The sequence below is a fragment of the Leopardus geoffroyi genome, chromosome D2, assembly GCF_018350155.1.
Source record: "Leopardus geoffroyi isolate Oge1 chromosome D2, O.geoffroyi_Oge1_pat1.0, whole genome shotgun sequence".
NCBI classification, from domain to species: Eukaryota; Metazoa; Chordata; class Mammalia; order Carnivora; family Felidae; genus Leopardus; species Leopardus geoffroyi.
In genome coordinates, this window is record NC_059334.1 from 87,822,827 (window position 1) to 87,892,497 (window position 69,671).

Genomic DNA, 69,671 nt, shown 5'->3' on the forward strand with positions numbered 1-69,671 from the left:
TCTTAAAATTAGTAAATAAAATAAAACAACACCAAACTCCCCGGAGTCACCGTTCACCGTGGGGCATCTTACTTTACTTCAGTTGTACCTCAAGGACGAACCAAGCCAAAGGAATGCCAAGCCCCGGGCTCCAGGAAGGCTGGCCTGAGAGGGAGCGGGGCCCCCGGCCAGGCGGGCGGGACTGGGGCGGGGGGGGGCAGCAGCGGGTGCTTGGCCCGCGAGGCTGCAGGAGCTTCTGCCAGCCTCTGGCGCCTGAGAACATGTGGCGGGGCTGCTGGTCCGCTGCGGTGGGAGCACTGCCAGTCGGGGCTGGGCACGGAGGAGGGCGGACCAGAAGCCCTAGGATGTTAGGCCCCCTCGAGGTTAGGGCCCCTGCCCCATGAGCTCCACCCACCTGCTCTCCCCCAGGATGAGAGATCCCGATGGGGTCCTTCTGGGAGGGGAGGTCGGTGCAGCCCTGCAGGTTCCCGCGGGCAGTCGTGGGGGCACCTGGGACCCGGGGCCAGTGGGGGGGGTGGGGAGCGGAGCTTCCGTGTGCGGCCACGGCCTGTGCAACAGGACCAGGCTGTGACCCGGCCATGTTGGGGGGGGGGGGGTGGGCACCGGCCTGAGGGTGTGGGGCTGCCACTGGGTGAGCCCAGGAGGACAGACAGAAGAGGAAAACGTCCAGCAATGTTAAAGCGTTAGCTGAGCAGCGCGAACAGCCCGCCTCCCAGACTGTGGGACGTCCATGCTGCTCCGAGTACTGTTCATCTTTCTTTACGCTCTCTCCTCTCATTCTTCTGCCTCAGGAACAGACTCTGATGGCAGGCACAAGCCTACCTCACTTCCCCCCTCCCTTGTTGCCAGTGTGGCCAAGTGACCAGGTTCTGGTCACTTTAAAGCAGTTTTAGGGGAGTATTCTCAAGGGGAGAGCAACCCTTCATGGGTCCTTCCTTTTGCCTGCTGGTGGAAATGTGGCTGTGAGGACTGGAGCTTGAGCAGCCATTTTGTGTCATGAGGAAATAACCGCCATGCTGTGGATGGAGAAGCCCAGCTCTCCCGTCTGTGGGGAAGCTACTCAGTCCTGCGAGGCCTTATGGGAAAAAGAAATAGACATTTCTCTTGTTAAATCTGCTGCTGCTTCCTTTTTCCTGGGACACTCCCAAGCGATGTCCTCAGCAGGGCTTCAACCTGGCCTTTTGGAGATTAGGAGGCAGTGCAGACCGCAGGGCAGATTTCTGGCAAGTATCGTGCCTGTGTTCTTAGATGAAGTTTGGAATTCAAAGCCTGATGAAGCATCTGTACTTGCGTGTATACGTACGTACACGGGGTAACATGAGGTCCGCGGGGGGCGGGGGGGATGTGTGATAATTCTGCCTGGGTGTGATTCTGAAACCCAAGCGCCCTATTTTCGCCAGGGTCTACAATCACGCACCGTCTCGGAGGTGGAAGGCTCAAGTCCCCGTTAGTCGGCTACGAGCTCCCACAGGGACTTCTCCGACGTGTCGTTGTTTATTCCGAGAGACACTTGGCACTGTGTGCACAGCGAGTATGAACTATTCATCCCCCAAGGAAGCATCTCCCAACATCATATAGTAAGAGGTTGTGCAAGTCCTGGAGCATTAAACATTAAAACTCACCTTCCTAGTCGTCCAGGGGCCTTAAGCATGAGGCGGGGACACAAGGTTTTGTTTTGCTGGCTGGTGTTCCGTTTAGTAAAGACAATTCGGGTCAGGCCCCACCTGCTCGTTCCCCTGTTTGGCGTGAGAACACGTGTGTTTCCTTCTGAAAGTCCACTCCTGCCGGGCCGGTGCTCCTCCCTGTCCGTGCTCTGACCCCAGACGCCTCGAGGGAAGGCCGCTCGACGCCACCAAGCCGTCCGGCCTCGCCCACGTAGGGACACGCTGCGCTCCGGGCGCTCTTGCCCTCGCTGTTCCTCGCGCCTCCCTGGCCGGTCTCCGGGCGGCACCCGAGCCCCCCTGCAGCAGGAGGTCCCTAACGTGCGCCCTGCGTGTCCCTCACAGCAGCGTTTCGGCCACTGGGCCCCAGGCCCGCGGTCTCCGTCCGCACAGGCTGCACCAGTATCTCCACCGCGGGCGCCTGGGACAATAGGACCGTCTGTCTCCGCGCAGCCCGGGGCAGACGTCCGAGATGGCGGCCAGGCCGGGCTGGCTCCTCCTGGGGCCGCGGGAGGGGTCCGGTCCTGCTGACAAGTTGCTGAGAATCTGTGCCTCCAAACTGGTAGGGAAAGGGGCCGTGCCATCTTTTCAAACAGTTCAGAAGCTCGTCCTTGAGTCCTCTACCGCTTGGACTGCTTTCGTAACATTGTACTCATTTGTTCCCTAAAGTCCTGGCACTGGTGATGCTGGACGTGTTCTTTCGTGTGTTTTGAGCAGGTGAGTTTGTGGGTGTGTGCACGCAGGTGTGTACGTGTGGTGGGTGCACATGCGTGTGAGTGTAGATGTGCGTGGCTGTGTGTGGGTGTGTGCGCATGCATGTGGCTTTCATGGATGTGTGTACATGTGGTTATGTGCGCGTGCATGGGTGTGCATGTGTGTGGGGTGTGTATATGTGTGTGCGTGGGTGTGTATGTGTGGGGGAGGTGTATATGTGTGTGCATGTGGGGGTGTGTATGTGGGCGCATGGTTGTGTATGTGGGGGGGTGTATATGTGTTGCACATGGGAGTGTATGTGTGTGCATGGGTGTGTGTGTGCGGGGGGGTGTATATGTGGGTGTGTATATTTGTGTGCACGTGGGTGTGTATATGTGTGTGCGCATGGGTATGTATATGTTGTGCATGGGTGTGTATGTGTGTGCGTGTGTGGGGGGGGTGTACACGTGGGTGTGTATGTGGGGGGGTGTATATGTGTATGCGTATGGCTGTGTATATGTGCGCGTGTAGGTGTGAGTGCTCTTGCCCAAGTGTGAGTGAGGGAGAGTCACAAACTTGACGACTGTTTCCCTGTGATAGTTGGCTTCTCCCGAGTCCACCTGTATTTTTCTGGAAAAGCATCTATGTCACCCAAACTTTAGAACGCACAGACCTGAACAAAATAGTCTTTATGGTTGTTTTTCGTTTCCTTGTGTCTAGGGTTATCTCCTTATTATCATTTCTTTATTTTGTGTCTCTCTTTCCTTCTTGGTTAGGTTAGCTAAGCTAACAGGTTTTTTTTATTATCTTCCTCTTTTTAAAGAATGAGCTTTCGGGTGTATTTACTGATCCTACAATTTGTTGTTGATCAATTTCTTCTTTAATTCTTACCCCACCCTTTTGTCACTTAACTTAGTGGTACATTTTGGTTCTTCTTGAGTCAGATGCCTCATTAAATTATTTTCACCTTTTCTTGTTAATATAAGCAAGGGTATGAATTTGCATCGGAGCACTACAGAATCCATAATTTCTGATATGTAGTCTAAAAGCTTAATTCTCAGGCCGGCTCGGCCCGGGCAGCGTGTGACTCTTGACCTCGGGGTTGTGAGTTCAAGCCTCACCTTTCGTGTAGAGGCTACTTAAAAATAAAGTGTTAAGGGCGCCTGGGTGGCTCAGTCGGTGAAGCGTCCGACTTCAGCTCAGGTCACGATCTCGCGATCTGTGAGTTCGAGCCCCACGTCGGGCTCTGGGCTGACGGCTCGGAGCCCGGAGCCTGCTTCCGATTCTGTGTCTCCCTCTCTCTCTGCCCCTCCCCTGTTCATGCTGTCTCTCTCTGTCTCAAAAATAAATAAACGTTAAAAAAAATTAAAAAAATAATAAGGTGTTAAAAAAACCCTTGATTTTCAAATTGTGAAACATGCTCTGCTACTCAAGTATCGAGTGGGTCTGTGACACTGATTCCTTCACTTCTTTGGCAAAGAAACAGGGACAATGAGAGTCAGCGCAGAGATCTGCGGAGCATTTTTCTGGCAGTCACAGTCAAGGTCACCCGAGCTGTGCAATGTGGCAGATGCGTGGCTGGAGGAATGCGAGCCGCTGGCGTGGCCCCCTGGCTGCAGCGGAGAAGCCTCGGGCCTTGTTTCCCTGGTACCGTTCTGTGGCTGATCTTGAAGTTTCTCTGCGGTTTCTCCGCACGGCTGTTCCAGGGAATCTGCAGTTTTTTCAAGTGTTTCAAGCACGCGGGTCCATCTGCCTGTGGGCCCAGAGCCACAGAGCTGGGGTGAAGCAGGCTCGAGCGGACGCAGCCAGAGGGAACCCCTAGTCCCAGCCCCCCACACCCTCCTGTACCCGAAACGGGGACGCGCCCTCTCTTTCCGGTGGGAGGTCCAAGGCAGACACGGCTTCTCCACCTGTTTAATGCAGGCCGCCCCGCACACCCCGCTCGGGCCCCACAGCCTCACGGGCATGGAGACCAGGCGCCCACGTAGCCACCGACCCTGGACCCAAAATGGCAGCTTTTTTGGAACTGCTCAAAAACAAACGTCAAGTGAGTGCATTTAAGGATTTTATCGGGTTTCTTCAATGACTCCTGAGTTGGGCGGCGTCCCACCCAGCAGACAGGAAGGCGCTCGACGGGCCGGACGCGATGGAAAACTTAGAGGCGGAAGGAGCGGACGAGCAGGTTACGGGAGCCAAAGGCAGGTTGGTGGGTGGCTCTTCTTCAGGGGACGGTGGGGGCCGATCAGATGACCTACCCCGCGTGGGCCGGGCGGTTCCCGCTTCACTGCTGTCAGGATCCATTTCTGGGGGAGCCTAACCTGTCGTTAGGCCTCGGGTTGGTGACGCAGGGCTTAGCGTGAGTGACTCCAGTCTGGGCCTGTTGTCTTGTTTTCACAGAACCTTGCAGGAAGGTGACTTGGGGGCCCTCTCTCCTGATGGGTCTCCAGTGTGGGAGGGGCTCACTGCCTCCCCCACCCACTGGGACCTGAGGACGTTGCCTGCTGTAGTTGGTGTAGCTGGTGAGCTGATGGCTTTCCCCTTCAGGCCCTGGTCTGAGGATGAGAACAAGCAGGAGAAGGATTCCCAGAGGGGTTTTCATTGTGCGCAAAGCACAAGGCAAGGAGAACCTTCCAGAACTGCAGCTTTCCCCTCACTGTCCCCACGGCAGGATTTGGTGGAAGAAGCAGCCAAACTCAAACATCATCCGTGGAAAATGTCCTGCAAACAGGAGAGAGCTGCTGGCACACTTCCGGCCGGGGGCCGGGGGGGGGGGGGGTGCTCCGCATGGCCCCAGCCCCACCCTGGGGAGAGAGGTCTTTGGGTCACGGCCCAGTTCTTTCGGCAGAAACATCTGGGAAGAAGAGAGATGCTTCCAGGAGGCCCTGGCAGGATGGGACCCCCGGGAGGGTGTCAGGGCCACGGACACCTGCACAGTCTGGAGCCAGCACTCGGTCACCTGTGCCAGGCATCGTGCCTAACGCACAGCTCCAGGCCTGCTGCGGGCATTAGGTTGGAGAGCAGACCCCGGTGGGCAGGGCGGACGCACGGGTGGGCGATGGGGTACGGTTTCCGAGGGCCCAAGCCTGAGCAAGGCCCTGCTGTCACCTCTCCCCACTGACGGGGCCAGATGCCCCCGGGACCGCCCCCGCCCCCAGCTCAGGAGGCCCCAGGCCTGGCCTAGAGCACCACACTTGGTGTCCTGCACCCACCACCTGTTTGAGGAGGCCCCAAATAGTTCCCTGTGTGTTCAAGTCTCCTAACCCCCGCCCCCTGCTTGGGGACCCCTGCTCTGACCTGGGCAGCTGCCCTGGACCCGTCGGGGCAGGCAGGCAGCCTGGCACTCTCAGGGAAGGGGGACCATCCATCCGGGACAAGCCCGCCTGGGAGGGCGGACCCGTGGGGCTGTCGTCCAGGGGGTCTGGAGGTGGGGGAGGGGCAGACGGGGCCCTTCTGTCCCAGGCAGCTCCCGAGCAGAGGGCCTGGTGGTGGCGAAGCGGGGAGAAGCGGCCCGAAGGAAGCCTGTTCAGTGGAGGACAGGGTTGACCTTGCAGGGAGAGTGGGAGTGCGGTGTGGTTCTAACCAACTGGTTGCACAGGAGAGCCTCACAGGGCGACGGCCCCGGGACACAGTGCCCCTGTGGTCCCAGAGCTCTGGCACCTTGTCCTCTCCCAGTGACGTTGGGGGGGGGGGGTTCCCTCCATTGTCGGCCGCTCCGAGGGTGTGGGACATGCGCACCAGCCGCGCCCCGGCTCCTGTCTGCAGAACCTCAGAGATCCCTTCTAGTGGTTCACTGCCCCTCCCCCAGAGAGTTCAAGTTTACTATCGAAAACGTATTTGGAGGGGCTCCTGGGTGGCGCAGTCGGTTAAGCGTCTGACTTCAGCCAGGTCACGATCTCGCGGTCCGTGAGTTCGAGCCCCGCGTCGGGCTCTGGGCTGACGGCTCAGAGCCTGGAGCTTGCTTCCGATTCTGTGTCTCCCTCTCTCTCTGCCCCTCCCCCGTTCATGCTCTGTCTCTCTCTGTCCCAAAAATAAATAAACGTTGAAAAAAAAAAATTAAAAAAAAAAAAAAAACGTATTTGGAGGGAAAGTCAGGAAAAAGTCAGTGTTCCTTAGACAATTCCAATTCTCACTCAAGAAGCCTTTGATCTGAAGAGGGAAGAGAAAGAGGCATGTCAATTCCAGCAAGTTCTCTGCCTCAGAGTGGATGGTCACCCTGCCCTGCCCTTCCCCCGCCCCCCCACCCAGGGCCCTGGGTCTCTGTGCTGCCGGGGGTGGATGGCACGCTCTCCCTCTGGGTGCACCTGACAGGCGGGGGCAGGTGGGGACACCTGTCTCTCTGTTGCTTTGTCCACTGTCACCTGCGGCTGAAAGACTGGAGGGAAAGGCGTTCTGTGTTCCAGAACAACAGAGATGAGACTCAGCCACAATGACCCCGGACAGAGGCTCCCCCACGGCGGCAGAGGTGACTGGCCAGCACTGCCTCCCACACCTCGGGGTACCTGCCCTCTTACAAGCACGGTGGCCTTCTCCGGCCGGGATCTGGACTTCCCATGGGTCCAGCCACCTGTGGGAGCCTCAGGTGTCGCGGGAACCTTGCACCCACGCGGGGCAGACACCTGCCTGGACACGGCTTCAAGCCTGACCGTGTTTAGAACCACAGCACTTCCAAAAGAAACAGAAATGTGCGCCCCGCCCCCCCCCGCCTGAAGAGACCACGTGTCCTACACATAAGGTGCCGTCCACCCAGGACGATGCCCAACAGAGAAGTCCGTGTGGGAGCCACCAGATGCTGGGGATGGGGAGGAGTCCCCTGAGGACCCAGGCACCCTCTTTGGGATGCATGCAAAGTCCGTGGTCCCACTTGCAGGAGCTGCTGAGACGCCGTCACTTGTCTTTTTTGTGCAAGGTCGGCCAGCCCCAGCTCTGGGTGAAGGTGGACGACTGGAGACCTGAGCTTCCTCTCTCGCTCCTTCCTTGACGCTGCTCAGGGGACCGGACAGGTGGCAAAAGCCTGAGTCCACGGCCACGGCGGCCTCAGTGACCTCCCTTCATTCCCAATTTACGTGGTGTCTCTGGGATTGTGCCTCCGGTGTGAATAGTGGCCAACCCCAATCCTGCCCAGGTCTGGGCCTGGGGCAGGCGGGGAGGGAGACGCTGGGTCCTCCTCTGGACCCGGCCCCTGTCTGTCTCCCGTCCAGTGGGCGCGGCCCCTGGGAGCAGCCTCACACCTGCTGACCCAGACTCACTCACCCCTGTCCTGGGCCCACCTTGGAGGACAAAGTGCTGTGTGGCAGAGGGGGCTGGCATGTCCGTGGGAGGGGGGCAGACGGGCCAGGCTCAGGGGGCCTGCCGGGCGGGGCACGCGGGCTCTCCCGGAGCTCAGCCTTGTCCCAGAGACTTCGGTCTCAGCGCTCTCTGGGCCGAGCAGGCAATGTCCCAGCAGAACGGGGCCGGTGCCGTGACTTCCGTGGGGCTGTCAGACGGCTCCTGAAGCCAGACGCCCAGGCCGCGGCCTCAAGGCCGCCTCTCAGCTCCTGGTCGGCACCATGCTGTGCCCTCTGTATACAGTTTGGCAAACCAGTCACAGGCAGGTCACAGATGGCCCCGACTCCCAGGCGAGGGGCGCCCAGGCGGGGCTCTAGGACATCAGCCTTGAGGAAGAGCAGGCTGGAGCGTGTGCCGTGGGGATCTGGTGGGGCCGGGGAGACCCCGCAGTGGCCACTGCAGACCTCAACGAGGCAGGGGGGTCCCCAGCCTCCCAACGTTTGGACCAGGGGCCTCTGGCTTCACCCTCTCCCAAGAATGAACGGTTCTGTGGGGGGGGGGGGCGGTGCAGAGCCCCGAGTGCCCCCGGGGGACTTCCGTCAGCGTCTCCATCTGGCCTTCAGTCCGCTGTCACGTTCCCGCCTTGCGTTACCACCTGTCACGGTCGCCTAAGAGGGGAGGGGACGCCGGCTTCCAGCCGCCCGCGACACTCAGATTGAGAGTTGGCAGATTTGACAAATCACACACATGTACAGAGAGGACACCCAGTCAAATTCGAATTTCAGATAAAACATTACTTTTCAGTATAAATATGTCCCATAAAACACGGTCCTGACTCAAATGTTCGCACAGCTCATACTCATGCTAAAAACATTATTTGATGTTCACCCGAAATCCTAATTTAACGAGGTATCTTCTACTTTACCCAGAAGCACCGCTCGGAACCCAGCACCTTGCAAGGACTGGAGGGTGGGTTCCCGAAGACATCGGAAGGGCGGCCTTGTCCACAGAGAGACACGGCAGTCAGCGCGGAGGAGGCAGCGTAGGAGATGTGGACAGGGGAGGCGGGGGGCGGAAAACAGTTTTTGAGAAGACATTTGGAACTCGTGTATCCGTCAATAAAAGTGTGAGGAGACTCAAATGGCATACGCGCACCCTAGACAAACTGAGGAAGTGTCAGCATCCGTTGAACTTGGCAGGAGCACAGGAGCGTGGGCGCCCTGAGTCACCGTGGCCATGCCCCGGCCCCCGGGAGAAGCTTCCCCACGAGGCGCGTCCTCACAGGGGGAGGACCAGCCGCACAGACCGAGGCACAGAATCCACAGATCATTTGGGGGGAAGAAAAAAAAAATAAAAACAACACAAAACAGAAAGCGTTGCATAAAAATTCAAAAATATGAATAAATGCAAAATATAAATAAACCACAAATAGATATAAATACATAAAATATAATAAGACCAGAGTCGTATCAGTAAATGTTATGGGCCTGACACACAGCTGCTGAATGCAAAAGACAGACACGGGACCACAAAGCAAAGTAGTTACCTGCTGTTAAAGCAGGACCCGTGACCACTTGAGTGACCCAGAGAGATGGGACAGAAGAGAACAGGCCGGAGATAGAGTGCATCCTGCCATCAGACAAGGTTAAGGTCGAATTAAGAAAGCGTCAGTAAAACCAGCAGAAAGTATTCATAACAAGAAACTTTAATTCTGTCTCAGCTAATGATGGGCCAAGAAGGCAAACGTAAAATGTTATGTATCAGCTAGAGACTCCAATGGGGACCTATATCATATGCTGAGGATAGAGGAAAAAACTTTTGTCTCAAGTGCCTGTGGACATTCAAATACTGATCCCAAATGAGGTTCCCCAAAACCCCTCGAACAGTCCCCAAAGTAGAAAGAGTGCAGAGAACGTTGTCTGATCATAACAGCAAAATCAGACATCAAAACACAGCTACAAGGGTCAGTCGGTTAAGCGTCCTACTTCGGCTCAGGTCATGATCTCGTGGTCCGTGGGTTCGAGCCCCGCATTGGGCTCTGTGCTGACAGCTCAGCCTGCTTCAGATTCTGTGTCTCCCTCTCTCTCTCTCTGTCCCTCCCCTGCTCACACTCTGTCCACCTCTCTCTCAAAAATAAATAAACCTTAAAAAAAATTAAAAAAAACCCCACAACTACAAACAGCCTTACTAACCGAATAAAAACACCTGTGTCTCAAACAACTCTGAGATTCAAGAAGAAATCAAAACAAATTTATTAAATAGAGCATCTCAGAAATAACCAGAGGAAAAGTCATACACATTACAGCCAAAGACAGTCCTCTGAGGAAAAATATATTTAAGATTGTGAACCGAACAGAATATCAACCATCCAACTGGAGTTTTACAAAGAATAACGTTAACATAAGAGCACAAGAAAGGAACTTAAAAGGTAATAATAAAAATGATTGGAAAACAGAAGGACCAAAGAAATCCAATACCAAGTTATCCTGTTGCCGATTAAGAAATGTCGAAAAAGCACAAATGTGCAAACTAATAAAGGAGACAGGAGGAATCACTTACAGCACCTCGTTTGTGTGGATGCTTTTCTAGGAAAACGTGAAGCAGGAGGGCACCCGGGAGGAAAAAGCCCTGTCAGTGGATCCGTTCCCGTGGAAGGCGCAGTGACCGTGACAGAAGGCTGTGCACCCCGAACCCTGACCCGACGGCACCAAGGGCAGGGCGCAGAATCTCCACGGAAAAGCTAACTCCGTTGCTGTTTCCAGGGGATTGGAGAAAAGGGAAGGATCCGCCACATTCTTGGATACAGAGACTCAATCTTACAAAGATATTAATTCTTTTAAACAGAATTAATAATTAATGCTATTTAAACAGTCTCAGGGCGTAGAAGAAGAAGGAAATCTTCCAAATTATGCCCATTAAAGCAGAACAACATCGATATTTAATTTTGACAAAGGTAGCACAGAAATGAAAGCTCCAAACCAATCTTGGATGTGAATATCAATGTAAAAATCTAAAATAAATAAAATATTAGCCAGTAGAATCTAACAGAAAAGGAAAAGAAAAGAAAAGAAAAGAAAAGAAAAGAAAAGAAAAGAAAAGAAAGAAAAGAAAAGAAAAGGAAAGACCGTCCAGGTGGGCTCATCCTGGGAATTCAAAGGTAGCTTAACACTCAGACATTTTTTTCTTCTAAATCAACATGTAACGAGCATCGATTAAAAAAAAGCATGATTATTTCCAAAGTGCCTAAAAGGCATTTGATAAAGTCCAGCGTCCATTCTTGATTGAAAGCTCTAAGTTAATTAGGTCCACATTTGCCAGGACCCTAAGGAGAGACTATCGTTATTCTCATTAAGTCAGAAGCAAGACAGAGATGTTCAATATTACTTTGATACAATTTGATAAAGTAAAGGAATCAGAGGCATAAAGAGGGGGAAAAAAAGGAAGTAAATTGGCTTTTGTTTCAGGAAGGCTGGGCCGTGTGCCTGGCCACTCCAGGGGCATGTTACACACAGGAGGATTAAAAGGCCGGCTGGGGCGCCTGGGTGGTGCAGTCGGTTAAGCGTCCGACTTCAGCCAGGTCACGATCTCGCGGTCTGTGAGTTCAAGCCCCGCGTCGGGCTGTGGGCTGACGGCTCAGAGCCTGGAGCCTGTTTCCGATTCTGTGTCTCCCTCTCTCTCTGCCCCTCCCCCGTTCATGCTCTGTCTCTCTCTGTCCCCCAAAAAAATAAATAAACGTTGAAAAAAAAAAATTTAAAAGGCCGGCTGCGAAATTACTCGTAGCAATCCTCAGATGTCCTATGAAAACAGTGACCAGTGAAAAGCAAAATGGGAAAACGGCCCTGTTTGCCATAACCATGACAACACTGGCACTCGAGTCCCGGGAAGAAATCTGACAAGAAATAGGTTCGATATTCACAAAGAAACCTTTAAATGCTATTGACGTTCAGAAATGAAAGAAACTGCCATGTTCATAGAAGAGGCCAGTATTACAAAGATAGTGACTCTCCCTAAATTAACCTGTAAAGTTGATGCAATCCTAATAATAGTCCGTAAAAGGGTGTGTGTGTGTAAGAACTGATCCAGTTCGTTCTCTACTTTATCTTGACAAATACATATGCCTTCAAAACGTTCTGTAGCAAAGTCGAGGTTAGACCAGTCTTCCTGGGTAACAGACATTTTGTGAGGTCAGGACGTTAGACTGTGTCCTGGGGCACGCACACAGCAGCAGGGCGACCGGCACATCCAGGGTCAGGCTGGAGGGGGCCCTGCCACCAGAGCTTGAGGGCCAGGCGGCCAGACCTCACTCCTACAGCAAATGGTCCTAGGGGAATCCACAAACGAAATAGAAAAGCTGAATGGGATGGGAAATTCCAGAAGAAAGCAGGAGAAGGACAGACGCTTAGTCCGGTCGAAGTATGACACAAACTCAGACGATAGATGACCACAAAAAGACAGCCCGGAAACTTCAAAATGAGAGAAATCCCACTGTGAGGGGGTGAACGGACAAAGGAACCCCTGAGGACACTTCGCAAAAGGCAGTGAGGGGAAGGCTGGTTTCCTGGTTAATGTCTACGAACCGGTCGGAAAGTGACCCTGCGCTGGCAGGAGCGTAGGCACGGGGGTCGGACCGGTGGTGCAGAAGGAGGAAGACGGAGCTGGGCCTGAGCCGGACTGTCCACTAAGAAGGGAGAGGAAAACCCCGAGGTCAGGACCGCACTGGTCATGTGTCTGCGTGAGAAGGACGGTGGTTTGGGGAGAAGGCGGACGGACCGAGGACACACTCACGGCACCCCGGTGAGCAGGGCCGGCCGCACCCCCTCTGCCCAGAGCTTCCACACGCGGCCTGTGGCACTGGGTCCCCACCCCGCACCGCCCCCCGCCCCCGCCGGCGTCCCCACCCTGCCGTGCGTGCAGGGAAGAGGTGTCCGCACCACCAGCGTGGCCGTTACCAACACGACTGGTTACACGGGACCCAACGTCGGTGCCTGCGTGGGCTCTGCCTCCCAAACCGGGCTGAGCCTGTCCCTTCTCATGCCCCCAGTTCCGCCACCGCGCCCCAGATTACCGCCTCGCCCCTCCCCGGCCCCTCCTTCTGCTCCCGCCCCAGCCCCCGTGTCCCACCACACGGGGCGGCCTCCATCCGGGGTTCAGAGAGCTCCCGCTTCCAGAAGGGACGGGGTCTGTAACACCTCTTGGTGTCCTCGGAGCGGCCGCCGGGACAGGTGGGGGCGGGAGGTGCCTCCTTCCGCAGCCCCAGCTCCTCTAGGCCCGAGGCAGGACCCGGAGGGCACGCCACGCGGGGCAGGTGCTGGGGCCGCGGCCGGGGCGCTGAGGGGACGAGGCAGCAGGCGCCCCGTGGGGCTCGGGCTCTGACACCGGACCCGCGGGCCGCTAACGCCTCGTGGGGCGGCTGCCAGCCACTCGCTCAGCCGCCACGCCCGAGTTTCTCCGTCTGTAGACTGGGGACGCTGGCCCTGCCCGGGGGGGCCCTCTGAGGCCGGGGAGCGAGTCTGGGCTGGGTGGGGAGCACGCAGGTGGCGTTGGGACGCGCCGGTGCCCGGACCTCTGAACGGGGCTCCTGGGCTCAGTTGGCGAAGGTCCAGCTGCAAGGGCGCCTGCTCGGCTCCAGTGGCCCTGAGCATCTGCGTCCCCGGAGACCACCCCTTCCTGGGTCCGGGGAAGAAAGAGCCTCCGCGGAGGCACCGGCTGTGTGTCTGCAGCTGTCCCCTCTCCTCCGGCTCGCTGCCACCATTCACGGGCATTCGCCGTCCTCCCTCCCGGAGCCCCGACGCCGCAGGCAGCTGTTTGAATGCAGGCTCAGTCGGCTGTGACCGCGCTCGGCGATTTGATAGAAAGAGAAATTTCACGGTTGTGCTCACCGAAGCTGGGAACCCCTGGGAATGTCCCCCATGAGCCTGCCGTCCTCACGCACAGACCACGGCCGCCTGCCCTCCAGGAGCCCCAGAGGCACCACACACGCTCCCGGGGACGGGCTGCCCCGTGGCCCCCCGATGTCCTGGCACCGCCCCCTCCAGACACCTGCCAGCCACGGAGCCCCTCGGGCCTGGGTCCCGCAGGCCAGCCCAGTGTGAGCACTGCCCCCTCCAGGGGGTGCCCAGCAGTCCTGTCCTTTCTTGGGGCAACGCTGTGACTGCTGGGCTGGGCTGCCACCCCGGCTGGTGGACAGGCCAGGGGCGCCCCAGGTGGTGGCCACGCCAGGGTGGGCATTGCTGGGGGGCTGGGAGCCGCGGGCAGACCCACACAAGGAGGCGGGTGTCAAACAGGGAGCAGGGCACGTGCTGGCTAACGCCGCGGCCCCCCCGACCCCACACTTGGAGGGCAGGACACGGGCAGGACACCCCGCATGCTGGTGACGTCTACGTGGCCCTGAGTGTCCCGAGTACAGGCACCAGGTAAGTCTCCCGACAGTCACAAGCAGGTAGCCACTTGTGTGCAGATCGGTGACGTTTCACGAGGGTCCTAGTCGGGAAAGCCAGCTGACAGGGTCCCCTGTGGTGGAGGTGTCACTGGCCAACCACGGCAGATGCCCGTGGACCGGTGACCCTCGCCCTCTCCGGGTGGCCCACGTTGGGCTTCACTCACAGCAAGGACCCCGGGGGTCCTGAAGGGGCTTCCCCAGACGAAGACCCTGCTGGGGAGGGCACGGCCCCTCCCCAGGCCTGACACCCCGGCCTCTGGGTGGCAGGTCACTGGCCCCTTGGCCGAGGGGCACTGTGGATTCCTGTGTCTGCTCTCCACATCTGGGCAGTAAAATGAGGAAGTGCTCACCGGGTTCCAGAATCCTGGGGCCGCCTCCCTGCATTCAGGACCACTCGGGGCTCGCGGCCACGTGGGCTCCCCCACAACCTCGTGGGGCTGCCGGTGGCTCCTCTCTGCCGCCTGGACATGGGGTGTCCCTGCCTGGGGCTTGTGTCCACAGCCTGTCCCTGGGCTCCGCTGCGGCCTGGCCACTGTGACCTTCTGAAAACAGCTCCTCACTGGACCCTGATGTGCGTGCCCAGCCCAGGCGACGGCTCCCCCCCGCACTCCCTCTGTCCAGTCCCCTCAGGGGTCCGGCTGCCCTGCTCAGGCCCAGGTCACGGGGGGTCGTGGAGTGATGGGTCTGGGCCCATCCCCATCCTCTTCGGGGATCCCCAAGCACCCGCCCCCCCGCCTCCAGGCCACAGTCCCCACAGGGGTCTGCGCTTGAAAGCTGCTTGTCGCCGTGTGGGGAGAGCCATGCCAACAGGGGGTTCTGAGGGTGGTGGCCCCAGTGCTGCTGTCCCCGGCAGGACTTAGGTCGGTCAAACTCAGGGTGGGGGTCCCTTATCGGGGCCCCGGAGTCCCCGGCTAAAGGGGCAGACACAGACTAACGTAGACTGTCACCTTAGAGTTTTCCCTAGAAACATCCCCCAGGTTCCAGGTCGGAGGACACCCTGTATTTCTCATTTGGCGCTGGAAGAAACCTCCTCGCGGGCCTGTCTTGTTTCTCTAGAAGCAGGGGCCACAAACTCCGTCATCAAGACCAGGCCCTGTTCTCACCGTGCTGACCTCAAGACAAGAGGGACCAGGCACAGGGGCGACGTGGCCAAGGCCCCTGGGCGGAGAGGACCCACCCTCCCCTGGCCATTCGTCCCCCGCCCACTGGGGGTCACGGTGGACTGTCTCCCAGGCACCTTCTGGGGCCCATCAGCCCTGGGGGTGATTTTTGCACTTATCCTGGGAGAGGAGCTTTCTGCAGTCCATGCAAAGGTGCAGTTGGCCCGCCTGTGTGGACCTGCCCACAGCACAGTGGGCTGCCGTGTCCCCCGGGGCCGGGCCCCCCCTGAGAGACTCAGCCGTGGGAGTCACTTGCCCGGGCTGCTCCACGTCTCCTGGGTCCCAGCAGGACTGAGCCCCGGGCCCAGAGCAGGAGTCTACGCTGTGTGCCCAGCCCTCTACCTCCGTCTACACGGTGTGCCTGGCCCTCCACCTCCCTCCTCCGTCTACACTGTGTGCCCAGCCCTCTACCTCCGTCTACACGGTGTGCCTGGCCCTCCACCTCCCTCCTCCGTCTACACTGTGTGCCCAGCCCTCTACCTCCGTCTACACGGTGTGCCTGGCCCTCCACCTCCCTCCTCTGTCTACACTGTGTGCCCATCCTTCTACCTCCGTCTACACTGTGTGCCTGGCCCTCCACCTCTCTCCTCCATGCCCCACCCGTGCTCCTGAGACCCCACCCCAGCAACTCGCACGGGACCCTTACAGCAAGCCCGAGGCCGGGCCAGCCCACGACACAGCCGAGCAGCCTCCTAGGGATGGACTCTGGCCTCGGGGCTGACCCAGCTCAGTGACTTCAGCCACAAGGCCACGTCTGACCCACCAGGGTGATCCCGTATCCCACCCCTCTGGCCAGGCCGCCGAGCAGGTGGGCGAACGAGGGTGTGGACAGAACATGAAGGGGTGAGGAACTCAGCCGCCCACACCCGCAGCCGGGATGGGCCACCACCCGACTGCCTGGCTCGTGTCGCCCCCCTCGTCCTGACTTGGCTCCCTCCCCTCACTGCTAGGACAGAGGCCCCCCTGCAAGCGTGAAACAACAGCTGCGAGTCAGTGCAGAGGTCCCCGTGCCTGGCCACACCTCACCGGGATGCCACACACTGTCCCCTGAGGGGAAAGAACACGTGTGAGTCCCGACTGTCCTGATCGGGCCTCAGGTGCCTGGAAGGATGGTGGGGCCTGGGAGCCGTTTCTGTGTCCCCAGTGGGCACCAGGCTCGGCACCCGCCCTGGGGACGAGGGAGGGCTCTTACCGTGAGGCTGCGAGAGGTGGGAAGGGGAGGGTCACTAGGTCACGGGGTCGGCCGATGTCCCGGGAATTTTGGAAATGGTTTGACCGAGGGTGGCTTTCATCATGTTCGTAAAGGCGGAAGAATGAGGGGCTCGGTGGCATGAAGGCAAGCCGGAAACGTCGGAATTTCTGGGGAGTGGAAACCTCTGGCCGCCAGCCCGTGCCCTGGGAGCCCCTGGGCGCAGGCCCGCCGGTTCTGACGGTGGGGGTATGTGAGCGTGAGCGTGAGCATGCACGTGTGTGAGCGTGTGCGCACACGTGTGTATCTGTGACAGATTTCCCCACGTGTGTGCCCCCAGCAGGCGAGCCCTGTGCCTGCCGGTCTCCCTCACCGGGCAAGACAGCTGGCCGTCCCACGTGGGACACTGGCGTCGCCGAGCCGTCGGCGCACACAGGTGGACCGCGATGAGGCAGGTGCTCAGCGCGTCGCCAACGTGCACGGCCGGCAGAGCGGGGTCCAGCCTCACTGACAAACACCTTCTGGGAGAGGAAGCCGACCGCTGCCTTCGGGAAGGTGCGTGCTCGCAGATGCCATCAGGTGTCGTCCTGGATATAAATGTCTTTATTCGGTGAATCGGAAAATGATACTAACTCCTGCCTTAATTTTAAACAAATGACATCGGGAGAGTCAAGGGAAGAAAGAGCCCGCCCCCACCCCCGTCCCCTGGCCCCCTGGAGCCCTTGTTATTGCGATATAAAGAGCCTCCATTGTTTGCTGAAATATTCATGGAGGTAGGAAAAATTAAGCATTAGTAGTTTGCTTTGTGTTTCATTATTTATTAAGCTAGTGACTTATTTTCCTTTTGGCAAGGAGCTTCTGATCTTTTCCAAGAAAAGAACGTAGGCAAGAGTAACAGCCCTCATATTTTGGAGCTATTAAAATTAAAATTTAAATGGCCTCCCTGCCCAGAGTGAAAACCAAATAAAGATGTTTATAGTGCAGACTGATTGAAAATGAAAAATGTAGGAGCTTTTTGTTACTCGCTTTGTGAAAGTCAGTTTTGTTGAGTAACTCTCCCAAGCAGGCTCTGAACCCCATTCCCTTCTCCCCGTCTCGGCCGATGCCCGGCTGGGTGTTTGGGGGTCCCGCCTTCTTCCTCCCGTCCGTCCACCCTCCTGGTACCTGCCCTGGAGGTGCGGGTCCAGAGTCTGCGGGCGGGAGCAGCTTCGTGCTGGCCCCCCCCTCACGAGGCCCAGGGAGAGGCTGTCGGCCCCTCCCCGGGAGCGCAACACCCCTGGATGGACGTGGCACCAGGCTCCGGCCCCCTGCGCGCATCCCCGATGCCACGGACACTCCAGGAGAAGGCCGAGGTCAGGGGGCCTGACGGCCGCGACAAACCCACACGCGCGGAGAGACTTCAACAGGAGAAAGGTCTCTGGAGTTCCGGAGGCAGAAGCCCAAAGCCAGGTTCAGACTCGCTGTGGAGGCTCCGGGGGAGGGCCCTTCCTGCCCCTTCTGGCTCCTGTGTCCCCAGCTGTTCCTGGGATCAGAGCCTCGGCCCATTCTCTGCCCCGTCTTCCCGTGGCTCCTCCCCTGCCCTGGCCCCTGTGTCTGGTGCAAATCCCTCTCTCCTCTCTCGTGAAGACACCAGTCGTTGCATTTAGGGTCCGTGCTCTGGCAGAATGATCTCAGCTTAAGACCCTTAATCACATCTGCAGAGACCCTGTTTGCAGGTAAGGCCACGGCCTCAACCACCGGACTAGAACACGGACATCTTTTTGAAGAGTGGCATCCGGCCGACTTCACGGATGACGGCACGAGTGCGCGTGCATGTGCGAGAGGGTGCACGTGTGGGTGTGTGGGTGTGTGTAAGAGTGGGTGGGTGTGAGAGTGTGTGCACTTGCGCGTGCGATTGTGTGTGAATATGTGTGTGAGTGTTGCGTGGGGGTGAGGGTGTATGAGTGTGCGTGTGCGTGTGCGTGTGTGTGTGTGTGTTTGAGAGAGGGAGAGAGAGAAAGAATGTGTTTGCATGGGTGTGGGACCTGAGCGTGTGGGGTTGAGTGTGGGTGGGTGTGCAAATGTGTGTGTGAGAACGTGTGCGAGTGTGCGTGTGTGTGACTGTGTGTAAGTGTGTGCATGTGGGTGCATACAAGAGTGTGGTTGTGAGGTGTGTGGATGAGTGTGTGTGTGTGAGAATGTGCATGCGTGGGGGGGGTGTGAGAGTGTGTGGGTGTGGGGTGTGTGGGCGTGAGTGTGCGGGGGGGGTGGTGGGTGTGGGGGGGTGTGAGTGTGGGCGTGTGGGTGTGGGGTGTGTGCGCGTTAATGCACCCGGCAACCCTCCGACCCAACTGGGTGTCCTACCATCCGGACCCGCCTGACACTGTCCCCCTGGAGACGCTGAGGGCTCGGTCCCGTGAGTCCCTGGTCCCCAGTCCGGGCCGTCGCCTGGGCTTCTGGGTGCCTGGCTACGGGTGGCAGCTTCCCACAATCCCCTCCTGGGGTTCGATCAAGCTGCTAGAGCGGCTCTCGGAACTCGGGAGCCGGTTCAGTCACCGGATCGCTGGTTTTTTAGGGAAGGACACAGCTCCGGAAAGGAAGACCGAAGACTTGCAGGGGGAGGGGTGGAGAAGGGGCGCAGAGGTTCCCCCGGCACCCCGGAAGCTCTCCGGACACCCCCTCCTGGGTTTCCAGCCCGAGGCCGGGGCGGGATGAGCGCTCCAAGCCCCCATCTCTGAGCTGGTTCCTGGACACCAGCCCCCACCCTGCAGCGGCCGAGGGGCGGCCCAGGGTCACCTCGTTCACAGAACAGAAGACACCTTTAGGCGCATCGCTTAGGAAATTCCAAGAGTTTTAGGAGCTCTGTGCCAGGAGCCGGCAGAGACCACACACTCATTTCTATGATAAATCACAGTGATCACTCAAAAGACGCTGGTGTGGGAGAAGGCTCCCAGCGAGCCCCACGCCAGGCTTTCAGCTGCCGTGGGAGCGCGAGGTGAGGGCGGCTTCTGCCCCCGGGGCCGCCGGCGCACCCTCCTGGCCCGCAGAGGGCCCACCTCACGCTTGGGCGAGAGGAGCCCCACGATCAGTAATGACCTCCCCTCTCTCCTCTAAGCCCCCTCCCGCCTCCTCCGGGGATCAAGTGTTTGCAGCTGGCGGCTGGGGAAGTGATGGTGAGGGACGGTGAAGCAACCTGGCGGATGCCCGTTAATTGTTGGGAGGGGTGCGAGCCAGCCGGCCTGTGGGAGCCCAGAGTCCGGCCAGGCTCATTCTGCCCCGTGCTCGCCAGGCAGTGGGCTTAAACCCCGGCCGGACCCAGCGACTGCCACAGGAAAGTCATGAACTCATGGGCACCCGTAATTCTGAGTTTTTGGAGACTCTGATTCAGCGGGTCTGAGGTAGGGCCGCAGAGACGGCGTTTGTGACTTAACTTCTTTAGGTTTTATTTGTTTGGGTGCGTGTCGATGAATGTTTTCAGAATTACATAAAATGCCTAGAAATTTGTCAATGTCCTGCCATCCGTATAGTCTCTCTCTAATTACTAGCTCAAAATGCTATATGTCACCGAAATAACCAAATGTCCTCACCAATGCATCCTTGTTTAATAGCGAGCTCTCACCAGATCTTTTCACTGTGGCCATTTTTGCAACTTTTGTATTTCACAGTTAGTTACTATTGGCTCTTGATTCTTCCCTGAGAGTGTTTGCAATCAAGCACAGGTAGAAAGGCTTCGTCTCCACGGAGAGTCCTGGAAAGGACCAGAACACAGGTGAGAACTTTAGGATCCAGCCGTTGAACTCGGTGAGAATTTCTACAACTCTAATGAAGAAACCGATTCATACATCGGCCCGCCCGCTCCAACCCAAGTGAACCGAGAATTGATTACTTGGGATCGAATGAACGAATGGGGTGGTTATAAGTTTTGTAACTTTTTCTTCAAAGCATTGTTAGTTCTTTAGTGTTTTGTTTTCCAGATTTAAAGAACCCCCTCTCTCCTTTCTTTTAAGCTATCCGTAAATCACAGCAGTTTGGGGAAATATACTTTTGCATAAACAGAAATGAAGCATTTATTTTTTTCTGATCCCTCCGGAATTCAGAAAGTCCTATCGAAATATCTTATATTCACGACGATATAGGTTTTGACCTAAGTTCAAAAGGGATCTGTTCTCCTTGGAACAGGAAACAATTGGATGAGTCTCTGACTTGGTTTCTTAGCCTGGGGATGCTTTAAAAAAATCTCTGAGATTCCTTATTCCTGGACAGTTTTAAGGAACCAAGATTGACTGTGGGAGCCCATAAAGCCCCCTGGATCTTACCAAAGCTTTGACCGGAATGTTGTATTTGAGAATACGCATAAAATCATCGTTCCCACTGCACTTACGTAAATAATCAGGCCGTGGTCGGTGAGACTAGATTTACTTTGTCTGGCCGCGATTATCGTTGGTAAAAACAGGCTGGGAGTAGAAAGAGTAACCGTTCGGTAGAAAGCCGCAGCCCCTCGCCAGATTCCGCTCCTGGGTCCCGAATTCTTCTGGTTTCCTCAGCTACCTGGCTACAACTCTCCAAACTGATGTTTCCGATTTCCCTCCCACCTTTCTGACTTGGGATCACTGGCACTGAAACTTTTCCCAAAGGCCCAACAGCTTGGTGACGGCAGACCGCTTGCCGTAAACTTCAGAGGCGTGACCACCACGGGTCCTGTCGGCATAACGCTCTGCCTGCCTCTGCCTGGACCTCGCAGAGACTTCCCTGGGACACCTGCCGACACCAGCAGGGACCTCGAGCTGCAAACCAGGAGCGCCCAGCATGATGGAACGGCCACCCTTAGTCCACCATCTAAAGATGCTGGAAGCCCAAACCCAGAAATGCTCTCAACCGGCTGCTCTCCAAACTGAGAACCTGAGTTTATAATAGTAACTATTAGCCCTTGTTTTCCTTTTGTTTCCATAGAAATGCCTCTCCTTAAAGTTCTGGTTGCCGACACCACACGGAGGCCTGAGTTGGACGAAGGCTCGCCTGCCACACGGCCTCCTCACGCCGGACCTGCCCTGCGTCGCCCTGAGGGGTTCAGCGCAGCAAGGCGCCCATGCGACGCTCGGAGGCGTGTCGGCACCTGGCCCAAAAGCTCTCCGGGCATTCACCCTCAACGGAGGGCCATGTTTGCCACACATCGGAGCCTGGGGACTGTTTCTTGGAAAAGCATCAACAAAAAAAAAACGCACCTCAGCCTCCTTGGAAAGGAACTACCCAGTGCAAAATCTATAATTACAGCACAGATCTAGGACCCTTTAGCCAGAGTCGACTGGACAATCACGTCACCGTAGACTAGTTACCGGCTGAACAAGGGAGAGTGGGTGTGATCACATCATGCCGTGCACATGTAAATAACTCAGGAGAACGTGAAAATCCAGATCGGCTTGGAAAAGTCAATCCTGAATCTGATGATAATTTAGCCACTTAGTTGAATTCATTAACCAATCTATTGATTACATCGGTCATTCTATTTTGACAAACAGCTTTTACCCTCCTGACAGCAATGTTCATAATCTCTCTTATGAGCCGTGTCCCCTCCAAGGTCCTAAGTGCTTTTCACTGGCCACTGACTGGGCCGATGAGAATCGACCTTCAGGTGCCCTTGGAGGAAGGCACAGTGTTAAGCAGCGGGCCCCTCTCTCGGCTCAAGCGAGAGAATGAGCAAAAGGAGGTAATTGTCAAAGAAAACCCCAAACGAGGCCACTTTCAGTCTGCTCGGTTTGCTCTCCATCGATAAAATATTCACGAAGTCTGAATTTTCTTTCCCCTTTAATCTTGAACAGGTTTTTTTTAGCCCGTCTCTATATTTCTTACCCTTGAGATTCTCGTACAGCACAAGTCAGTCTGCAGAATGACCCTTAACGTGGGTTGGCATGCAGACTTCTGTTCTGTTCCATGACGGTTTGGGTAAGTTGTGTCTTTCAAGGAGTTTTTGCATTTCATCTCAGCGATCAGCTTTCCCAACCTAAACGTTCTTCTCATATCCCTCGATCTGCCTTTTAATGACCGGGGCTCTGTGGTTGGCTCTCCTCCCCACCTCCTGGCGTTGGCAACCTGTGCTTTGTTCTCCGATGCATCTCCTAGGGACACGTCGAAATTGTATTAATCTTTCTAAAGAACCAAGTTTTTCCTCCAGCTACTTAAAACAACTTCTCTTTCTTTGTAGTTTCCAGCCCCACAAGGTGTGGTTCCTTTGTATTTATTTCCCTTTGGATTTGTCTCATGCATCCGTACGATTGTTCTTCATCAAATCTGGGAAAATTTGGGCCATTATTTCTTCAGGTTTTTTCCTGCCCCCTTGTCTTTTTCCTCGACCCCTGGGCTCCAGCGCACGGGTGTTAGGCCACATGACGCTGCTATTCTCGGTGCGTTCCTAGCATCATTTTTCTCTCTGCCCGTCACGTTGGATGGTTTCCATCGAGGCTTTGGGGAGCAGGGTGTGCTGAACTTGCCCCGGGCTGCAGTGAGGGGTCCACAGTCTTGGTGGCGACTCAGCCCCGTCCTGCGGGCTCAGGACTCTGTGGCAAACCCACCGAGTGCAATCCCTGTGGGTCCCTCCCAGGAAAGGTGACCCATGACCTTGCCTCCTGCCTCAGTGCCCAGGACGCCCATGCCTGCGATGGCCGCTGGTGCCCCGGGGCTTCCCCCAATCTCGGACGGACGCCGGCCTGCCAGGAATCACCCGCCGCCTGCATCGCACAGGCCCCAGCCCCCTCCCCGGAGCTGTGCGGACCCCCTGCGCGGCTCAGCTCCACCCGGGCTGGCTTCACGGAGCCCTCTCCATGGTGCACCTGCTCCAATGTCAGGAGGATCATGGACGGCCTGAGGGTCTGCTCCGTGGACCCCAGACGGTCAGGCAGCCCTCTGGGTGGCCAGCCAGGTGACCTCTGCCCCTAGTGGATGCTGACTGCCACCAGGTGGCCCGGGGCAGCCCCATTCCTATCTGTGCTGGCCCTGGGGCTCCTCCCTACCTTCTTCTCTCTCTGTCTCTATCTCTCCCTTCTCTCTGTGTCTCTCTGTGTCTCTCTCCTTCTTTTCTTCCCACTCCCTCCCTCCTTTATTTTCAAAGGTTCCCCTCAGACTCAATAAACATCCCGGGTGCAGATTATACGAGCCTCCTCTTGCAACCTGAGCAGATACATTTAAAAATAAGACTTGTCCAGGGTCATTACCCTCTCCTAGCTGTCTAGCCTCAGAGCTACTTAAGGCCACAGCAGCACGGGCCTCTTAGGGGGAAAGAGGATGGACCCCCTTCCCTTTGGCATCAACCTCTAGAGAAGGAGAAGTGTCTGCTTCTAGAAGATCCTTGGAAACACTGAGACACGAGCTTACACATGAGCGAGTCAGGACCCGACGCAGAAGCCTTGCCTGCAAGAGACGCAGGGAACCTGGGCACGAGGGGCCCTGGGGGGACAAAGAAGCGTCTGGACACAGGCCGAGGCCGGGATACGAATCCGGGAGGCAGCGGGTTTCTCTCTAGAGACACCAGGTGCGCGGGGCAGAGGGGTGCCGCGTTCTAGGCAAGGCCTGCATTTGGCCCCTGATGGCTCCTGGCCCTCCCGGACTCCTCCTTTGCCGCAAAGAGCCCCCTGGCCCGACGTGATGTGATGCGGGACCCCCCGTTCCAGGGCTGGGTGGTGCCGGCTGAGGCTCGCAGGCAGGAAGGGCCCCCAGCCCTGCGATGCACGTTTGCTCCTGCAGGGACTCTGGAGCTCCCGGTGGACGGGTCCCCAAGCACAAGGCCATGTCTGCCTCAGCCTGGTGCCAGTGTTGACCTCACAGTCCCACGGTATCTCTGGCCAGGTGTCCTGTCTTGAGCAGAGTTCAGGAACATTCCAGGAGATCACTTTCAAAGGCGAGCACTTTCCCTCTGCAGGCGACCGGCCTGGCCCCAGGGCCCCAGGGCCCCAGGGTCTTGCTACAGATCCAAGCTACAGGGTCTCCTGGGTCCTGTGGTCCTAGGAGCCCCCTGGCTCCCTTCCCTGCTCTGGGCCCCCCCCCCCAAGCTGGCAGTTTTGCCTGTCACCCAGGAGATGGGCCGGACAGGAACCCTGGCATGGACCACGGGGGGCCGCTGGGCACCGTACTCCCCCCCTCGGGCCACCCTCACACCCTCGCACCCCACCTCACCAGACATGGGAGCAGGCCGCCCAGGGCACGACAGTGGAGGTGCCTGCCTGCCGGCCCCCAGCTGGGCAGCAAGCCCTCCCACCATCCAGAGTCCCCGTCCGGAGTCCCCTCAGGCTCTGGGTACAGAGCGGGGGGGCAGACTGGGAGGCAGGTGCTCAGACTCACACCCCTAAGAAGTAGCCTCTGGGCTTGGGGGCACAGCTGGGCACCCCCTTCTCCCACAGCACACCAACACCCACGTCCCCGGCCACTCGTGTCCGCGTGGGTAGCGAGAGTCACGGAGACCCCGCCTGCAGGCCCAACTGCCTGTCAGAGCCCAGGGCCCCTTAAGGACCCAGCCCTCTGGACCGCGGCGGCCATCGCAAGCCTGGGTGTGGCCTTGGGGTCAGGAGGGGCCCCCGCTGCACGTCCGTGGGCATCGCGGGAGAGAGGGGGCTGCTCGCGGTGCAGGCAGAGTGAGGCTCCTCCACACCCGTGGCCTCGTGCTCCGTGGGGCCCCACAAGTCTTCCCTCCGTGCGGGAGTCTGCCTCTCGCCTCGCTGGCGGGGAGGGCGGCAACCTGGACCCCCGACCCGGCTCCCACGCCCCCAGGAGCCACCCAGAGTGTTCGTCTGGGCGAGAGCAAGCTGCCCTTCATCTCCATAGAGTGCACCTCCCAGGGCCCCCATCGTCACCGTGACCGGCCAGCAGAGGGGACGTGGGACAGTCTCCACTCAGCTCCAGCTGGAATTCCCCCGGGCCGGAAGCCTCCCGTGAAGAGGGTCGCGGCTTCCCCTGGTGACACTGTGTCCGCTCCCAACTGCCAGCCAAGGGCAGTGGGGCTGGGGTCCCGCGGGGTCGCAGGGAGTGGGGAGGGGCTCGAGGGGTTGCCTCAAAGAGGTCACAGGCACTGGAGAGACGAAGGTGGTTCTCGGAAGCCTCCCTGTAGCTTCAGGTGAGCCCTGCTGCCCTTGTGACCCTACCCTCAGGGCAACGGGGACACCAGCCGCCTGTCTCCACGGCCCTCCGTCCCTGCGCCCGCTGCCCTCCGTCCCCATTGCCCTCTGTCCCCGCTGCCTTCTGTCCCCTGAGCCCACTTCCCTGTTGCCTGAGCCCACTGCCCTCTGTCCCCTGAGCCCACCGCCCTCTGTGCCCGCTGCCCTCTGTCCCTATGTCCACCGCCCTCTGTCCCCTGAGCCCACCGCCGTCTGTCCCCTGTGCCTACTGCCCTCTGTCCCCTGAGCCCACCGCCCTCTGTGCCCGCTGCCCTCTGTCCCTATGTCCACCGCCCTCTGTCCCCTGAGCCCACCGCCGTCTGTCCCCTGTGCCTACTGCCCTCTGTCCCCTGAGCCCACCGCCCTCTGTGCCCGCTGCCCTCTGTCCCTATGTCCACCGCCCTCTGTCCCCTGAGCCCACCGCCGTCTGTCCCCTGTGCCTACTGCCCTCTGTCCCCTGAGCCCACCGCCATCTGTCCCCTGTGCCTACTGCCCTCTGTCCCCCCTGCCCTCTGTCCCCTGAGCCCACCGCCGTCTGTCCCCTGTGCCTACTGCCCTCTGTCCCCCCTGCCCTCTGTCCCCTGAGCCCACCGCCGTCTGTCCCCTGTGCCTACTGCCCTCTGTCCCCCCTGCCCTCTGTCCCCTGAGCCCACCGCCGTCTGTCCCCTGTGCCTACTGCTCTCTGTCCCCCCTGCCCTCTGTCCCCTGAGCCCACTGCCATCTGTCCCCTGTGCCTACTGCCCTCTGTCCCCCCTGCCCTCTGTCCCCTGAGCCCACCGACGTCTGTCCCCTGTGCCTACTGCCCTCTGTCCCCCCTGCCCTCTGTCCCCTGAGCCCACCGCCGTCTGTCCCCTGTGCCTACTGCCCTCTGTCCCCCCTGCCCTCTGTCCCCTGAGCCCACCGCCGTCTGTCCCCTGTGCCTACTGCCCTCTGTCCCCTGAGCCCACCGCCGTCTGTCCCCTGTGCCTACTGCCCTCTGTCCCCTGAGCCCACCGCCATCTGTCCCCTGTGCCTACTGCCCTCTGTCCCCCCTGCCCTCTGTCCCCTGAGCCCACCGCCGTCTGTCCCCTGTGCCTACTGCCCTCTGTCCCCTGAGCCCACCGCCGTCTGTCCCCTGTGCCTACTGCCCTCTGTCCCCTGAGCCCACCGCCATCTGTCCCCTGTGCCTACTGCCCTCTGTCCCCCCTGCCCTCTGTCCCCTGAGCCCACCGCCGTCTGTCCCCTGTGCCTACTGCTCTCTGTCCCCCCTGCCCTCTGTCCCCTGAGCCCACTGCCATCTGTCCCCTGTGCCTACTGCCCTCTGTCCCCCCTGCCCTCTGTCCCCTGAGCCCACCGCCGTCTGTCCCCTGTGCCTACTGCCCTCTGTCCCCTGAGCCCACCGCCCTCTGTGCCCGCTGCCCTCTGTCCCTATGTCCACCGCCCTCTGTCCCCTGAGCCCACCGCCGTCTGTCCCCTGTGCCTACTGCCCTCTGTCCCCTGAGCCCACCGCCCTCTGTGCCCGCTGCCCTCTGTCCCTATGTCCACCGCCCTCTGTCCCCTGAGCCCACCGCCGTCTGTCCCCTGTGCCTACTGCCCTCTGTCCCCTGAGCCCACCGCCATCTGTCCCCTGTGCCTACTGCCCTCTGTCCCCCCTGCCCTCTGTCCCCTGAGCCCACCGCCGTCTGTCCCCTGTGCCTACTGCCCTCTGTCCCCCCTGCCCTCTGTCCCCTGAGCCCACCGCCGTCTGTCCCCTGTGCCTACTGCCCTCTGTCCCCCCTGCCCTCTGTCCCCTGAGCCCACCGCCGTCTGTCCCCTGTGCCTACTGCTCTCTGTCCCCCCTGCCCTCTGTCCCCTGAGCCCACTGCCATCTGTCCCCTGTGCCTACTGCCCTCTGTCCCCCCTGCCCTCTGTCCCCTGAGCCCACCGACGTCTGTCCCCTGTGCCTACTGCCCTCTGTCCCCCCTGCCCTCTGTCCCCTGAGCCCACCGCCGTCTGTCCCCTGTGCCTACTGCCCTCTGTCCCCCCTGCCCTCTGTCCCCTGAGCCCACCGCCGTCTGTCCCCTGTGCCTACTGCCCTCTGTCCCCTGAGCCCACCGCCGTCTGTCCCCTGTGCCTACTGCCCTCTGTCCCCTGAGCCCACCGCCATCTGTCCCCTGTGCCTACTGCCCTCTGTCCCCCCTGCCCTCTGTCCCCTGAGCCCACCGCCGTCTGTCCCCTGTGCCTACTGCCCTCTGTCCCCTGAGCCCACCGCCGTCTGTCCCCTGTGCCTACTGCCCTCTGTCCCCTGAGCCCACCGCCCTCTGTGCCCGCTGCCCTCTGTCCCTATGTCCACCGCCCTCTGTCCCCTGAGCCCACCGCCGTCTGTCCCCTGTGCCTACTGCCCTCTGTCCCCTGAGCCCACCGCCATCTGTCCCCTGTGCCTACTGCCCTCTGTCCCCCCTGCCCTCTGTCCCCTGAGCCCACCGCCGTCTGTCCCCTGTGCCTACTGCCCTCTGTCCCCCCTGCCCTCTGTCCCCTGAGCCCACCGCCGTCTGTCCCCTGTGCCTACTGCCCTCTGTCCCCCCTGCCCTCTGTCCCCTGAGCCCACCGCCGTCTGTCCCCTGTGCCTACTGCTCTCTGTCCCCCCTGCCCTCTGTCCCCTGAGCCCACTGCCATCTGTCCCCTGTGCCTACTGCCCTCTGTCCCCCCTGCCCTCTGTCCCCTGAGCCCACCGACGTCTGTCCCCTGTGCCTACTGCCCTCTGTCCCCCCTGCCCTCTGTCCCCTGAGCCCACCGCCGTCTGTCCCCTGTGCCTACTGCCCTCTGTCCCCTGAGCCCACCGCCATCTGTCCCTGTGCCTACTGCCCTCTGTCCCCCCTGCCCTCTGTCCCCTGAGCCCACCGCCGTCTGTCCCCTGTGCCTACTGCCCTCTGTCCCCCCTGCCCTCTGTCCCCTGAGCCCACCGCCGTCTGTCCCCTGTGCCTACTGCCCTCTGTCCCCCCTGCCCTCTGTCCCCTGAGCCCACCGCCGTCTGTCCCCTGTGCCTACTGCTCTCTGTCCCCCCTGCCCTCTGTCCCCTGAGCCCACTGCCATCTGTCCCCTGTGCCTACTGCCCTCTGTCCCCCCTGCCCTCTGTCCCCTGAGCCCACCGACGTCTGTCCCCTGTGCCTACTGCCCTCTGTCCCCCCTGCCCTCTGTCCCCTGAGCCCACCGCCGTCTGTCCCCTGTGCCTACTGCCCTCTGTCCCCCCTGCCCTCTGTCCCCTGAGCCCACCGCCGTCTGTCCCCTGTGCCTACTGCCCTCTGTCCCCTGAGCCCACCGCCATCTGTCCCCTGTGCCTACTGCCCTCTGTCCCCCCTGCCCTCTGTCCCCTGAGCCCACCGCCATCTGTCCCCTGTGCCTACTGCCCTCTGTCCCCCCTGCCCTCTGTCCCCTGAGCCCACCGCCGTCTGTCCCCTGTGCCTACTGCCCTCTGTCCCCTGAGCCCACCGCCGTCTGTCCCCTGTGCCCACTGAAAGGCAGACCCAAGTGGGTGGACTGAACTTTATTTTTGTACAAGTCTATTAATTCAAACCCAGAATGAGAACAAGAGTGAGTACTGGAGCCCTAATAACCAGCGACATCTCTCGCAATGCGCACGGTGTCCACTTCTCCCAGGGGCCTGCCAGCCCCTTTCCTCGGCCTGAGACCCCCGCACACGTCCCTGCTTCTGAGACGAGGCTCTTGTCCCACCCTTATTTTCCTTTCCAGCCTGGGCACCGGCCGCAGTGAGAGTCTGAGGCTTGGTTTTCGACCCCTCTTGGTCACGTGGGGTGACCCGCGTCGGCTGGCAGAATTCTCCGGGTGCTGGAGGGGGGACTTTCAGTGACACGTAAAGCATTTATCTTGGAATTATGTTTCTGAGAAATCAAAGCAAATCTCAAGACCAAAGTGTCATTTGTCTTAAAAATTGGGGCGTTTGTGGCAAGACCGTTTTTGCTCGATATTGTTATTTTTCCAATGACGGGATGAAAAGTGTCAACTCTCTTCTGAAAACTGGCATTCAGGTTTGTTCTGAAGCAAATAAAAATACTGAAAATTGTGTCTGCCACGCCATGGCCCTGTATCTGCCCTTTCCAATTCCGTGCGCGCGGATAAACTTTAAAATTGGTTGGGGAGCAGCAAAGACGAAGCCATGCAGTCCCTGTGTAAAGACAGTGGGGAGAACAGCTCTTGGCGAGGAGCCCTGGGGCCCGGGTGGGGACCCAGGGGCCAGGTAAGGGCCCCTGGGCAAAGGAGACCGGGCCAGAGGTCCAGACCCCAGCGCTCTGCCTCTCGGAGCCCGGTCCTCTCCAAAGGACGAGTCGCGGCCTCCAGCCCCGAGGGTGAGGCAGGCGTCCGTGCTCCCCGGCGGCCCCTCCCTGGGTCTCTCTCCCCTGCGCACTGCCGATCAGGGAGCTGCCCGCTTCCCTCTGCTCTGCTTTGGCCGTGGACGCGACGGGAGCCAGCGCCGTGTGTTCTGTTTTTAACAAGCCCTTGCTTCTGGCTTTCCTACCTCCTTCCCTGCGACACATTTTCCTGCAACGTGCTGCGGGGCTCGGTGGGCCCTCTCAATGGTTCGAGAAGAGGAGGGCGCAGACACACACAGCGGCTACAGAGACGTGCTCCCTGCCCAGCTCTGGGCAGGGGCCCGGGTCCCTGCGGAGGGCTGAGGGGAGGGGCACAGGCACAGGCCTGGAGCCGTCACTCAGGTTGGGGGGGGGGGCCAGGGGGCGAGGACAGAGCCATCCCTCAGCTGGGAGGATTGGGGAGGGAGGCAGGAGCTGTCCCTGGGGTGGGGGGAGGGGTACAGGAGCCATCCTCCGACTGGGGGCTGGGGCTGCAAGGGGGACAGGAGCCTACCCAGCTGCGGCGGTCAGGGCAGGGCAGGGGCCACAAAGGCGTGTGCCGTGTGGGCTCGTGGGGACCGGCTACCTGGAAAACCGCTGCTGGGCTGAACGGTCAGTCTGGCTGCTGCCGGCTGGACAATTGCCCGGGGCTCTGTGACCGGCCCGCTGTATGCATTTGGAGCAGGGGGGAAGCCAGCAGAGACAACGCCCCACAGAGGCCCCGCTTCCCCCACTCCCCACCGGCCCGGCTCTGAGGCGGCTGGAGGACCCGCTCTCCGCACGCACAGAGGAGGAGCTCAGCGGTCCGCATAACCTGCCGTGTGTGTCTGTGTGTCCTGGGGACTCCTGTGGGGACAGACGGCTTCTTGGTGCCGGATCTGCTGTGACTTCCCAAAGGGCAGGAGCTACCTCTCTGCAGATCTCAGGGGATTGCTGCGTTTGAACCTCTGGGGGGGCGGGACGTGGCCGGCCCGCGTCTACAGACCCTCCCCTTCACTGGCGGGCGGCCCGGCCCGCCAGTGCCCATCCTCTGAGCAGCCATTCACGCTCCCCTCGGGCATATTTTCGTTCTTCATCCTGTGGTTCAAGACCTAATAAAAAGCTCTGCATAAATATTTTATTCTGCATATTGAATTAATTTTGTTCCTGCAGGAAGGAGACACTAGAACGAAAGTAAATTCATCATCGGTGGGCGTCAATTGTTCCTGTGGGAGGCGTATTGCTTTCTGATACCCTTCAAGTGGCGTGAAACCAGACGTTAGGAACTGGACGTAAGCCACAGGGGAGCAAACCTGGAGAGCTGGTGGGGGCGGGACGCTTGGAGGTTCCACGCCCCCACCTCTGGGGGGAGGAGCTTTGCTGATGGGCGGGTGGGTGCCAGCCTGGGGGCCGGGGTGTCCCCGAGCCTCCTGCCACTGCCTCCTTGGGGCCACCGCTACCGTCTCACCAGTGAAAGCCAGGAGGGGTCATGCCAGCCCAGGAGTGGGCTACTGGGAGCGGGGGAGGGGGCTCCTGGCAGAGGTCACTACAGGGCCTCCCCTGAGCCTCTCAACCAGCCTCCGGAAGAGATGTGGAACCTGCTTTCTCCCACGTTTCAGAAAGGTCCTGAGTGGACAAGCCCATGGAGCATGGGCCCTGGTGAGGGGCTTTCACTCAGGGAGGCCACAGGGAGGCAGGGGGATGGCGGGGGTCGGGGGGGGGGGTCACTGCCATAGTCAGGAAGCTGTTAGCAGCACCTGCAGACCATGGCAGCTGCTGTGGAAATGTCACCAGGGTGCTTTGAGGAGGGAGAATTGGGAGAAATGGAAGGAGGGAGGGGGAGGGGGAGGGGGGAGGAGAGGAGGGAGAGGCAGGGGAGGAGGGAAAGAAGGGGAAGAGGGGAGGATGGAGGGAAGGGGAGGAAGGAAGGGAGGGAGGAGGTAGGGAGAGGGAGGAGAGAGGGAGAGGCAGGGGAGGGGGAGAAATGGAAAGAGGGAGGGGGAAGGGAGGAGGGAGGGGGAGGGGAGGGAGGAAGGGAGGAGGGAGGGAGAGGGAGGAGAGAGGGAGAGGCAGGGGAGGAGGAGAAATGGAAAGAGGGAGGGGGAAGGGAGGAGGGAGGGGGAGGGGAGGAAGGAAGGGAGGAGGGAGGGAGAGGGAGGAGGAGAGGAGGGAGAGGCAGGGGAGGAGGGAAAGAAGGGGAAGAGGGGAGGAGGGAAGGGGAGGGGAGGACGGAGGGGGAGGGAGAGGGAGGAGAGAAGAGGGAGGGAGGGAGAGGGAGGGGAGGAGGGAGGGGGGAGGTTGGGAGGGAGGTAGGGAGAGGGAGGAGTGCTGTTCTCAGTCCCACCTTCGTGCCGGCCACGGAGGCAGGTCGGGGGGACACGGAGGGAAGTAGCTGGTCGAGTGTGTCTTTGGTCCCCAGATGCAGCGCAGCCCCCGGCAGGTGCACAGAAGACCGTGCCTTAGACCCAACGGTGCCGCTGCCTCCTGTGGTCATGCAGAGTGACGCCAAGTTGAGTGGAACATAACAAAAGCCCCGAAATAGACCCGCGTGGAGAGGAACTGGGTTTTGGTGAAGGCGATCCGAGGGAGGAAGGAGGCCCGTTTCAGTGAACTGCTGGAGGCAACTGGACAAGCACCCCAAAGGCAAAAGCCCCCAAAGGTTGGCCCTAGCCCCCCTCATCCCGGAAGAGCGGGGACGGAGGACCAGCACGGAGCCGGGGGTTCCTGCGGCCCCCTTCAGACTCCGATTTGCGAAAGCTTGCTAACCACCAGCCGAATGCAGACCTTATTTTTAAAATACACAGACTCCATCCCAAACGCATTTTATGGAACAGTTTCCCTCCATTTTTTTCAGTTTATGCTCTGTTCTGAATCCCGGGCTCAGCCGCACGAGTGCGAAAGTAAAGGCCCGCATTTCTGTGGACCGGGAGCCCTGAGCTGCAGGGGGGAGGCAGGCAGGGGCTGGACCGCAGCCAAGGAAGAGGAGGTCGGGACCGCATGGCTTTGCAAAGACCCCTCGCCCACGTGTTGCGAACCCGGTGGCCCAGCCTTAGGGACACGGGGAAGGCTGCGTGGCGCGGTCGGGGGACGTGGGTCAGGACGCGGGCGGCAGGGTGGGGGGGGGGGGACACCAGCAGGTGGCACCAGCTTCTCCTCAGCGCGTTCCTCTGGGGCTCTGCTGGAAAGTGTGTCCGAATCCAGTCCAGCTCCCTCAGCAGGAATCCATACGGACGATCAGCTTGGGAGGCAACATGGGGCACAGGCCTTAGTTTCCGTGGTCACACGCGCGCGTGCACACACGTCCCCAGACCCCAGACTGACGCGCCGCGGTTGGGTGGGTCCCAAAGCCATTGCCCTCGGCATCTCTCGTGTCCCACCAAGCGCAGCTTGACCCGCTCAGGCCCGTCTCTGCCCTCAGCTCCGATACCCCCTCCCGGCATTGGGCCGGGGGTATAGACGTCCACACGTTTCCGTGTTCTCAGAGAGGGGGTGCTGCGAACTGTGTTTCCTAGTGGTTTGAAGATCTACCAGGAAATGAGACGTTCCTCGTGCAGAATGGATCCCCGGCATCTCACTTCTGGAAAGGTCGGGCGCTGGGACTGGGGTCGGGCACCTCCACAGAGGGTGTGGGAGAGCAGCTGGACGCCCCCCCACTGGTCGCCAACAAGCATGAGGTCGCTCGTGTCCTCGCAGAGGTGAGTGAGGGCACGCGGGCGGAGGTGCACTCAGCCTGAGGCCGCGGCCGCTCCTCTCGGAGGGGAGTCGCACGGGCTATGAAGCAGCCAACCGCAGGCGCGACATCGGGGTTTGTCAGACTCCCTGCGCACCACGTCTCTGAACCGCTCGGGCTTCGTGTTCATCCTGGGAGTTTTTCACAGGGAAGCACATCGGGTCCGCAGGCCTGGGCAGACCATCGCCCCCAAAGCCTACCTTCCGACAAGCAATATTTGACCCTGTACTGAAAAAAATGCACACCCCTCTGATTTATAACGAACCAAAACGCCTTCTAGCCACACGTCCAGAGCGGGGTGGGCGGAAATGGCCCCACAGCCCTTCGAGTGGCTGTGCTCTGCTGCCTACAAGGGACACATTCCGGGAAAGGCCATTCCCTTAGCAGCTCCCACTGTTTATTTTGATTCGACAAGAGAGACGGAATCAAATTTTAAAAAGCCAAAAAAAAATTAATTAGAAAACAGAAATGAACAAAGTGTTTCAAGGATGTCAGGTTCTTCCAGTGTGGAGGACACCGTGCGTGTGGTCACCGCGCACGCTGGGATCTGTGTGTCTGGAAGGTTCTGGATCCTGCCCTGGGGGCCGCAGCTGGGCCTGCCAGCTGTCCCGGTTAGGCAGGTGGGGTTTACGGGAGAAAAAGGCTCCCAAATTCCACAGCTAGACAAGAATATTTGGAACTTTATTACCTTTCTTCCCAGCAAGTGGATTATTACTACGGGCAAGTGTGAAGGTGTCGTCGATGGAAACACATGCAGCACGTTTGGACACGTTTTTCGTGGTTTTGCTGGAGTCAAGAGAGGCGGGGCAAGCCTGGTTTAAGTGGGTGCGTGGGATTCACGGGATCGGCTTTGGGTCGTTGGCAGTCACAGCCCACGTGAGCGGTGGTGACCGTTACTTGTGGGGTGCGTGTGTGGGGAGCTCACCAGCCCCTTCCCTTGGTGTGACGTCGCCCAGTCCCTTTGGGGGGGCCCGTCCTCGGCTAAGAAAAGGGGCGACCGCTCAGAGCGGCGAGACGGGCTAGCCCTCCCAGCCTCCGTCCACTTGCCCCCGGATCGTGGGCCTAATAACCCACCTGGGGTTGCGCCCGAGGACGTGTGTCCTCAGGCGACACCTGGGACACAGCACATCCGTCCCTCCTTCCTCGCAGCCCCTCCTGCGCCCTGATAACCCCCCGGGGGCCCAGCCTGCGCCGACTCCTCTCAGGACGGCTCTCCCACCCCACACGGAGCCGGGCTCTCACCCCGCGCCCTGTCTCAAGTGTCTGGCCCCGTGCAGCCTGGACCCTCGGGCGGGGTGGGGCGCTGGACCAGCCTGGAGAGGGTGAACCTCCTCGTGCCTCAGACCCCGTCTGGCCTGTCCTCCGTGGGGACGCCCCTGTGCTGGGGTGTGGACGTTTGAGCCCCTGCGGTCTCCGCCCTGGCCCTGCTCTGACCTGCGTTCGGTGAGGTGAGACCCCCCCCCCCCGCACCCCCATCCCCTCTCGGCCAGGCCCAGGGTGTGGTTATGTGGGGGCTGCTTTCTCGCTGTCCACCCTGCCTGCTCTTGGGGTGGGGCTGAGGGGACCCCCCTGGGCCTGTGCTGGTGCCCTGTTCCCTGGGATGGTCGCATACCTCCCGGGGCTGTGGGTGGAGGCCCTGGTTCCTCACTCCCCATCGGTGCTACCCCCTTTCTGAGATCCCTGCTGTCCTTTTCACGACCAGCGTTGGTGACTCCAGGTGCCGGGAGACCGGCTCGAAGCGGCCGATGGGGAGAAGGCTTCGGAAGGGGTCTGGCTTGGGGGGTGCGGCTGCGGGAGCCTTTCTGCCCCTCCGGCTGCTTTTCCTGGGGGCAGGGAGCACCCCACGGAGCTCAGGGCCATCTGTCCCCTGCCTACGGGGTCTGGCCTTTTCCTGTCATGAAGATGTCTCGGAAAAGGTTTCCATGTAGATAGTAAAAACCCCCACCTGTCAGCTTTGGAAAAGAATTCCAGCTCAGAAAGGCATAAATACATAATGTACCAGAGTTTTATTACTGAGTTTTACTGAAGCTTTTTCTTGGATTTTTGAAGCAGACGTGACCATTAGTGACAGATACTGTAGAGCAGGAAAAAAGTGAGCCTCTTTCTCGTCTATGAAAGGTACACTTGATTTCGTTAAAAATAGACTGGCTGCCCCTCTTAGTGACCTCAAAATCGCAACATGCACTTCCCTCTGTCAACACGCGGATTGTGATGAGTCCTGACACCTGGACAGCAGGCCACTGCCTCCTGCCGCCGGGCGGTCAGGGCTGGGGGCTCAGGAGGGTCTCCTGAACTGGACAGCAGGCCACCGCCTCCTGCGTCCTGCGGCTGGTCCTGGTGGGGGCCCTTGGGAGGGTCCCCGCTGGCTGGCGGGGGAGCACAGCTGTGGGAGGGGCCGGGACCAGCCTCTCCGTCACTGGGGGCAGGTGGGCGGCGGGCGGGAGGCTGGTGTTCTTCCTGAAGCAGCTGGTTTCCTCCTTACTCAGAATCCGCCCTCCTGAGACGCACGGACGTCTGTGGTACCCCGGGAAGCCTCTTGGGCTCAGACTGTGCTGAGTGTGGTGCGTCTGGGTCCAGGGCAACCTCGGGTTTCTTCCCCCCCCCCCACCCCCGGGGTAAGTGTGTCCTTCTCACTTCCGAGGGCGTGACCTCCGTTTGTCCTGGGCTTGAACCTGCCTCTCAGCTCCTTCTGGGGGCCGCACTAGGCCCTGTCTTCCGATCGCTTCTGCGCCACAAGGCAGCGCTCCCAGGGGCCGTCCCAGAGCCCCGAATGCTGGGGGGACACTTTCACATTGCTTCTTTTATTAAGACCTCAAACACTTCAAAACTGACCGCAAAAAGTTCTCCAGAGGTCATGGAAGCTGATAGGAATAAACAACAGGGAATGTCATCTGAGGACAGGTGCTCCCGTGAGGGCCCTCTGCGGTGCGAGCCCCAGCGTCCCAACAAGGGGAACGGAGGTCTAGACGATCAGCATTCCTGGGGAGCGAGGCTGCAGTGGGCCCGGGGGCCCGGACTCCACACACGGTGCAGGCGGGAGCGGGCGAATTCAGCAGGCCCCCGGGGGGCCCAGCATCCACGAGCTGTAAGGGTGTCTGCTGAGGGCGGCACAGGTAAAACCATCAGTGGCAAGGGGCGAATCTTCTGCCTGCCCCTCACAGGGCTCGGGGTCTGCTGCTCCTGGGGGTCGGTTCTCCGTACATAGCTGGATTCTCAGTGGCTGCGAGGGGAGGGCAGGGGAGGGTGGGAGAGGGGAAGGGAGGGAAGGGGAGGGGAGGGGAAGGCAGGGCGGGGGAGGAGACAGAGAAGCTGGTGCCGTCCCGCTAAGGAGTCATCTGGTGCAAATCCCACAGGGCCCCACATTCCCGTTCCGCTCCTGATCGCCGCGTGGGAGCAGACGGCCCGCGTGCCAACAGGGACAGGTGGGAGGACACGCGTAACGCCGCCAGTGGCCCGGGGAGTAAATGCAGAAGCAGGGCGATGTTTCAAGCCGATTTGGGAAGCCCGCAACACGGCGTGGCAGTTCTCTGTAGCGGCTCCCGCCAGCTGGAGCTCTTACGCACCAATGTCCTCGTCTTGTCCCCGTGGAGAGGCCTGGAAGCTTCGTGCTGGGGGCTTCAGGAAGGACCCCCGCCCCCAGGGACAGAACCGGGCGGGGGAGCGGAACATCTGGGGCACCTGCAGCCTCAAGGCTGCCCAGGGAGGCTCGGGCTGCCCACCGCCTGGTCTCCGTCCGTGGAGCCTCCTCTCCTGACGGCAAACAGCACAAGGGCCTCCGGAAAAGAAGCTGGTATTTTTGTCTGGAAACTCAGTGGAAATAAACAGAGGAAATGTAATTCTTACTGTCAACACCTGACTTCATTTTGCAAGAGTTTGAGGACCACGGATGGGACCAATACTCATCTCAAAACCCCCTGTCCTCGGGCATCTGTCTGGGCTTCCTCTGATGGTGTGGCTTCTCCTCGTGGGCAGGAGGACGCCATGTCCCGGGAGTGAAGGCTGGTGTAGACGCTGTCGACTCCCACGGCGTCTCCACCACGGGTGGTCCGTCATGACCAATAAACTCTTCAGGAGAAGGGCTGACGCTGGGATTCCTTCTGAGTCTCCCTGCTGGAAGAACTGGCCCTAAGCGTCATCAAGGCGCTCTTTCCCTGTGGGGTGAGGCTCTCTCTGGCCCCCCACGGGTTCACATTCGTTCTGGTATGACATCACTGACGTGCCCAGAGGCTTGCGCGCCGAGGAACAGGACAGAAGGCCTTTGGGGCACAGGAGGGTATGCTGCCCAGGAGCCTCTGAGCCCCAGTCAACCGGGACTCTCTGCTGTGAGTTTTGTGTTCTGGGTTCCATCTGAGACTTTGTTCAGGAAAATCAAGGATATTCTGCTGAAAAAGAAAAAAAAAAGAGAGAGAAAATGTGGGAACTACTGGTTCAAAATGCACTTTGCTGCTCAGGCTTTGGGATGATTTGATTAAAAGGAGCTCCCGTCTGTGCCTCGTGCTGATCGCCCTTTGAAACCCAATGGCAGGTGTGCTGGGGTAGGTTTGCAGAAGCCACATGACTCCAGAAGCTGAGCTGAATGTCTTGTCATTCTCCCTCATAAAAGAATCATTTGTGTTCCAATAAATTCTTAACCTCTGCATCGTCCAGGTCCCAGAAGTATCCTTTGGGTCATATAACCTAGGAAACCACCAACTATTGATGGTGATGGTGGTCATGGTGGTCATGGTGGTGTGGATCATGGTGGCGATGACAGTGACAGTCATGGTGGTGATCTTCTTGTGGTGATGACCATGACGGAGGTAATCATAATGGTAGGGATGGTAGAGGCAATGGGAGTGGTGGCAGACCCTTCCTGAGAACTCTCACATGCCCTGTTGTGTTACTAGTGCCCGGCACACTCCCATGTCTGGTTGGCGTGATGTTGTGGCTGTCTGTCTGAAGGCTGACCAGAGGTGGGTCTGCAGTTCTGCTCCAAAGCCAATGCAAACAATCGTGAGTCAACCTAGGAGATCCTTTCATTCAGTAGCCGTGAGGCCCTAGTGAGTTAGAGACTCTGAGTCTCGTGACAATGACATGTGGCCTCAGTAAGTGCCGACCTCGACACTCAGGGTTCAGGGCGCTGCTCCCCTTACCCTTGTAAAGATGGGGTAGGGTGTGCTGGCTGGAAAGGGGAGTAGGCAGCAGACTGAGGCCTGTGTGCAGATCATGACCTTGAGTCTCTGGGTTCCCCTTGCATGTTTCCATGTCTGGTCTGTTCTCGAAAGGAGATTCACGAGTGCTTACTCCTGGGTGATGCTTCCCCAGGGGCTGGACCCAGGTCCGTGCCGGCTAGACTGGCAGCACGGAGGCTGAGGCACCCAAGAAACGGGGACGGTCACCAGCAGTGCCTGGGCAGCCCTGGAGGATGAGACTCCGCGTGAGGGGGCAGAGCCCAGAGGGGAGGTGACGGGAGCGTTCTATCCAAAGGCCAGGTGGACAAGCTGTATGCTAAGGAGCAGCCAGGGCCTCGAGCGCGTGTTTGGGGCTCTTCTCCGCCGTCCCCGGCTCCCCGGCAGAGCACCCGGCTCCCACACGTCCTGTGGACTAGCACGTGTCTCCACAGAGTGTTGGATCGTGCTGGAATTCACCCGCAGGGGACGCGGTGACAGGTTGAGCGGGCTGACCCACCTACAGGTTTGCTGGGGCGAACTGCCGGTTTCAGCCCTGAACGTCGCACGGCCACCCCCACACAGCACAGCTTCAGGGAAGTGAGACATTCCCGCGGGGAAGGGGCCCGTGTGGTGGGGCCACGGGGCCCGTGGGCCGTCTGTCTGCTCGAGCCTGTCGTTCTGCGCTTGGCGATGCTGCCTTTACAGAGCTGTGTCCCCATGTAGCTTTCCAGATTACGCTCCACCTGCTTGAAGCCCTTCGTTGTGAAAACTGAAACGGCTCATTTAAACCACTGTGGACTGATAAGGGATGTTCTTTCTTAATTCTCAAGAGAGCGTTGCTGTTCTGAGGGATTTTATTGCGGCTGCTTGGAGGGCGAGGGGAGAAGCAGGTGCCTTCGCCCCATTTGCCGTATTTACGGCCGTGGAGCCCGCAGGTGGGGGCCGTGGCAGGGGCTGCAGCGCCCGGGCGTGCCGAGCCGTGAACTCACAAACCTGGGAGGTGGGAGGGCGCTGTCCTTTGTCACCAGCCTGGAACGAAGCCGTGAGCGGACCCCGGGGCTGCACCCTGTGAGCAAAAGCAGATGTGTCCTTTGAGGCCGCCGGCGAGGACCAGGGCAGGGGAGGGACTCGCGGCCAGACGCACGAGGACTTGGGGCCGGGTTTGATTTCAGAAGCCCAACTTGCCCCTGCTGTGTCTCCTCCCTCCCAACCCAGGGGACGGCAAACCTCTGTGCAGGGTCGGATGGTAAGTGCGTCAGCTTCCTGGGTCCTGAGGCCCGTGCCACAGCCAGTGGCAAAATGAACGCCAACGGGTGCCAATAAAACTGTCCCCAGGTGGCCTTGGGCCGGGCCCGTCCTGGAGCGGGGGACTCACCCCTGCCTGCTCAGCCCGGCCTCCCCACGGGCACCGGCTCGGCCGCCCCTGGCGCTGGGGTGACGTGCAGGGCTGAGACGCCCGGGAGAGCAGCTGTCTCTCTGTGGCTCCCTGGTCCTGCCTGCAGACCCATCCTGTGTGAGAGCTGTTTCTGTCCGCGAGTGTGGCACCCAGACCCTGGTGGTGAAAATGCTCAGGGCCTGGGCCTGGTCTGGCCCCGTCCGGGTCACAGCCTGGCTGCTGGCCTCCCTGCACTCCGGCCCCACCAGGGCGTCTCTGCCACCGTCGACAGTGGGGCCCCCGGAGGGCATCAGGCCCTTCCGATTCTACTCGGTCTGGGTGAGGGTGAGGCCCTCAGGGTCCCGGGGGGCTGCCCGTGGGGTGGTGTTCTCAGAGACTCGAGAGGACAGTTGTAGAAGGTCCAGCTTCCTCGGGAGCTGGGCTAGCGGGTGCTGGTGGTCACTGCTCTTTGGCCACCGCGTCTCTGGCTGGTGGCCGGAAGTGAGGATAGATATTCCAGAAGATGATGGCTAGCGTGGGTCCTAACTGCGTCTCTTCAGTATTTGAAAACAAGGCTTCGTGCCGTGGAGGCCTTGGGTCAAGCTGTAATTTGGGAGGTGGGATGACAGCCCATCAGGCACCCGCCAAGACCACGGGGTTCCTCTCTGTGGCTCTTCCCGGAAGCAGCTCTTCATCAGAGTGGGGACACAGGGAGGTGGGGGCCACAGAGACCAAGGCCCCCCAGCTAGTGGGGCAGGGGCTGGGGTCTGGGGCTGGGGTCCGGGACTGAGGTCCAGGGCTGGGGTCTGGGGCTGGGGTCCAGAACTAGGGTCCAAGACAGGGGTCTGGGGCTGGGGTCCGGGACTGAGGTCCAGGGCTGGGGTCTGGGGCTGGGGTCCAGAACTAGGGTCCAAGACAGGGGTCTGGGGCTGGGGTCCGGGACTGAGGTCCAGGGCTGGGGTCTGGGGCTGGGGTCCAGAACTAGGGTCCAAGACAGGGGTCTGGGGCTGGGGTCCGGGACTGAGGTCCAGGGCTGGGGTCTGGGGCTGGGGTCCAGGGCTGGGGTCCGAGGCTGGCTTCTGGGACTAGAGTCCAGGGCTGAGATCTGGGTCTGGGGTCTGGCACTGGGGTCTGGGGCAGGGGTCCGGGGCCTGGGGTCCAGGGCTGGGATCCAGGCTTCAGGCCAGGGAGCCCCCTGGCCCGCAGCTGGGATGTGAGTCAGGACTCAGTCTACCCCTCACATTTGGGAAAGAGATCCCCCTGTGAGATGACACCAGGCTGAGAGTCTGTCCCCAGGGCACCAGTTCCTGCTGACCCCGGGTCCTCAGCCTTAGCTTCTTCGGGACACACAGGCGGTGCCTTGATGGTCAGAGCATGGGCCTTGAGGCACTTGCCTATGGGGCAGGCCACACCTCCTGTGACCTCCTGGCTCCAGCATTGACTCCACACTCCCTCCCCTGGGACCCAGGGGGAGGCCCTGGGGCAGGTGGGGAGGGGGTGCTTCCACAGGACCCCACTAGAGCCCCTGGGTGTGCGGCCAGGAGGCCCCGGCCATGCAGGTGGGCAGGAGCGGACCCCAAGCTGCAGACACAGGCCCCCCTTGCCCTCCAGCGACGCGTCTGGGGAAGCAGAGCCCCCGAGGGGTGGACAGTTTGTCTCAGCGGAATCAAGCAACACTCGGCCTTTGGTCTGGACTCTCGCCGAGCGTCGCGTGTTCAGGGTCCTTCCACGTGGCGGCGGGTGTCCACACCTCGATCCTGTTCGTGGCCGCGGGCTGTTCCCGCGTCTGGTCGTCGTGAATAACGCCGCGGTGAGCGTCGTCGGCAAGGTCTGGCTTGAATACTAGTCTTGGGCTCCTGGGGCGTGAACCCCGTGGGCCTGCCGGCTCAGGTGGCAGTTTCGTGGACGGCTGCTCTCAGGCATTTATACGCGGTGCGCAGGTTGACAAGGTTGCTGCTGACATAAGTACATCCCTACATCATCTTCTATTTGAAACAAGCGTTGGCAAACTCAGGGCCGAGCAGCCGTTTATTAACTGTCGCTCGATGTGAAAATTGACACCGTTTGAAACTTTCTTAGTGGTGCCGAATCGTGAGGTGGATCCGGCAAGCAGCTTCATTTAAAGACATCTCGGGCTCAAGGGGGGTTGTATTCATAAAATAAATGACTTCGGTGGTTTTTTAAATTAAAAATCTCAACGCACGTCATCGCTGAGTGGAACACAATTCGGGGAGACCCTCCAGGTAACGAAGTGTCCTCTGGGACACTTTGGGTATAAACACAAAAGCAGCACATCCTGGGGGGCTGTCGTCTTGACAGCCGGCTGTCGCGGGAGACCCCAGGCGGCCCAGGGTCTGCTCCCCGGGGCTCAGCTGGAGGGTCTGAATGAAAACAACGGCACAGAAGGTGCCGCCCACACGCTCTCTTCGTAGCTGCCGGGGCTTTTCCTGTGCTCACCTCCCAGAGGGCGCAGCGGCCCGGCCCGCGAGGACTTCCCTGCCCAACGTTCTGGTCCCACTGCCGTCCCTACACAGACGCTCTCCGTCCAGGTGCACGTCGGTGTCCCTGAGCATCTCTGTCCCGAGCGGCACCTTTCCTGGCAGAGAAGCTGGGGTGTTCTTGCTGCCCGGGCAGCTCCAACGGCAGACAATTTCTCACAGTGCTGGAGCCTGGACGTCCGAGGTCAAGGTGCCCACAGGAGGCCTTTCTCTGAGGCCTGTGCTGCTGGCTCTCAGGCCTCCCCCTCCCCCCGGTGCTTGCTCGGCCCCTCGCGTTTGTGCAGAGAGGAGCCCTCCTGGGTCTCTCCTCGCAGGGACGCGGAGGCGTCACGGGCCATCCTCGTGACCCATGCGACCCCAGTCACTGTGGAACGCCCACCTCAAGCCCCAGCACGCCAGGTTAGGGCTGCAACATATGAATTTGGGGGACACCCATTCGGTCCAAGCAGGCGTGACGGCACATTCCATTCCCTTCTCTCTTCCCGGGGAGAAGAGAGACCGCGTGGGTGGTGGAGGCAGGTGGCTTCCGCCATCAGGGCCCGGTTCACAGCAGACACTCATCTGTGGGCAGCGGCTCTGTGGTCGAACGACATACACAGGATGACCCACACGCACTCGGAGGGTGAGGTGTGACGGGTCTGGGCACCAGCGCCGCAATCGGGACATAGCTGCTATAAACCCCACCCGCTCGTCCACGCCACGCGTGAGCCCCGGGCAGCCCCTGGTCTGCTCTGGCCTGCGGCTCAGTCACGCCTACACGGGACGTCACGGGCCTGCACCGCACGAGGGGGTCTCGGTGACTCACCCGCCCAAGAGCGAGCAGGCGTAGCTCCCCTTGGTGCCACTCCGCGTGCGGACACGCCACAACCCTAACGCTAACCCTCACCTGCGGGGGGAGCTGGGTATTTCCAGTTTTCACATGATGAGAAGCTGCTATAAATCTTCTGGTTCAAGTCCGCGGGGAACGTGTTCTCGTTTCTCGGGGAAACGCCTGGCGTTGGAACAGGTGGATCGCGCGGCCGTGTTCGGGAGACTGCCGAGGGCTCCCCAGTGCACGTTCCCGCCAGCCGAGAGCGAGAGTTCCAGACCCCCCGCATCCTGACCAGCTGCTCGTAAGGACCGTCAGGGTTTTGTTGTTAATTTGCTATTGAGTACATACTGGGTTTCTTTTTTTTATTATTAAAAAAATATTTTTGAAGTTTATTCATTTTGATAGAGAGAGAGAAAGAGAGATCACAAGCAGGAGAGGGTCAGAGAGAAGGAGAGACAGAATCCCAAGCAGGCTCCACACCATCGGGGCAGAGCCGGATGCGGGGCTCGAACTCACAAACCGCGAAACCGTCACCTGAGCTGAGATCAGGAGTGGGACGCTCAATCGACCACGCCACCCACGTGCCCCATATACTGGGTTTCTTTTTAAAGTAATCTCTACATGGAACACGGGGCTCGAATACACGGCCCCGAGATCAGGGGTCCCCGACTGAGCCTGCCAGGCGCCCCGTAGAGCGTTTTTAATTTGCACGTCCCCGTCAATTCCTTATTGGCTATTTGTACATGTTCTTTGCTAAAGGAAGTGTCTGTTGAAACCATTTCTGCCACTTTTACTGGGTTGTGCATCATCTTATCACTGAGCCATGAGTGTTGACACACTCTGACACATGTGTTACAAACGTACCTCTCACGGTCATTCACCTTTTCATCCACCTCACCGTGACTTTCCAAGAGCAACATCTTACTGTGTGAACTCTGATTTTCCAATGTTTTCCTTTCTTTTATTTTTAAAAAAATTTTTTAATGTTTACTTATTTTTTTTTTTATTTTTTTTTTTTTAACGTTTATTTATTTTTGGGACAGAGAGAGACAGAGCATGAACGGGGGAGGGACAGAGAGAGAGTGGGAGACACAGAATCGGAAACAGGCTCCAGGCTCTGAGCTATCAGCCCAGAGCCTGACGCGGGGCTCAAACTCACGGACCGCGAGATCGTGACCTGGGTGAAGTCGGACGCTTAACCGACTGCACCACCCAGGAGCCCCTGTGTTTACTTATTTTTGACAAAGAGAGACAGAGCATGAGCCGGGGAGGGGCAGAGAGAGAGGGAGACACAGAATCCCAAGCAGGCTCCAGGCTCTGAGCTGTCAGCACAGAGCCCGATGCGGGGCTCGAACCCATGAACTGTGAGATCCTGACCTGAGCCAAAGTCGGACGCTCAACCGACTGAGCCACCCAGGCGCCCCCTACTTTCCTTTATTTTAAATAATTTTCTCATTCCTGATATTGGTATTTTTGCCCCCCCCCCCACTTCCTGATCAATGTAGCTGGAGGTTTATCAATTTTATTGATAATTTTTAAGTGATTGATTTCTTTGTTGGTTTCCTGTTTTCTAGTTCATCGATTTCTGCTCTGATCTTCATAATTTACCTTTTTGTGTTTACTCTGGGTTAAATGTCCTCTTTTTTTAAAGCTTCTTACAGAGGAAGCTGAGCTCATTTCTGATGGAAGCATTTGCTGAGATACACGCACCCCAGGTGCCACTGCCGTAGCTTCCCACAAATTCTGGAATGTTTTATCCGGTTCCAAATGTTTCCTAATCGCCTTCCCGATTTCTTCTTTGACTCACAGGTCACGTGGGGCCCAAATAGGTGCGGATTTCCCCAGGCTCGTCGTGTTCCTAATTCTAGCTTTATGCCGTCGCAGCTGGAGAACATGCTTGCACAGTTCGGACGTCCTGAGAACCCTCCGGCCCAAAGTCGGCTGCGTCTCAACGTCACCGCGCGTGTCCGCGGAAGGAGCGCGCCCTCTGCCGCATCACGGGGCCTTCCGAGCATCGGTCGGATGACGCTGCCAAACGTGCCGTATCGGGGCTGCTTTGCCGTCTGTCTGTTCCGGTATCGACTCCGCTTCAAGCGCTTGGTGGAATTCCCCGGAAGCCGCCTGGGCCTGGGCCCGGGTCTGCGGAGGTTTGCACAGCGTCAGTCCCATGTCTTTGTGCGTGACGGTTCTATTCCGATCTCTCTCCTCTGAGTCAGTTTCAGCGGTTGTGTCTTTCGGAGGATGTGCCCGCTTCCATCCAGATGACGTCATTCTCAGCGGGCCCCCGTTCCTAGTGTGTTCCTAGCCGCAAGCCCGCCTGCCAGCCATCTGAGCCCCGTCCTCAAAGAGCCTGTTTTGGGATTTGCTGATTTCCCGGGTCGTTCTGATCCCCGCTCCGTGCTCTGTGCCCTCGGCTCTGTCCCTGCCCGCCTTCTGCTTCTGCTTCCTAAGGTGCAGGATTAAAGTGCTGACCTGGGAGGTCTCTCCTTGTTCAGACGTGTGCTCACAGGCAGAATCGCCCCGCCCCCTAAGCCCCGCTTTCACCGCGTCTCAAGGGCCCTGTGATGTCGGTGGGATTCCCTCGGGCCTCCCTCCGGACCCTGCTGCTCATCAGGAGTGTTCTCTTAAACCTCCACATAGTCTGGATTTCTCACATTTGCTCTGTTACCAGCTCAGCTTCCATCAGGTCTCAGCACGCTGTATGCGCTCAGGCCTTTTTAACTTCATTGAAACTGGTTTTGGCCCAGCGTTATGACCTAATCTGGAGAATTCCCGAGCTGGCCCGGGGGCACGTGGGAAGAACGTGGGCTCTTGGGGCGTGTTCCCCGGTGACTCCCCGGGCTGTTCCCCCTGCGCTTCCCTGACCGATGTCCGCCCGGCCGTTCTAGTCAGTGTGGACAGTGGGGTACCCAACACACCAGCTCTTAGACTGAACATTTATCTCCCCCTCTAAGTCTGTCAGTTTTTGCTCTGTGTATTTAGAGATAGGTTGTCGGGTGTCTGCTCGTTCGTAACTGTTACGTTTACAGTGTCCTATTTTGTCTCGAGGAACAGCTTTTGCCTTAGGATCTACTCCCTCTCGTGTTAGTACAGCCGGTCCAGGCTACTGTTTGCAGGGTATCTGTTTTCCGTGCATTTGCTTTCAATCTATCTGTGTCTGAACCCGTAGACCTCAGACGGTTGGATCACTTTAAAAAATCCATTTCGGGGGCACCTGGGTGGCTCAGTTGGTTGAGCGTCGGACTTCGGCTCGGGTCATGATCTCGCCGTCCATGAGTTCAAGCCCCACATCGGGCTCTGTGCTGACAGCTCGGAGCCTGAAGCCTGTTTCAGATTCTGTGTCTCCCTCTCTCTCTCTCTCTCTCTCTCTCTGCCCCTCTCCCACTCATGCTCTGTCTCTCTGTCTCTGAGAAATGAATAAACGTTAAAAAAAATTTTTTTTTTAAATCCATTTCAGGTAAGGGGCATTAAGGAATCTATTCCTGAAATCAGTGTTGCACCATATGCTAACTTGGATGTCAATTAAACAATAAATAATTTTTTAATAAATAAATAAAATATATTAAAGTTTTTAAAAAAATAAAAGCAGTAAGCTTTTTCCGACAGGTCACAGAGGAGGAAGTCAGAGATTCAAAGCATGAGACAGATTCAAAGTGCCATTGTGGGCTTGAAGATGAAGTCCATGTGACAAGGTGGCTTCTAGAAACTAAAAGTGCCCCCTCGGTTGCAACCATCAAGGGAAAAGGGAATTCAGTCAAATAGCTGCAAGGAACTGAAACTTTGCAACGACAAGAATGTGCTCAGAAGTGGAAAAAGTCCATCCTATGTATTGATATCAGCCTTGTGATACTTTTAACAGAGAACCCCATTGTACTTTGCTAGACTTCTGACCTAAGGAAAATGAGTTAATAAATAGATGTGGTTTCATGCTGGAAAAAAATCCATTTCACTGACCTCTGCCTTTTGACTGTGGGTTTAACCCATTTGCATTTTACATAATTACTGACAGGTGGGATTTATGTGTATCATGTTATTTGTTCTCTACACATCCTTTCTTTCTTTCTTTCTTTCTTTCTTTCTTTCTTTCTTTCTTCAATGTTTATTTATTTTTGAGAAAGAGAAAGAGACAGCATGTGAGCAGGGGAGGGGCAGAGAGAGGGAGACACAGAATCCGAAGCAGGCTCCAGGCTCCGAGCTGTCAGCACAGAGCCCGATGTGGGGCTCGAACTCATGAACCGTGAGATCATGACCAGAGCTGAAGTCGGACGCTTAACCGACTGAGCCACCCAGGCGCCCCACTACATGTCCTTTTTAAAAATGTGTATATCATTTATTGAAAACACATTTCAAGTGTCTTACTACATGTTTGGATTTTTTCCCAACTCTTTTATACTGTGATACAATAATACCATAAAATTCACCGTCTTAACAGTCTTTAAGGGTACAACTCAGTGATATTAAATACATCGTAATGTTGTGCAACCGCCCCAAACGGTCCTTCTCCAGACTCCTTTCATCTTGTAAAATTATAAATCCATTATACCCTCAATTGTCCCCTCTCAGCCCCGACACCCCCCCCCCCTCTCCATACTGACTAAGTACCTCCTTTAAGTGCGGTCATACGATGTTTGTCCTTTGGGGCTTAGATTATCTCACCGAGCATGTCCTCAAGGTCCATTATTGTCGTAGAAAAACCTCCATCCTTGTTAAGGCTGAATAATATTCCTTAGCACACGTACACTGCATTTTGCTTACCCGTTAATGAATCAGCGGACATTCGTTTTGCTTCCGTGTTTCAGCTCGTGTGAATAATGCGGCAGGGGACGCAGGGGTGCAGACATCTGTCTGAGTCCCTGCTTTTGGGCCTCGTGGGTGCACACCCCAAAGTCCAATTGCTGGGCCATGTGGCATCTCTGCGGGTAATCCTTTGAGTGACTCCCATCCTGTTCCCACGGTGACCGCACCATCGCACGTTCCCGCCAATCTCTCCACGTCCTCCCGACCCTTGCCATTTTCCGGCTTTCTCGATCGCAGCCACCCTCATGGATGTGAGGTGCATCGTGCTGTGGTTTTGATCCGCGTTTCCCTGGTGACTGGAGCAGTCGGCCATCTTGTCGTGGCCTCATGGGCCATCGGCACATCTTCGGAGAGACGGTTATGCAGGTTCTTTGCCCATATTCTCAGCAGGTTTTTGTTGTTGTTGACGTTTAGGAATTTGCTGTGTATTCTGGATATTAGGGTCCCATCAGAGTCGTGATTTGCAAATACTTTCTCCCATTGTGTGGGTTGCCCACTTACTCTGTTGATACTGTGTTTTGATGCACAAATTTAAGTGTTTTATGAAGTCAAATGTATCTATTTTTTCTTTCGTTGCCTGTGCCTTTGGCATCATAGCCAAGAAACCATTGCCAGGTCCAGTGTCGTGAGGCTTTTTTCCTGTTTTCTTATAAGAGTTTGGTTGGTTTAGGTCTTACATTTAGAGTCTTGATCCGTTTTGAATTAAATTTTGCGTGTGGTGCGAGGTAAGGGTCCGGCTTCGGTCTTGCAGGTGGCCAGACGCGGAGGTGGAACGCTAACCCAGCTTGGTTTGCAAAGGCCCGGGGGCATCTTTGGGGTAGCCCCGCACCGGGATTGGCGCAGGTCTGCGGACTGAGGGGTGGGGCTCCACGGGGGGCATTTATGGGGCTAGCAGCCACGCTCCTGCGGGCACCCCTCCCCTCCCTGTCCCCGGACTGCCCCCTGCAGCCTTCCAGCTCTGCGGGACAATGGGTTCAGTGGACCCGGGGCCGGGGGGGAGTGTGGACGGCCATGCACCCCGTGGCCCACGCTGCCCTCGGGTGCGGGGCTCCGTGCTGAGCCGGTCCCAGCCCCCCCTTGCTGCCGTGTGCTGAACCAGAGCGACAGATTTTCTCTCGTTACCGCGCACCTTCCGTCAGCTTCATGTTCGGAAGGAGTTTCCACAGCCCTGCGGTAAAGCCGCCTGTTCCCGAGTCTGACTTCTCTGTCTAGCGTTTCTGAGACTTCACAGCAAGTCCCCGTTGGGATCAATCACGCTCACCCAGAGCAGGGTGTCACGGCCGGCGGCCAGAGGACGGCACGCAGCGGCTCTGCAGGCCGCTCTGAGTGACGGGCCCCAAGCTGGGCAGCTGCAGGGGCCTCGCTGCTTCCTCGGACCCACCGGCAGGCCCGTGTGTGCCGTGACGGCACCTGCCCCGTCGATTGTGCATCACCGGCGGACGTGACAGGAGGCCAGAGGGAGCTTTCCGGAGGCCGGAAACTGGAGTCCTCACCATGAGGCGTCATGCTACGTTTGCTGTTTTCTTCCGTTTATGAAGGCAGAATATATTTACGGCACAGAGTAGTGGGTTAAAAGGCGTCTCCTGAAAAGTCCTCACCCATACCGGGCCCCTGGGAAAATGACCTTGCTTGGCAATAGGTTCTTTAAAGGTGTGATTGAGGAATTAGGGGGCCCCAAGTCCAGTGACGAGTGGCCCCAAGAGAGAGGCAGAGGGGGAGTGGCGGCGGAGAAGAAAAGAAGGCGGTCGAGGCCCAGGCAGAGGCTGTTGTGTCCACGGTGAGGCACGCCTAAGGCAGAGGACGCTGGAAGGGCTGGGGGGCCCCTCCGGGGTCCCTGGAGGGAGCAAAGCCCCACGGTCACCTCCATTCCCCACTCCTGAGACGAGTGGGTGTATACGCCCCCTAGCTGCTGCTGATTCGTTTCTCCAGCCCAGCCACTCCCACACCGTGTCCCCAAGGCAGACGGAGCGGATGGCACCCTGCCCAGATTGTGTCGTCGGTTGAATAAACACATTTTCAAAAGCATCTTTATCCAATTACATCCAATTCTCCACCATTTATGTAAGAACCGTTGGTGTTCTTTTTTAATGCTACCGAAACCCTTAAACGTCAGGCCGAGGGTCAGAGGAGGGGAGCTCTACTCCCGGGGGCTGGCACTCCCTCCACGGACGCTGTCCTGGGTGCTCGCTCTGGCCTTCCTGCCACCAGACCCCCCCCCCCCAAGCCCACCTTCTCGGACGAGGGTCTCCCGCTGGCCTCTGCCACCTGCTTCCAGGGTCCAGGGGCTGTGCCCCCTCCCAGAGCAGGCCTGGCTCCAAGTCCTGCTCCAGTCAGCCTCTGCGGAACGAAAGGGTAGGGGTCACAGCCTGACCGGCTGTTCAGCCCTTCGACTTGTCAGGGCCTCGGGACAGACCAGGCTGAAGGACCGGCCCAGGGGGTGGAGTCAGATGCCGGGAACAGAGTCAGACCCCGGGAGCGGAGCCAGACCCCCGCGGACAGGGACACTTTGTGGGTGTCGGAGAGAGGGCAGGGCTGTGCAGAGACGCAGGAGGTCTGGCAGCGGTGGGGAACTGGACTTAGTCCACACCAGCCCACGGTGGCTCATACCGGGGGGCAGGTAACGGGGGGCATGGTGAATTTTCGGGAATTTTGTATCTCGTTTTCCCTTGGCAGCTTGCCATCGGCCTTGGTGGAAGTTCCTACGTGACAGAAATTGGCAAATCGGGACTCCCCCCCCACCCCCCGCCACTGCCGGGCCAATGCCAGGGGCCGGGGTGTCCCTGGAGGGATGAGGAGGGCTTATGGCCTGGGCCCGGATTCCCCCTTCCTGTGGCCGGGACGGTGGGGTGGGGGACACTGAGCCGAGGAGGGCAGAGGGCACCAGGGCCACGCAGAACACGCTGTGTTGTTCTAGTTCAAGGTTCACTGACGACAGCGGGGATTACGTCGATTCTACCGACACCCTCGGGCTGTGCTTCGGAAAGCACTGCCACCCTCGCCGGCCCCACCGTGGCACCGCCTCCCGCGGGAAGCCCTCCCTGAGCTCCCGCTGCCGGGACACCTGCTCACAAGACCCCATGAGATCAAGACCACGTGGTAACCTGCCCCGCTCGTGGTCCCCAAGGGTCCTTGTCCCTGCTTCCCCAACGACCGTGGCTCCCAGATGTGCAACGCCTGTGCCCTAGATTCTCCAGCTACTTGACAAGCGTCTTTCAACAAAAGGCGAACGGAGAAACGCTCATGACAGCCCGGGAACCCGATGTGTATAATGTCGGCGTGGCCACGGTGAGCCCCGTGTGCTTGCTTATTAAGACGTACGCTGAGGAGGTAATCGTCTGCCCCACAGTTACAAATGACCATCTCTATTTCACTTCTCGCCATATAGGAAAATGGAAATGCAGCTCATGATTTAGTGAGTAGAACTCCATAGGGCTTTCCTTTTACTTAATTGCCTGTTTTCCTTGAGCAGATCTACTAGCCTGATGTTTTTGACCCCCTTCCTTTCGGACCCCTTGCGGGGTAATGAGCAATGAATGAGTGGCTTTCTCGGGGAGGACGGTGCTTCCCGCCGTCGGCAGCTCGCGGACTGACGTGTTGTGAGGAACACGCCTCTATCCTGGTGCTCCCGCGGGTCGGGCTCGACGAGGAGGCGGTGAGAGGCGGGGGGAGGTCTTCTGTCCTTGGGAAGCAATAACCCCTCTTCCCAAAGCACTCTAGAAAGTTCTCTCCCAGTGCGCTCCAGAGATCACTACCCCTTGCTATGCACTCTGGGGCCGGATCTCTCCTTCCCAGAAGCACGGGCCACGGCTCTGCTCTGGAGAAAGTTAAGCACTTTCAAAGCCTCTGAGTTTCAGCTCCGAAGGCTGATTACAAAAAGAACCCGCACTCTCTGTATTTCCTGCTCCCCATTCCGTAGTCCAGAGAGGTTTTCCTCTTGTGCTAACTGGAAGCTGCCCTTTCACAGCCCCTCTCTCTGCTGGTCCCTTTTGTCTCTGCGCAGAAGGGGTTCCCTCCACTCCGTGGCTGTGCCAGCTTATCTCCCCAAATCACATACACGTGCCTCAATCCTGCCAGGCTGTCTCCTTCCAACGGTGGAGATCATTCTGCCCATCCGCCGATCCATTTCCTGGGTGTTGTAAGTAATCTGACCTCGATACAGCTGCGTTTGAGAGAAGGAACATCCCGGGCCCCCTACTTCTCCGCCTTCTTCACTCCTCTCAAAAAGATGTCAAGTGAGGCGAACGGCCAGGTTTCTTAGTTTATTTTAGTGATGCCGCCACAGAGGTGTCCTGACTAGTCAACAGTGAATTGCTGTGGTGACTGCCAGACGGCGGAGGGGCTAAGGTCCAATGAATCTGCAACTGTGAAGAAATGAGAAGCATGTGTGCATACGTGCGCGCACTCGTGTGAGTGAGTGTGTGTGTGTGTGTGTGTGTGTGGAGGGGATGAGCAGACAAAGACAGATGAGATGGACGGACAGACAGACAGCTGTCCCCCAACGGTCCCGGACACTCCCTCTCTGTGGCCCCCTGACCTGCTTTGGCCACCCACGTGTGAACGGCGGCCACACGTCCTTCCGGGCACACTGCGAAGACCCACCTGCCACTCAGCTCCGTCGGCCTCAGCCGCGAGGGAGCCTGTGGGCAGCGCAACCCCAGAAGCCCCTGAGATTTGGGGAGTTTTGTTCACCGTATTCTAGTCCGCATTTACACGCTCCTTATGGGAAGATTCTTCATCTCACTTCCGATCTCAGACCCGGCAGTGCTGACCGTTCGCCGTGGAGTCAGACTGCCGAGGCTGAGGTCGCTCTGCCGCCTAGCTGAGCAACCCTGGGGGCGTCTCCAGCTCTCCGTGCCTCAGTTTCCACGCCTATAAAGCGGGGACGAAGCCAACACCGCCCCGGGGTCGTGCGGGATGAGGTAAGTAGCAGGTGCGGTGCCCGTGGGGAGACAAGTGCGGAGCGTGGGGGCATCACGTGACGTGTGGAAGTGACGGTGGCCTTGTACTCAGCGGGGGGCTCCCGCTCGCCCGAGCTGCCCTGGTCAAACCGCGCTGGGTGTCAGCACCAGCAGCACGGGAGCCGCGTGGCTTCTGCACTGTGTGCGTTTTCCCGCCACGCCCGTTGAGGGTTCTAAGACCCGTCGTCCAGAGCGTTGGGGTCAGATTTTAAAGAAGTAAAAGCGACAAGCTTTACGACACAAGCCAACCCCAGGGCCTCCGAGGCCACGACACGCCTACCCACTGTGTGCTGTGCACCAGAATCACCCGCGCCCAACTCCGGGGCCGCGGCTGAGCCGGGGGACGGAGGCTGGCCCGGAGACGCCCCAGTCCCAAGATTCGGCCCGTGGGACGCGGTCGGGCAGTGCAGGATCAGGGCAGGGACAGCCGGCGGGGGGAAGGGCGCCCGGGGTCTGGGCCGGGGCTCCTGTGAGTCATTTCCGGTCAAGGTAGAGCCACCGTCCCGGGGTCCCTGAGGGACAGCCTGCGGGCCTTCGTTTTCTGTTTAATGGGCCGTTTGTATGAATGTGTGCACAGGAGCCTCGTCAAAATTCCTGAGTTTTCTGGGATAAACTCAGCCCCCAAGGCCTGAGGGAGACGTGCGGGCAACCCTGTGCCCAGGGCACCCGGATGCCCGGACGCCCACAGCTCTCTGCCATCTGACCCCAACCGGACCCTGACGCCCACGGCTCTGTGGGCTCGTGTGGCTGTTCACAGCCCCCTGTGGCTTTTCCAGGCCTTCTCTGTCCCACCGTGTGAGAGCCCAGCTGAGCCCTGCCCGGCGGGAAGTCCTCTGCCTCTAAGCGTCGGTAAAAACAATACCAAGCACGACACCTCCAGGACCGTAAGGACTGGAAACTCAGTTCCAGTTTGTTGTTGCCAAGACATCGGATGCATGCCACCCAGGCCCACGGCCCGCGTCCAGGGTTTTCTTTGCTGCCTGGCTCGCCCAGTGCCCAGCTCGGCCAGGCCATGCTGCAGACCAGGCTGTGAGGGCCCGCGGGCAGCAGAGGGGATGCGCCAGCAACTTTCCTTCCTTCGGAGGAACGACGGCTACTTGCTGGTGCCCAGGCGGCGCGTGAGGTCACGGCCCTGCCGCTGACCCCGTGGGTGCCAGGTCCTGCCTTTCCCTCACTGTGCAGGGGACTGGTGCTTTCTTTTTTTTTTTAAGTTTTTTATTAATTTTGAGAGAGAGAGAGAGAGAGAGAGAGAATCCCAAGCAGGCTCTGCACCATCAGCACAAAGCCTGACGCGGGGCTCGAACTCACGAACTGTGAGATCACGACCTGAGCGGAAGTAGGATGCTTACCCGACCGAGCCCCCAGGCGCCCTGGGGGACGTGTGCTTTCTGTCCCTTCCACAGGAGACAGACATCCTCACGAAGCCCACCCAGCACTTGCCGTCTGCTTTTCTCAGAAAGCACCTGCCCTTGCGGGCGAGGACGCGGGGTCTCTGGGTCACGTGGACTCTCCCAGGCCGACGTGCTCGTCCAGCAGACCACCTGCGATTTCTCTGTCACTTTGTGTTTCGATCTCTGATTTTAAACAGCCTGATCCCCCCGGTCGTCTCTGAAAGCCACGTCTTTCCTGCTCCGACCCCTGCCCGTTGCCCTGAGGGTGAGGGCCCGTCGGGCAGGGCCGGTCACGCGTTTGCAGCAAAGCCTCAGTGTTGGAGCACGACCCACGCAGGCCAGACCGGGACCCACGCAGAGAGAGCGGCAGGTTCTGTCTGTCTCAGGAATGCCCGGAAGTCGCCCCGTTGGGCTTTCTGTGCCGAGGTTTGCTGGCTGGACGTACCGGGATTCACAGTTCTGGGCTCTGAAGTGGTGACAGATTTGTCTTCATTGTTTTTTTTTTTAATGTATGAAAGGCACAAGACACAACCCAGCCGTACTGTGGTGGAATAGTCTTTTCCTTACGAAATCGGTTTCTAGAACGTAAGCCGTAGTTCGTCCGGCAGTCGGGGGAGAGAGTGAATAAAGCTAAATTAGCGGCAGCCTGTGACGTGTCCGCCCGATTACCGCGGGCTTTGCTCCCTGACACGACAGCTGTGGTCCCGGCAGATGGTGTGTGACTCCATTGTTGGTTAACCGGGTTATACTCTAAGTTCGTCCCACGGAGGGGCTCTCTGTTCAGGAGCTCGCGGTCCGTGTCCCAGCAGCCACCGGGGTGCAGCACAGTGAACAGGCGGGGACTCAGCAGCCTGCGCTCACTCCAGGCGGGCACGGCGCCTCCAGGCCCCGCAGGGCGGGCTGCAGCCGCACGTGTGACCTGTCTCGAAAGGCTGGGTAAAATGAACCCTTTCCGAACTGGGCCCCTGTTCCCCCATCCTGCTGCTGCTGCAGACATGCTTGCGTCCAGAGGCACTTCGGCCCCAGAATGTAAGGAAGTCACCCGTCTGGGGCCAGGCACCAGCAGTGAGTGAGGGGGACAGGGAGGCACAGGCACCACACGCGTGCACACAGGTGAACGCACCTGCACGCGCGTGCAGAGGTGACTCATGCGCGTATCCACACACGCGTGCACACAAAGCACACGCAGAGATGTGTCCACACCCTTGCTCACCCTCACGCACACATCGACGGGTGCCCTCACCGCGCTCCCACCTCAACCCTGCAAATTCCCGATCTCTTCCCCGTTTCTACAATTTTCCGTTTCACGAACGTTACATAAACGGAGTCATATGCGTAACCTCGGGGGCCTGGCTTTGCTCACTGGGCACGATTCCCTGCAGACTCACCACGGTCGTCCCCGCAGCTCATGTCTGCTGCCCGGCGGCTTCCCACGCTTCAGGGTGTCTCGGCTTGTCCAACACTCAGATGGTGAGAAACACCAGGCCTGTTTCCACGTTTTGGCTCCTACAGATAAAAGCGTTATAAACATCCATGAACGCATTTTCCTGTGAGCAAAGATTTCATTCCTCTCGGATAGATGCCCAGGAGGGCAGGTGCTGGGTCGCACAGTAATTGCATGTTTAATTTCTTAGGAAACTGCCGCCTGTCTTCCAGCAGGGCCGTCCCCGATCACTTCCCACGGCCGAACGTGACGGTCCCGCTCCTTTGCTCCCCGCCCCACCCACCCCCCCCCCCCCCCCCCCCCCGGCACAGGCATTTTGTATTTCAGCCTTTCTGATAGGGTGCGGTGGTTTTAATTCTCCCTTTCCCGATGGCTGCCGATGTTGAACATCTCCTGGGCTAATCTGCTGCCTGTGTTTCCTTCTGCCGAACTGCCCCTCTGCGCATTTGCTCGTTTTATAGTTGGACCGTGTGTTCGTTTGTTGTTTGCACTGACTTTGACACGTGCTAGTCTGCTGTCAGGTGTGGGTTTGTAAATGTTCTTTCCCCGTCTGTAATGGGTGCCTCCCCCGACGGAGTCTCTCACGGAGCAGATGTCTGCGTGTGGGTGATGTCCACTGTGTCAGCCACCCTTTCGTGGGACGCCCTTCCGTGTCAAGGGTGAGAGCAGTTTGCCCAGCCCTAAATATCAGCAATACCAAACATTTTCTTCTACGTGTTTTTCCAAAAGTTTTACAGTTTTCTGCTTCACGTTTACGTCCATGATACATTTCGGCTTAACTTTCATTTAAGGTAAGAGGCTTAGGGCAAGACTCTGGGGAGTCTTGCAGGTTCCTGAGAAGGCAGAGCTGCCCCGTGGCGGGTCCCCCAGGAGTGACCCCCTCCCGGCCTCCCACCCAGAGGACCCCTTCCCGGGGGTTTGGGAGCCTCATGGCAGCTCCTTGGTGAAGTGAAGCCCACGGACAGGAGGGCTGGCTGGTGCTCCCCTCCCAGGGGTCCTCCTGCCGGCTGGGGAGGGACAGCATCCGTCACAGCGTCCCAGCCCGTCCCCAGGTCAGTTGGGACCCACTTTGGGGCAGATTTTGAGGGATTAGGTTCTGCACGAAGGGGCATTGTTTCTGAGGAAAAAGTTGGGACTGTGATTAATTGCACGAAGAGTGGGCCGGTCCCAGACCTTGGAGAGCAGGTGGGCAGACAGAGGGAGCGCCAGCCGCCCTGAACCCCGGGTGCCTGGCTGTGGGAGCCCTGAGTTGCCGGGCCGATCAGCGTCCAGAGCCACCAGCTAAACACAAGTAAGAGCAGGCGGGTGTTGGGTGAGTCGCCAGCGCTTCTGTGGGGAAGCATTACTCCTGAACGTTCCGGATAGATCTGTCAGGGGACCGTGTGTGCAAAGGTGAAGGCCGGCATTTGACAACGTCGTCCCAAGACATCACACCAGGGAGGCCCTCTGATCCCAGGAGAATGCTTGGTGCGGACGGGACCTGGGACCTGCGTGGGAGAGCCTGTGGTCAACCAGACCTAGCCGCACCTCCTCGCCCTCTGCCTTATAGCTATGGGCAGGGGGCCCTGGGGCTCGCCAGTTCCCCACGACGGGGTGGCACTGAGGCTGTGTCCCCCCGTGCTGCTGTCATTGCGCAGAGGTGCTGGGTCCAGCCTCCATCGGTTGTCCCGTGCTCTGTCATGAGCGGAGCAGATGTCCCGGCAGGGACCCCAGGGCAGGAAGGGCGGGAAGAAGATTCTCCAGAAGCAGGTGACACGGCTGACGGTCTCAGAACAAACAGCAGGCCACGACAAAGAATCAGATTAAATGTGACAGTAAAGAGGCCACCGATGTGCTCCGCCGGGAGAACAGGAGTCAGGGCACCGCTGGGTCGGAATTGTCAGAGGAAGCTTCAGGCACCAGCACACCCCCACCCAGGGCCTGTCCCCTGCCCTGCACGGGCCTCGTTCTTCTCTTGGGTCGTTCAAAGCGTGCGTGTGTGCTCAGAGCTCTGCAAAAAGAACACACCCCCGGAAACTGTACCGAACCACCTAAATCCATCAGTATCGTGTAAGGGATTCGATCATACTTGGGAAAGGATTGAGAAAAGTTCATCGTGATCCAGAATCACGAAGAATCCTCTGGAAAAGGGCCAGGGTGCGCTCCCCGTCTGCTGCAAAATGACAAAGCTACAGGTCAGTGTCTAAGAAGGGACGGGAGGGCCTTTGATACTGAGTCGAGGGGTCTGCTGGAAATTTTTTAGTAGCTTTACCATCATCGTAGCAAGAGCTAATCTGTTGCACACACACACAGAGAAAAACAGCATTTTAGCATTCCTTGAGAAAGAAAATTGACATGATTTTATGACAAGAGTGAACAAATGCTCTTTGTTCCGGGGTTGGAGCAGGGACCACGTGCCCCCCCCCCCGTCCCCCACGTGACCTGGGCACACTCAGAGCGCGGACGCACAGGCGTGCTCACAGACACAAACAAAATGCTTGTGCAGTGGGAGGGACCAGACCGGTGGCATATGACAATAGTGACGGCATGTCACTTCTGGTTTATGCTACATCAGATCAGGTGACGTCGGCTTTGCAAAGAGACTCCGTCCCCTCTGACTTGGACGAAGCACGTGGACGTGCTAGGAAGCCCATAGGCGGGAATCGAGGGCCAGCGGCCAACAGCCAGCGAGAAACCGAGGCCCCGGCCCCACGACCCTTAAATTCTGCCGCCCGCCGCGTGAGCTGGAAGCTGCTCCTTCCCCGGGGGCCTCAGATGAGACCCCAGCCCTGCCCACGCCTGGCCTGCGGCTGGCACTCACACCAAGCACTGACGGGCACTGCATGCCGGGCAAGGTGCTGGCTGGCGGGCACCACTGGCCTCTCTGCCCAGAGAAATGGGTGGGGAGGTGAGCACGTGTGACTGTCACCTCCCGGCTGCGTGTGTCCCACCGGGCGGCCCCAGGGCCGATCATGCTGAGGCAGTTTGGATCAGTCCATGGGGATTAACTTGGCCTGGCTCGCTGTTCATCCCTGCCGAGAGCCGCTGTCGACAAACCTTGCTGCCCCGCCCCCAGGTCAGTCTGGCTGTTCCGGGCCTCCTTCCTGGCTGCCTTGGATGCCTCCCGACGAGGACATGGGGGGGGTCCTGGCCAGGTGGAGACGTGTGAGAGGGGTGACCACCCTCCTCCCGGCCCCGGCACACCCACCGGACTGCGGCCAACGAGGGCACGGGCCGGCCCCTCCCTTGCCGAGGGCCCCTGCCGTGGGCAGACCAGGCCGGGGTGGGCACGTGGGGCTGTCGGGGGCTGGCTGGATCGGGAGGGGGGTGGAGGCCAGGCCCTCGCACACCTCGGACGAGCCACTACGCCGTCACCCCACTGCATCTGCTGGGCTTAGCGCATGCTTCCATGCCCGGCTCACGGAGTCCCCAGCACAGCAGGTGCGGTGTGGTCACCGCCGGGAACGCTCACGAGGGACGCCGGCAGTGAGCCCGGGGAAGGACCACAGCCAAGACAGTGACCGACAGGTGGAGCCGGCCCGCCTGCTTCCACTGAGGGGGCCGCAAGTCACAGGAGCTCTCCGTGAGGCTAAGACGGCAGGGACGGCCATCCCGCTGCTTGGGGCCATCGCTGACACAGTAACAGGGCGTCTGCCGAGACGGGTCCTCGTTCAGAGACCAGAGGTGTGCTAAGTGGGGGCAGAAGCAGAGGAGCCGGACTCGAGGGGCAGTGCCCTGAGACCCGGGGCTGGTGAGGGGCCGTGTTGGCCCTGCCTGGGCCGTGGGGGGGCCGAGGTGCCCTGGATGTGGGGCTGGAGGACGACAGGGTGTCCCAGGTGCCTTGACCACGGTGGTTTGTCCTGCACCCAGGGATGACTGAGCCCAGCCCCCTGCCCACCCCCAGGGCGGGGGCTCCTGGGGTCCCAGGTGCGGGCTGACAGCCTCCTCACCGTCTGGGGGCCAGTGTCTCCGGAGGCCCCTGTCTCGGCCCACATTTCTGATAAGCTGCAGGCCAACCCTGCTGTTTCCAGCCCGCGGAGGAGGCCCACGCGGCCGCGGGCCTGGACTCGGCCAGGGGAGGGGCGCCCATACCTAGCCAGGCACCTGACGGGTCCCTGTTCTCCAGGGTGCTGTCGCCCAGCTCACTCGAGGCAGCAGTAGAAGCAGGTGCGGCCCTCACTCTGGGCACAACCGCCTCGAGGTGAGGGGCGAGAGCAGGTCCCTGGGCAAGGAGAGGCCCGGAGGCCCCCAGACCCTTCTCCTGCCCCTGCCTGGGGCCCCCGCCCTGTAAACCCAGAGCACGGGCGCAGAGGGGCCCCAGGTGACACTCCGGGCCTTGGCACCCTGATGTCTGTGACCGGGAGCAGCTTGTGGGGTTCAGCCTGCGCAGTGTGGGGCTCAGTGCCCGCTGGCCCAGTGCCCCGGCCACGCTCTCTGGGTGCGCCGGGCCTGGCCTCACGGGAGGGGGTGGAGGGCTGATTCAGCCTCGTGGGGCCTGGTCCTCGGGCACCACCTCACATCCTCGGGAGGCTCCCGGCGCCCAGGGGACCCCAGCCCTTTGGTCTCTGTGCCGAGATGGTTCTGCCTGCGTGGTGGAAGGTGCTTTGCTGACATTTTATAAAAGCTGCCGTGAGGTACGAACGCCGTGCTGAGACCCCTCAGGTCACTGCGGGCACCGTGGGCACTTCCCCGGGCAGCGCGACCAGCGGTGCCCCCTGCCTTTCCCAGCCACGTCACTCTGCTCGGGTTATTTTCGGGACACACGTGCTCTCCCGCCAGTCACCCCTCCCGGAGACCCAGGGCGAACGCTCCGTGACCGTGGCCGTGCTGTGGGCGGGTGGGTCGACCCCGCAGAGCCCAGGGCGTGGCCCCCATTTCCCAGGCCGGTGCTGCTTGTGGGCACCCTGCAGCTCACGCGTGCAGAGGGACTACAGTGCCCGGCTCTGCAGCGGAGAATGCGCACGAACCTCCACGGTGACTTCTGACGGACGGAAGGATGCAGACACACCACCAAGTTGGCCACGGGTGTCTGATGTGGCGCCTGGGTCGAGCCAGTCTGCACTGTTGACGGCCATGTCCTCTGAGAGAATCCAAACCCTCCTCACAGCCCGGCGCCCCTTCCCCGACACACTGAGCACGGGGTTGACAGGAACTGGGTGCTGTCCCGCTCAGGCCCTGCCACCCGCCCCGGCGGGGCCACCACCACTCCCTTCTAGTTGGCGTTTCCTCCTAGGGAATCTGGCGACAAGAGAAGGCTGGGAGAAAGAGTGCAGCCCCCGCGGCCGACCCCCGCAGCGGCACACCCTCGGCCCCCTCCCATCCACTCCAGTCACCCGGAGGCCCCTCCGTCCCCATGGGCAGCTTGCAAACAAGAACTAATTTCTCACCGTTCTGGAGGCTGGACGTGCGAGATCAGGGCTCGGGAAGATTCTGGTTTACGGACAGCCGTCTGCTCACCGCACCGTCACCTGGGGGAAGGAGTGGGGACTCTGGGGTCTATGATGCAAGTGGAACCGGGGCTCTACTCTCGTGCCCTAATCACACCCCAACACCATCACCGGGGGTTAGGGCTTCAACATGTGAATCTGGGGGACACAAACCCGCAGTTCACAGCAGCCCGTCTGCCTGGGCTCCCCTGGTGGGGTGACCCAGACCCACCGGGGGTGAGGGTCCCCGTGCCCTTCTGGGCTGTGTTTGCATCAAGACTGAGGACAGCAGTGTGAAGGGGCCCCCAGGGGATCGCTCGGGGCCAGACCCACCTTCCCTCTGCCCGTCAACAGCAGGCGGCTCACGACCACTTGGCGACCAGGAGCTGCCCACCGCCAATACGACGGTGCCCAGCTGCTCACTGGCATCTTGGCTCAAGGGGCCAGGGCTTGGAGTTTAGTGGGTTCCTTCTGTGTCCCTGGTAGAGGTGCCCCCTGGGACATCTGCTGCCAGAGCCCAGCATGGGGGGCGGGGAGGCCCTCGGAGGGCTCCAAGCCACTCCTGCCCCCACGGCTGGCTCCTGGCCCTTCTGGGTGTTGGTGGAGGCGGGCACTGCAGCAGCGGCCCCCCCATAGGGACCGTCTCAAACGGAGGCCTCACCCCGCACTCTCGGCGGCGCCGGGGGCTGGCGCGTGCGGCTCTGCACGCTCCTGGCCTCCCACGGCTTCCGAGTCCTTGGTGGCGCTGTTCCCGCCTCTGCGCGCCAAGGATCCTAGAACAGATGTCAGACGTTGCGAATTTCACCATGGTGGGAGTTTGATATTTTCGTATTTCTTTACACATATCCTTGGGCTGTGCTCTGGGATTCTGTTAAATTACTTGGTCCTTTTGGGTCTTGCTTTTTTAAGATTTAAGTGGGACCCAAGTAGTGTGTTCTGCGGGCTCATTATTTTCCACCCTGTCCCTCCCCGGGGCCCCAGGAATCCTGAGACCTCCTAGTCTGGCTGGTGGGACCAAGCCCACACGAGGACCAGACACCGTCCCCTCTATGCCTCTCGGCTGGCTCTGTCCCTGACCGCAGGCTCCAGTGTGCGGACCAGTCCTCTGCTCTCACCCGGGACCAGGCTGTCTCCCTTTGTGCAGCATCCAAATTGCCCCGGGGCCAGGGAGGGGGGCACCAGCTCTGCCTCAGTTCCCCCTGTCTGCAGCCCAGAAACTCCCTCAAGGAAGTCAGCGGGCACATGTGGGTCTCACCGTCTCTCAGGGATCCCTGACCTTAGGGGTCAGTGTGCGGGCTCCAGAAAACCACTGTTTCATCTGTTGTGCCTGTTCTAGTGTCTCAGGCCCAGGACAAACTCGGTCCCCGTTCCTGTGTTTTGTGCAGCAGCAGAAATGGACCGTCCCCCAGAGACCGTCCCTCCTAGCTTCCACCACCCCCCTGGATTGCTCTCCGGTTCCCTCTGTGTCACTCACTATCTGGTCTGTCCTTCGTGTCGCGGCCTTGACTTTGCCCAAATGTCTGGAGGAGCTGCCCGCTCTTGGCTCTGAGCCAGGCGCTGCATCTCGGATTCGGAGCCCAGAGGTTTGGGCTCCTTCCCAGGCTTGCGGGGCCCCCATAACACGGCGGGGGGCCCACGAGCCAGCACATGCAGGCTCCTTCTCTTGAGCCACTCTGTCCCACCAGGGGCAGGGGAGGGCCAGGGGGAGGGGTCTGGAGGCTTCCCTGCCTCACATGAGCCCCAGCCTCCTAGGTTCCAGGAGCCCTGGGCCCCGAGTCTCTGCGCCTGAGGCGTGGGCCACCCACTCCGTCCCGGCTGCTCCGTGACCAGCCTGGTTCTTTCCCACCCCCCCACGTGGGCCAGCGTCTCCCCACCTTCTAACTACAGACTTTGTGGGTGCCTCCCAGCCCATTCTCTCTGATCTTGCAGATTTGTGTGCTTTTTCCCTTTAATTCACTTTGCTGCTCTTACTGGGGTCTCAGGGGCAATCGGAGGTGCGCGAAGGGAAGCCTGGGTGTGGAAAGCCTCACCGTCCGCCGAGAGCAGCCAGGCCTGAGGACTCGTTTCTGCAGCAGCTGCAACGAAATAGTCCTGTGGCTGCACCTGAGGGAGGGAAAAGGAAAGATGAGGCCATTGCCGTCTTGTGTGGTTTTCACAACAAAATCTGGGCACGTGTGAGCGAGCGTGCCCAGGGCCCTCAGCCTCAGCCCGGCCCCGGGGTCTCCCGGGCCCCAACGCCTGGCAGCAGCCAGTGTGGGTTCCCACACGGGAGCAGGGGTGTGGGAGACGGTGGCACCCCCAGAGCTGCGTGAGGCCAAGGACGGGGCAAGTCTTCTAACGCACCTGGGATGTCCTGACAGCTGGTGATGGGCAGGCCAAACGTGTCTGTCTTCTTGTCCGGTCTGAAAGTAAGACCCTCCTCCGCTGGATGGGCTCTGCCCCTCCCCAGCAGGCATGCGTCATTCACCTGCCAGGGCACCTGGGAACAGACACCAGGCCTGCGGGGTTACCTTCTGGGCTGGGGGTTGGCACAGAGCACGGATAAGCAGGCTCTGTGTAGTCTGGAAGGTGTGCGCCTGACATCGGGGCAGTTTGCAGTGGAGGACGCCACAAGATGGGACCACACCACCCCCTGCCCGCCCCCTGCCCAAGGACCACCCGGCAGGGGTGACAGCCCAGTCCCTTGGGAGGGTGGGGCTGAGGCAGCCTGGCCAGGGAGCCGCCCGGGGGCCCGGAGTGCGGGGCAGGGACTCAGAGGCTGGGCACAGGGGCCCGGGAGGACCTGGGGGCTGGGTGACCTCAGAACGTGGCTCCAAACCGGGGGGGGGGGGTGTCTTTTGTTGGGTGTAGACGCAGCCGCCAGGCAGGAAGCCCCCGTCGGTGTGTGCTAAGGAGCTCACGGAAACAAAGCCAGCAGATTGTAATCGGGATGAAGAATTGTTCATAATCATGGGAAGCTGTGGTTAAGTTTCCCAAAATAGGACTTGTGGGGAGAGATGGGCAACTTAGCACTTGTCATCAAAACAGAGAAAGTGGAAAAAAACCAGCAGCCTAAAAAGAAAGAGCATTTACATTTAAGAAATACATTATCCGTGTGTTTTGCTGTCCCCCGGAACTGCTCTGGCACCGTCAATGTCATTCTTGTCTGGAGATGTGCTGAGTGTGTGTGGTTTAGCGCGCCTCGTGACCCGTGTGGTGACGGCACATGTCCCGTGACCCTTGAGCACTGGAGGGGCAGCAGCTGACGAGACCCTGTCCCGGGGACGCCAGCCCGGGTGGCTTGTGCTCACGGACCCATCCCCAGTGTGGGGAAACCCTGACGTCCTACGGAGAGCAGAGCGCAGGGCGGCCGCAACCCTTCCACAGGGACTCGGAGGTGAGCAGCCCCAGGCCCCCAGTGATGGGCGGCGATGAGATCCCCAAGATCCTGGAGGACAGAGTGGGAAACCGGCCCTTCTGCGAGGACAAGAGCGGCAACCGTCCTGAGCCCCCCCCCCCCCGCCCCCCGTGAGGACGGGAGCAGCAGGAGTCCTGAGCACCGCCCACCCCACCCCCTCCCGACAAGGACGGGAGCAGCAGCCATCCTGAGCCCCCGCAGGACAGGAGCAGGCGGTCCCTCCCTGGCCAGACCGTGGGAGAGACGCAAGGACCCCGGACCAGCTTCCACCGCCAGCCGCGGGAGAGCCCGGCAGAGCCGATACTCTGGACCCGACGGGGCCGCTTGCCCAGCGTGCGCTAAAGGAGGCCCTAACTGGCACGTGTGCCTTCCGGAATGCTCTCTGACCTGCAGCGTGGGCGCTGTGTGGCCCACAGAGCAGAGGTTCTCCTTGGACCACAGCTCCAAGGGAGACCCCCAGACCCGCGTGAATGCGCCTACTTCATGACCCTTGGTCTGGACAGCCGGGTCGCTTTTCCGGGACCCGCTGTGCCCCGCACGCGCCAGGACAGGGCCGCACCCCCCAGCTCTCCTCCAGGCCCTCTGCAAACAGGTGTCCCCCTCACACATCGTGGGCAGAAGGAACCGACGCTCCAACACACTTCGAAAAGAAGGAAGAAGCGTGATAATGTGAGGGCTAAATTTGGCCTTAATTACTTTGAACAGAATACACCCCAGGGAGAAGGGATCTTTTTCTAAGACTTCGCGGCGTCAGGAGAGAGAATGTCTGTGAACAACCCGTGCCGGGGCCCCGGGGCCTCCCTGCCTGGGAACGACCTTCCTCCCGAGAGGAATCCTGAGCAGACGTGGCCCTCAGGACGGCGGCCGTGGTGAGGGCACGGGGACCGCGACCAGGGCGGCAGCCAACCATCCCCCACCTTGGGGCCCCGAAGCCGGCGAGCGGACGGGGCTGGATTCTTCCCTTGGAGAAGCCCCGGAGAAAAGGCCTGCGGATGGCCACGGGGCCACCAGGGCTCGGCCCTCCAGCCAGACAGGGCTGCCCAGGAGCAGAGCAGCACCAGAAATGATGGCCACAGTGCAGGAGGGCTGGCCCAGCAGCGCCGTGAAGCGGGGGACCTTTTGGGGTACCGGGGACCCCCCCCAAAAGTGCACGGGGGGGCGAGCAAAGCAGAGCGTGCATCTGGGGGTCTCGTGAGACAGCAGAGGAAGTGCGGGGATGGGTCTCAGGATGACAGAAACCCCACTACTGAAGAATCCTGTCCCTAGCAGTCACCCGGGGTCGGGGGCCGGGGGGAGGACGCGGCCCAGCCAAGCCTCCAGCCACTGGGACAAGAGGCCGGGGCCAGGCACTGGGACCCAGGGGGCTTCAGGGGGCCGGGCAGGAGCCGGGAGAGGAAATGCCACAGCCACACCGCAGGCACTGTTCACCCCTCGAGGTGAGCAATCCACCTTCTCAGCGTGCATGCCAGCCCCTTATCTGGTTCCAGAACATTCTCACGGCCCCGAAAACAACCTGTCCCCATCAGCCGCTGCTCTGCCGCCCGCCTCTGGGTCTGCCTGTTCCCGACACTCCGTATGGACATGGCCCCACGTGGACCTCCTCGCCCGGTGCTGGGGGCAGCGGCACCTTGCCAGCCCCACGTCGGGGTCCCTGGCCACCCACACACACCAGCGGCTCGAAGGAACTGCAGGTTTTCACTCAGCTGTGGGGGACACGCAGCTCGATGCCACTGTTTCTGGGAGTTCAGCTGACAGTGGAAAGCCAAGGGCTGGTGACAGACCTCAGGCGTAGTCACGGAGACCCACCTTCCAGGGCCAGCATCTGTCACTGAGGTCTTGACGATGAGAAGAGAATGTGAGGGAAGTGTTGGCAGGCGTGGGGCAGACGTTCGTGTCTGTGTCTCTGTCTCTCTGCCTATCTCTGTCTCTGTCTATCTCTATCTCTGTGTCTCTGTCTGTCTCTGTGTCTTGCACACACTGGCCTTGCAGGTAAACCCCACCACTTGCTGATGGGGAGTTGTGGGCTGCTGACGCCCTCAGTCACACGCCGTCCGGCAGGTTCGAGGGAGTCAGGCGGGAACGGCAGGTGGGCTTTAGGGTCCCAGCTCCCTTGGGGTTATTTTGTAGGTTTGTTTTCAACCACGTCTTTCTCGTTGATCCACTCAGCAAACACTAAGCAGACACCGTTAAGTGGACCAGGAGGGACACTCCTCGACCCGCCCGTGGGGCCAAGGTCAGGACATGTCGTGTGCTTATTGGCCGTGCCATTTCTTCTTTGGTGAAATTTCTGCTCAGGTATTCGTCCACTTTATTTGGGTTATTTTATTGATCGATTGTAGACGTTCTTTATGTACGGTGGATACAAGTCCGTCATCAGACACATGGCTTGCAAATATTGCCTCCAGTCTGTGGCTTGCCTCGTCACTTTCAAAATGATGCCTTTTGAAGTCCCATTGACCACTTTTTTCTTTAATCGCTCGTGTTTTGTGTGTCACATCTAAGAAATCTCTGCCAAACCCGAGGTCTGGAGTATCACTCCCGCGTTTCTTTTTAAGGGCTTTATGAGTTGAGTTTGTTCACTTAGGGCTTTGATCCATTCTGATCAAATTCACCCTTTTTATATAAATTCCTCTTTTCGCACATGGTGACCAACGGTTCCGCCTCGTGTATTGAGGAGGCCGTTCTCTCCCCCCTGGAATGGCTTCCGTGCCTTTGCTGAAAATCAATTGCCCGTAAGCATGAGGGTTTATCTGTGGCTCTCAGTCGTGTTCCGCTGACCCGCACGTCTGTCCTCGGCAGGAACCACAGGGCCCTGGCGGCTGCAGTGAGTTGTCCCACTTTCTTTTCTAAGACCGGCTGTTCTGGGTCCTCTGCGTTTCCATAGAACAGATTACGTCATCAGCTTCCGAGGAATCTCTTGTCTTTGTACTTCTGGTGTCCACACTTGGCCCGAGTTCTCTCCATCCTGAACATCGGTCTCAGGTCTGTGAGTCCACAGCTGTGATGCATGCGGGCTGGCCCTGTGGTGGCTAAGTGGCCACTGGAAACAGGGCCCTGGTCCCCCATGCCAGGGTCTGGCCAGTGGCCCCTGGGCTCGCTCACTGGGTGCGTGATGTCCCCCAACAAGGGCGGTGGATGACAACCGGACCATCTAAGTGCCAGCGGGATGGGCCCGAGGGCACACGGTGGGCTCAGCCCTCTCAGCAAACAGCTTAGTAAGCTCAGCTCGTTCAACCAGGCGGGTTTCAATTTTCTTTTTTAAACAGCCTCATAAGGAAATACGGAAGCCTTTACATCCCACCACTCTCCCTGCCATCTAGACCAGGTGAGCACGGCCAGAAGCTTTGGGCTGGGGACAAGTCCAACGTCCCTGCCTCGAGCCTCAGGCCCGGACACAGACAGCAGACAGCCAGCAGGCTTGCCACCCTGGCACTCTGCCCCCAGGTCACCGGCCTCCTTCAGAGAAGCACATAAGCGTGGCCTTGCCAAGCCGCTAAAGGAAGAACGGCTCAGCCAACCAACGTGGGCGCCCACACGTTGCCACAGACGCCAGGAACTCCCTGCTCACCTCGAGCCCGGGTCTGGGCTGGTTTGCCCCCGTTTCCAGGTCGACATAAAGGAAAATTCCTCTCCTCGTAATACTAAATTGCATGGAGACACCTTCCCCAAATCGTCTTCCTATTGTTCGAAAGCATTAACACTGTGCATAGTTAATCCGCGTGGTGTTAAACACACAGCTTCTGTGCTGTGTGTCAGTGTCCCTCATGCACAACCTCCCGGTGCTGCTTGGGTTTTATTTTCTCTATTTCTGTTTTGTTTGTGGTTTTCTCTAGATTTGCATTTGGGGAAAGGAACGCAGTGCTGCTTGGGTTTTATTTTCTCTATTTCTGTTTTGTTTGTGGTTTTCTCTAGATTTGCATTTTGTACACTCGCAAAATACTTTTCAGGGAGGTTTTAAAAGAATCATTTTTGCCTTGGAGTAAAAACAAAGAACCCTCCTGCTAAAAAGTGCCAATAAAATAGACGTGCTGACTCACACTGAGAATTTTCCATCGCTACTGGGTTTTAACCGCCTAGATAGAGGAATCATTTTCGACAATTGGGCCTGAACTGTTTGGTTTTATTTATTTATTTATTTATTTATTTATTTATTTTAACATTTATTTATTTTTGAGACAGAGAGAGACAGACCATGAACGGGGGAGGGGCAGAGAAAGAGGGAGACACAGAATCAGAAGCAGGCTCCAGGTTCCGAGCCGTCAGCCCAGAGCCCGACACGGGGCTTGAACTCACGGACCGCGAGATCGTGACCTGAGCTGAAGTCGGACGCTTAACCTACTTAGCCACCTCTAGGCCTGAACTGTTTGTGCGCGGAAAGTAGCCATGACAGCAGGACGTTTTCCCCAGCGCATGGACTGGGGGGTGGGGGACGAGGTGTTGTCTCCGCCACATGCACCACCGCCCCCGCCGTAGCCAGGGCCCCAGACCTCACCACGCCCACTTGACGGGCAAGGGCTGGCCCTGATCACACAGCACCAGGATAGGAGCCCCCAGGCGGTGGGACCATGAGAGCGGCCAGGGCACGGGGTCACCCACTCTCCACACTCACCCTGGGGTGCAGGGGCGGCCCGGCCCCAGCAGGGAGGGGGTCCGGCATCCTCACACCCGCCCCTCCCCTGCCCTGCACTCGTCAGGGTGCTTACAGAACCCACAGAGCAGCCGGCCACAAGGAGGAAGCCCACGGAGGATGAATGAAGCCCGCCGTGCCCTCCATATCTCCTGGAGGCCCCCTCACCTGCCGCCCTTCTGGCCAGGGGACAGGCCTGTGTAGCCTCCAGGTAGGGCCGGCTATGTGGTTTTCGAGGTCCGGTGCAAGATGAAAATGTGG

The 69,671-nt window shown here is 59.3% G+C and overlaps 1 long non-coding RNA gene across 1 annotated transcript; it reads right to left on the reverse strand.

Annotated features, from left to right (window-relative positions):
- Positions 1-19,969: 19,969 nt before the first annotated feature.
- LOC123577551 lies at positions 19,970-21,302 on the reverse strand. Its single transcript, XR_006701924.1, has 2 exons — positions 20,703-21,302; positions 19,970-20,134 (listed from the first exon to the last, which is right to left on the reverse strand). It is a non-coding gene; the product is annotated as an uncharacterized LOC123577551 (long non-coding RNA).
- Between the last annotated feature and the right edge of the window lie 48,369 nt (positions 21,303-69,671).